Source organism: Dermochelys coriacea, chromosome 10 (genome assembly GCF_009764565.3).
Source record: "Dermochelys coriacea isolate rDerCor1 chromosome 10, rDerCor1.pri.v4, whole genome shotgun sequence".
NCBI lineage: Eukaryota > Metazoa > Chordata > Testudines > Dermochelyidae > Dermochelys > Dermochelys coriacea.
In genome coordinates, this window is record NC_050077.1 from 26154726 (window position 1) to 26212667 (window position 57942).

Sequence of the window (57942 nt, forward strand, 5' to 3'; positions counted from 1 at the left end):
TGTGCTACAGAAATCTAGCCAAGGATATATTAACCATATGGTTAATGGATCAACTGTGCTGTCTAAAGTGCCTCTAATCAAAACAAAACAAAAAAAACAAACCCACCAACAAAACCCTCCCACAAAACTATTTTAACCCAACTAAGATCACCACGTAGAATTAATATACTCATGCATGTAGAGAGAAAAAATCAGTAATTACTGCCCTAAAAAATTAACCAAATCAACCATAAAACCTCTTTTAAAAACTACTACTAGAGGCCTTGTTTGGCAATCTAGTATAAAGCGCAATACATTACAACATGAAGATCACAGCTCTCTGGGCTGGAAGAACTACGGAACCAGTACGTTCAGAGACTGGGAGCATCATGCAGCACTTTAACCCACTGAAAACAACTCTAGAGAAAGAAGTCTAGAGCTCTTCAGCAGGAGGAAGAGTTCCCATGACTGCAGGTATGAGGAAAATGGGTGACCATGATGGACCACCACCACGAAAAAAAAAAAACATATAGAACATATATTGTGGAATTTGTGTTTATTAACCAGGAGAGCTGTGATCAACAAACCCTACTTTATTTTATAGCCAAGAGGTCCAAGAATATGTAAGTTGGCAATGCAAAAGAGGCTCCATGGCACTAATTTCCTCCTCCCAAAATCTCACCCACCCACAGGAATGTTGTGAGGCTAGAATTCTATGGACTGAAAGAGGGTGGACAATTCATGCCACCCTCAGCTTGGCAGGGATCAAACAGCATAAGATGCGAGTGGAATTGCTCCAGAGGGGAGCATAAAAAACCTGAAGGCTGAACTCTGTGCATCAGTTGAAATCCTGACCTCTACACTAGAAAGGTCAAGGTAGACAAAAAGGTAGTCCTCCATTTTCGTAGTTCATTCCGAAGTTTTAAAAAAATAGATTGTTTCCTCAACTCAGAGCAACCATCTGGTGAAAAGCAGCTGGGCCCTTTGCAGATCACTCCACAAGTGTCTAGAATACCAACATGGTATGGAAGTAGAATATGGGTCTGACTGAGTTTACTGATTATTAGATATAAATGTAAGTATACGAGAATGACACTTCTGTACCATGGAAAGAGGTTGGATGGATGGTTATTAGTGTACAGGGACAAAGTCATAGAAAAAAAATTACTGGTCCCAGGAGTAGAGACACCTTATCACAACTGTTGGAGAGCCAGTATCTGTGGATCCATCACAAAGTTGACAGAAGTAGTTAAGAGTAGTTTTCAGATCTGTACTATGAGGAACAATCTAAAAACAGCATCATATCATTAAAAACTATAAAGATACATCCTTTAAGTGTACAAGATATATTTAATTAGTTTAAGGCAAATCTGCATCAAAATCTTGGCTTATGGTTCCATTGGGAGCACATCTTCTGGAAAAAACTCTAGATCGTTTTATTTGTAGAACAGCATTAATTTTCTGCCTCAAGGTCTTCAGCTATCTTATGTGAAAGAGGTCACAAGTGGTTCAGCAATGATCTTCCACAGCTCCTGTGCAAAGGGAAAAAAAGTGTATTTTTAGAATGTACTCAGGCCACTATAACATGATAATTATTAAGGAATATTAAATTAGTTTCAACACCCGCCCGTTACATTAATTGGCTTGCAGCATGCATAAGGCAAGAAGTATCTTTGAAGACTAATTTAATTTAGCTATTATTCTTGGAGCTTTGTACCTTTTAGCTACAGCAAGAGAAGTTGAATCTACCTATTCCTGAAGTTAGCAAGAGAATTCTGTATTCTAAATAATTAACATTGCCATAAATGAAATGACATAACAATAATTTCACAAATTCTAGGTTCTGCAGAAGGTATGTTTGGCTGATAACTTGTTCTGTGTTTTTTTGCTTGGTTCTGCAAATGGTTCCTCATACAGCCTTCAAGGGTGTAACTGAATATATACATGCACTCAATATATTTTACTACAAAAACATGAGGAACAGGAGACATTGAAAAGTGTCTCTATTTCTGGAGAATGAACAGTAGCAGATGTGTGTTTGCTAAATGGAACATTAGAAAGAAGACTGTCTTGGTCACAAGTATAATTAATAAGCAGTCCTCCATCACCACCATATTTTAAATTGTGATTAGAGATTTCACTTATAGTTTCAAATAGAAAGGAAACAGTACATTACGTTTTTATTACATACAGAGCACTAAAGACCAACACGATCATAATACAGGTTTCAGAGTAGCAGCCGTGTTAGTCTGTATTCACAAAAAGAAAAGGAGTACTTGTGGCACCTTAGAGACTAACAAATTTATTTGAGCATAAGCTTTCGTGAGCTACAGCTCACTTCATCGGATGCATTTGGTGGAAAATACAGTGGGGAGATTTATATACACACACAGAGAACATGAAACAATGGGTTTATCATACACACTGTAAGGAAAGTGATCACTTAAGATGAGCCATCACCAGCAGCGGGGGGGGGGGGGAGGAGGAAAACCTTTCATGGTGACAAGCAAGGTAGGCCATTTCCAGCAGTTAACAAGAACATCTGAATTGGAATTAATTTGCAAACTGGATACAATTAATTTAGGGCTTGAATAGAGACTGGGAATGGATGAGTCATTACACAAAGTGAAACTATTTCCCCACGTTATTTCTGCCCCCCACCCCACCCCTCCCGGTTCCTCAGATGTTCGTGTTAACTGCTGGAAATGGCCTACCTTGCTTGTCACCATGAAAGGTTTTCCTCCTTTCCCCCCCTGCTGCTGGTGATGGCTCATCTTAAGTGATCACTCTCCTTACAGTGTGTATGATAAAACCCATTGTTTCATGTTCTCTGTGTGTGTATATAAATCTCCCCACTGTATTTTCCACCAAATGCATCCGATGAAGTGAGCTGTAGCTCATGAAAGCTTATGCTCTAATAAATTTGATCATAATACAATCTTTGGCAAAAAACATTTATGATGTGAGCATATGAGACCTAGAAAATACATAACACAAAAACAGTATGTTGTTATCTCTTATGGCTTTGGCCATTGTACACATCAAAGCTGAATAAAAAAAAATTAACTATGAAACTAGGGTTCCATCCAATCAGGTCCTATTACGGATTTTAAAGAAAAAAACACAGAATATTTGACCAAATGAGTTTCAATCTTTACGAACCTCCAAGAGATTAAAAATCTAGTTCAAGGTTACTTATTTCTTCTGCAACAGCAGATAATCACCACTAACGTCTAAAATGGTACAAACGATTACATTCTCTAGGTGACTTTAGGTATTACTGAAATCATATACAGTTGGGACAACAGAGCCCTCTGGTTAAATAAGTAAATAAGGAAACCATTTAAAATTACTGCATCTGGTAATTTTTAAGATTATTAAAATTTATGAATAATTTGATATGATCTCTTTCAGTACACTTTAAGTAGCAATGGTTTGTTTGTTTTTTTTACTCGAAACTTGGAAAGGAGCTTTTCTTACATAGAGAAACATACCATGGCACAATTTTAGATATTTACTAGCAAATAAATTAATATTTTAGTTATGTTTTGTAGTTACTCTGAAAATCATGTTTTGTGTTGCTCTAGTTAGCATGTTCATGATGAGGATTATATTAATTTACTCAAAAGTAAAATAAAGCTTATCAACATAAGCTTTGCCACGGTATGTAATTGATAAAACCTTGATATGCTGTGACATAACCAGCATAAAAATGTAAATATAAAGGTCATTTCTTGGACAACAAATAGCTTCTTTATGAACATAAATAAAATGGTGAATTGTTTTGTGTTTTACTCACTATATGACTGAACAACTGAAAACTTTTTGAAGTAATTCTCTTAACACATTACATTTAGTTTGATAAACAAAACTCACCAGTTGCTCAATCCGTTCATAAACAAGAAATTGGCAGAAAGCAAGCTTAATGGGCTCAGAAGTATATTTCATTTTGCTATCTTGTAAGTTTTCCAGATCATTCAAAGTATTTCGAAAATGACTGTAAGCTTCACATGTAATGTCCATATGTCTTAAGGTGAAGTTCAGCCTGGCAAGAAAGTATCCATTTAATGCGATATCTCAAAACATTTTCCCTGTCCCTTGTATCTTAAATAGTTAACTTCCCCAAATATAGCCACAGAGAGAAAACGCAATATAAATTCTTTTTATTGATGTCAAACAATAACGACCATGTTCTTTTCATAGCAAATGTGTTATCTTAATTAAGATCAGAATACTGATAAGTCTGGATAATATTTCTGTCTCAAAGGAAGAAACTACCCTCCCTTCCCACCAATTTTAGGCCATTTTCTCCATGTGGATTCAGTCTTGTGGTTTGTGTTCCTACAGAAATGATGCCAATGCCCACACAGAAGCCCATTACTTGCAGATCTCCAGAGACTCAAACAAGGCCTGTTACTGGCATTTTAACATGGGAATAGGCAATCAAATTCATTCTTACTCAAAAAAAGAACACAAGGCAATTCAGTACAAGGAATTATATTAAAAGACTAGTATGGCAGTGAATTAAAACCCACAAATAATCTATATCCGCTTATTTAGCTACATTTGCATAACTCTACCCAAGGATAGCATGACATCCTCTGTAGCATGGGGCACGGGTCACTTGCTGGAGGATTCTCTACTCCTTGAAGTCTTTAAACCATGATTTGAGGACTTCAATAGCTCGGACATAGGTGAGAGGTTTATCGCAGGAGTGGGTGGGTGAGATTCTGTGGCCTGCATTTGCAGGAGGTCAGACTAGATGATCATAATGGTCCCTTCTGGCCTTAATATCTATGAATCTTTGAATCTACGATGCATAGTGAGAACAATGATAGAGAATCGTAACTCTTTCTCATGACTTTTGTAGGTTCAGAACCTTAGAACGCTAGGAAGCTAAAGAACATACCATGCACTGAATATTCATTGAAATGTCTGATCAGTTTAACGCTATGAGAATCAAAAGATTTGAAGCAAAAAACAAAGACCTTAAGGAAGGTCAGGTGGCACTTACCTCTTTTCTATTGATAAGTAAATTGTGCAAGAGTTTTTTCAAGTTGTGGGTGATTTTGTACAGTGTTTTGAATAAAGCATCTGTTAAGTCATCATCATAAAAAACTAAAACACAAAAGAACATTAACATAGCGATGAACGTTTGACTGTTTTAGTCATACATGATCTTAAACACAAAACAATCATCCTTACTTATGCAGATTATTTCTAATGAACAATCTTTAGGACAAATCCATACAGTAGTGTAGGAGAAAGTAGGAAGAGCTTTTAATGGCAACAACTGACTCTGCTATATTAATCACAGCTGCTTTTTGTCAAGCCTTCACTGGTTTCTCAAATGTCAATTGCAAATCATTAGTCTGGCAACTTGCATTATCTATAAACAGGCTCTCTTCTGACCAAGGAATACCTTACTGTATGTCTTAAAGGAAGGAGGAGATATAAATCATGAGGAGATAAAAATCATAAATCAACAGTATGTCTCACACTGTTCAGCGGTAGTGGTTCCATTGAACTCAAAGTTAAACTTGTGTGAGAAGAGAATCAGGCCATCAAGTTCCTTAAAGTCAAAAGATGTAGTATGCCAAAAAAAGCATCCAGAGACTGGTTACATCATCAGCAACATAATCATATGATGTATGAGAAACATTGCCTCCCGATCTGACTGTCTAAAGACACTAGGCAGGACTTATACAAACAATTGAGTTCAACAAATTCAGGCACTACTTACTAAAACATATTGCAGAACAGCTACACTAGAAAATCACCACCACTTTAGGATACAAACGAAAGGCTGAAAGTGTGATCAAATTACATAAAAGAGTAAAGGGCATGGTTTTCGAGGAAAAAAATCTCTCTTGTTTTTCCAGGTCTATAGTGAAGGGTAAACAGAGTTCAAAAAATACCATCTAGATAATTTTCATTTTATGAGAGATAAGGTGTGGTAACTTCACTACTGACTGTATGAACTGTGCTCAGTTTACAACAAATTTGCTTCAGAGAAGTTAAAATTTCATATGTGGTAAAAGAATATCTACACAATCACAACATGCCAAACTTTTTTCCCAGTATTGTTAGAAGTAACAGCTATGACAATTATAACTCAAACATAAGAGAAACATGTCCCATCAGTCTATTTACTTCATTGCCAATATTTCGCTGTTTCTCCAGAAGTCACCTACTACAGGACAGGCCCAACAAAGAAAACAACAGAATGCCACTAGCCATCACCTTCAGCCCCCAACTAAAACCTCTCCAACGCATCAGCAAGGATCTACAAACCTATCCTGAAGGACGAGCCATCGCTCTCACAGATCTTGGGAGACAGACCAGTCCTTGCTTACAGACAGCCACCCCAATCTGAAGCAAATACTCACCAGCAACCACACACCACACAACAGAACCACTAACCAGGAACCTATCCTTGCAACAAAGCCCGTTGCCAACTCTGTCCACATATCTATTCAGGGGATACCATCATAGGGCCTAATCACATCAGCCACACTATCAGAGGCTCGTTCACCTGCGCATCTACCAATGTGATATATGCCATCATGTGCCAGCAATGCCCCTCTGCCATGTACATTGGCCAAACTGGACAGTCTCTACGTAAAGAATGAATGGACACAAATCAGACGTCAAGAATTATAACATTCAAAAACCAGTGGAGAACACTTCAATCTCTCTGGTCACTCGATCACAGACCTAAGAGTGGCTATACTTCAACAAAAAAGCTTCAAAAACAGACTCCAACGAGAGACTGCTGAATTGGAATTAATTTGCAAACTGGATACAATTAACTTAGGCTTGAATAGAGACTGGGAATGGATGAGTCATTACACAAAGTAAACTATTTCCCCCATGGTATTTCTCCCTCCCACCCCCACCCCCCACTGTTCCTCTGATATTCTTGTTAACTGCTGGAATTAGCCTACCGCTTGTCACATGAAAGGTTTTCCTCCTTTCCCCCCTGCTGTTGGTGATGGCTTATCTTAAGTGATCACTCTCCTTACAGTGTGTATGATAAACCATGTTTCATGTTCTCTCTCTCTCTGTTGCTGTGTGTGTGTGTGTGGGTGTGTGTGTGTCTGTGTGTGTGTGTGTGTGTGTGTGTGTGTGTGTGTGTGTGTGTGTGTGTGTGTGTGTGTGTGTGTGTGTGTTGTGTGTGTGTGTGTGTGTATAATCTCTCCTCTGTTTTTTTCCACCAAATGCATCCGATGAAGTGAGCTGTAGCTCACGAAAGCTATGCTCTAATAAATTTGTTAGTCTCTAAGGTGCCACAAGTACTCCTTTTCTTTTTTGCGAATACAGACTAACACGGCTGCTACTCTGAAAATAGTGAGGTCAGTCTGTTTGCTTGTTCTGTTATTTGTATGGGACTTTCACTCAGCAACAAGACAGAGGAAAACATGTAAGAAAATAGGAAAATATAAAACAAACAAGTTGGCAGGGAGACTCTGGGCAGATGTAGTTCAAGAAACTACTTGCAACTGTTTTAGAAAATTTACTAAATTTCAAGTCTGCCTGCTCCCGTTTAAACAGTTAACTCAGATTTTGTTACCAAGTTTATCACCAAAAATGAAAGAACAGGCTATTCAAAAAGGTTTTCAATTTCTAATTGTAATTATAGCCTATAATTTTTGAAGAAAGACAGCAAGAAACTTCAGATAGTGAAGACTATCATAACTCTGTTGAAGTCAATTAAACTTTACATCAGCTGAGGATCTGGTCTACTTTTTTTTTAAAAAAACAAACAAACCTGAGTTATCCTATTCAGGATTAAATACTTGACACTTGCACATTCACATGTCACTTTCATCAAGTCCCTGGCTTCAGTTACATTTCTTACCATCAGCTGCTAATATCACAGTGGTGCGGTCATGCAAATCAGCAATCTCTGCTTCAGACCAACTGTAGGGAGCTTCAGGGTCTATAACAAAGAACATACAAATGGCCATATTGGGTCAGACCAATGGTCCATCTAGCCCAGTAGCCTGTCTTCCAACAGTGGCCAATGCCAGATACTTCAGAGGGAATGAACAGAACAGGGCAATCATCGAGCAACCCATCCCACTGTCCAGTCCCAGCATCCGGCAGTTAGGCTTAGAGACACCCAGAGCATGGGGTTGCATCCCTGACCGTCTTGGCTAATAATCACCCGATGCATCATTCCTCCATGAACTGATATAATTCTTTTCTAAACCCAGTTATACTTTTGGCCTTCACAACATCCCCTGGCAATGAGTTCCACAGGTTGACTGCGTGTTGTATGAAGTAGTACTTCCTTTTGTTTTAAGCCTGTTGCCTATTAATTTCAATAGGCGACCCCTGCTTCTTGCGTTATGTGAAGATGTAAGTAACACTTCCCTGTTCACTTTCTCCACATCATTCATGATTTTGTAGACTTCTATCATATCCCCCACACACCCCATTCATCTCTTTTCCAAGATGAAAAGTCTGTGTTTTTAATCTCTCCTCATAGAGAAACTGTTCCATATCCTTCATTTTTGTTGCCCTTCTCTGTACCTTTTTCATTTCTAATTTTTTTTTTGAGACAGGCAACCAGCACTGCACGCTACTCAAGGTGTGGGAGTACCATGGATTTATATAAAAGGATTATGATATTTACTGTCTTATTGTTTATCCTGTTCCTAATATTGTTAGCTTTTTTGATTGCCGCTGCACATTGACTCAGATCTCTTTCTTGAGTGGTAATAGCTAATTAGAATCCATCATTTTGTATGTATAGTTGGGATTATGTTTTCCAATATGTATTACTTTTTATTTATCAACATTGAATTTCATCTGCATTTGCTGCCCAGTCACTCAGGTTTTTGAGATTTTGTAACTCTTCACATTCTGCTTTGGACTTAACTATCTTGAGTAGTTTTGGATCATCTACAAACTTTCCCATGTCACTGTTCACCCCTTTTTCTAGATCATTTATGCATATATTGAACAGCACTAGTCCCAGTGCAGACCCCTGAGGGACACTACTATTACTTATCTCCATTCTGAAAACTGACCATTTATTCCTACCCTTTGTTTCCAATCTTTTAACCAGATACTGATCTATGAGAAGACCTTCCCCCTTATCCAATGACAGTTTACTTTGCTTAAGAGCCTTTGATAAGGGACCCTGTCAAAGGTTTTCTGAAAGTTCAAGTACACTATATCAACTGGAACCCACTTGTCCACATGCTTGTTGACCCCCTCTAAGAATTCTAATATATTGGTGAGACATTATTTCCCTTTAAAAAGCCATGTTGACTCTTCCCTAACAAATTATGTTTATTTATGTGTCTGATAATTCTGGTGATTACTATCGTTTTAATCAATTTGCCTGGGTCTGAAGTTAGGTTTACTAGCCTGTAATTGACAGGATCATCTCTAGAGCCTTTTAAAAAAATTGGCATCATATTAGCGATCCTCCAGTCATCTGGTACGGAATCTGATTTAAGTGATAGGTTACATACTATAGTTACTAGTTCCGGTATGGTCAACGTAAAAGGCATTGGGCTTACTGAATGAAGATTCCACTGCCCCCAACCCACAATAATCTATCATCCACAACTGTTACTAGGGCAGCAGTAAAAGCCACAATGTGGAGAAAGGAATGGATGAGAATTCACAGAAGGCTCCTTGGGGTTGGGTACTGATGAGTTTGTTTACATGAAACTCTTATCCCCTTCAGGAGCTCCAAATCCCACTCCAATGAAGTGCTCTGCTTTCCTTTCTCTATTATGACTGATTCTTCTCAGAATTGGTTGCCTGGGTGCAAAGTTGATAATATATGATAATAACGTCTTGCTGCATCCCATACCACCATATAGGCAGATCTGAATATTTGATTCTCAAGCGATTAAAAGAAATATCACAACAAAGAAAAACAAAACATAAAAATGTGGGTTTTGATTAAAATTCCTACTTAATTTCAGCTATGCATTTTAGCTATTGGAATACTGATTGAATAGATTTTTAAATGTCCAAAGACACTATCCAAAAGGCAACATTGCTACTACATATTCAACAAAGTTAGGAGTCACCCTGTAAAGTCCAAAACCAGAATAGTACTTTTTTCTTCTCTCAAAACTCCATCTGCATGAATGGGGCTTTTTTAATCATAAAAGAGAAGCACTACTTTTTCTGAAGGCATTAAATCCCATTACTGCTGCTTGAATGATTACACTGAGACAGGGTCCAAAGAAAGTGTAGTAGTCTTGTACAGCTTGTACAATTTAGTGATGACAACTTCATTGTAAAGAACCTACAATTTTAACCCAAGAAAAACAGAGGTCCCTTTTATTGATACTGATATTCATTGCCCCCAAATTAGCTGTATTGATTTTCATTTATTCAGAACAAAAAGAATGATCCCCAGCTACGTGTGCTCTCGCCAAATATTTAAAGTATTGCAAGTTCAGCTAAAAAAATCCCAATCCCCTCCCCGCCAAAAACCTCACAAAAAATTGCACACATCCTATCACAGAGCTACTTTTATTGTTCTAACCACCCCACCCCCCTTCCCTTCCCAAAGGTTTGGAAGAATAGATGTGTTTTGCAGCCAGCTGGTCAACAGATTGGGCATTAGTGTATGTGGATGATGTGCATTATGTATGCTTACACACACACTTCACAACAACATTAAGATAAGATCAAAATGTGACAGGTTTAAGATCTTGGAAGCATGAAAACTTCAAAAGACTACTATAGTGAGGAATGCCAAACACTATAGTCCCATGGACTATTTATCGACTTTGGTAACTCTAAGTACGGCATAGATCTTTGGGAGCTAGGGACTGCATTCTGGCTCCATCCAGAGAAGAACTACAATCTATGAAGAATAAATTCTGCAGATTCTAGGACAGACAAGCACCACTCCCCAGAGGGTATTGCACATAGATTCATAGATATTAAGGTCAGAAGGGACCATTATGATCATCTAGTCTGATCTCCTGCCCAACACAGGCCACAGAATCTTACCTACCCACTCCTGCAAAAAACTCTCACCTGTGTCTGAGCTATTGAAGTCCTGAAATCATGGTTTAAAGACTTCAAGAGCAGAGAATCCTCCAGCAAGTGACCCGTGCCCCATGCTACAGAGGAAGGCAAAAAATCTCCAGGGCCTCTTCCAATCTGCCCTGGAGGAAAATTCCTTCCCGACCCCAAATATGGCGATCAGCTAAACCCTGAGCATATGGGCAAGATTCACCAGCTAGATACCCAGAAAAGAATTTTCTGTAGTAACTCAGATCCCACCCCATCTAACATCCCATCACATACTGGTTCTGACCAGGTTCAAGAGGCACCGTAGTGAAAGAATGGGCTTTTGGTAACAAGGGGCAGCCTGAACTGACTCAGGGTCCCTCATTTGATCCTTGAACTCATAGACTATAACCAGGAGGTCAAAACACTGTTGGAAGAGTTTGAAGGACTGTGTCTCCATGTGGTAAGCTTAGCATGAGTGTAGAATATACTGGTTTGTATTTTTTTCATGTAATGCTTTTGTCCTAAATAAATGTACTACACTCTTAAAGCTGGGTGGTCACTCTCATAGCCCCTGGGAGATAGCAGAATGGCAGGAATAAGACTATGGTCAGAATTGCTGGGATAAGCACAGTAAATTGCAATAAGACTGCAAGTGTGTCCACCGCAGTCTGGAGGGATACGAGTCCCTGCCTATAGAGAACCCATGGCTGGAGGCCTGTGACCTAAGGAGGCACCCTTAAGGAGACCATGGAGGGAGAAGAGGTGCAATTAACCACTGAACTGTGACACTTATTGGTTTAATGCAGACTTTTGTAACTCAATACTCCTGCTCTTGGAAATGATCACTAATTTCAGAAGGGGCCATTCCAACTTATTAAAAAGTGATTTTTTATTAGAACCTGATGTAACTGAAGAGTTGTTAATTGCAGTTTAGTATGTTTAACTATTTCAAAACTATCATGGAAAACAGTTTGAACTAAACGTATCACAACTACTTACCAGTACAGAACTCATCTTTCAGCCAGTCCAGCTCTTTTACCTTAACTTCACCTCCTGTACACACACACACACACACACAAAAACATCATAAAAAACCTACAGCTGATGGGCAAATTAACTGCATCCACCCTTCAGATGGTAACTTAGTGGAGATCAAGGGCCAAAAATCAGCAGTGAAGTGGTGCTGTAAGTGGAAAAATAGTGGAAAAGTAAAAAAAAAAATGACATGAACTGAGTTGGCATTCAGCCAAATCAGATAGTTACACATGCAGAAGAGGGAACCTGCTTTACCTTATGGTCTCATGTTAGCTGTTTTACCTGCAAGATAGCTCCCTTCCAACCCTTTAACATTTGTTTTATACATTCCAATGAGAAACTATTACACCACTTCACCACTGACACTCAACTTACACCACTGCTGACTTTGGCCCAAAGACTTCCACGACTCCCAATTATTCCAGGTGACTCTTGAAGGAGTCCGTAGTACACAATAGCTTTGTGCAGCAACCATGGTTGCCTGTATCTGATTGGAAGAGAGCAGTGCTCTGAAAGAGTCCTGCGCTGTGCTCAGGAGAGCAGCAACCGCAACGTGGACCGTATATAGAGTTTTCATGTCTTTGTTTCTATGAGACATTTTCAATTAAGATAAAAGGTTTCATTGTTTGTAAACGTTTGTACAGTGACATCAACCTATATGGCCGCTACTGTATATTCTAGGAACAGTTCTACTGACAAAGGCACAAACTTGCAATTGAGAAGCAACAAATGGTTCCTACCTGCTGGCTCAGTCAGATGTTTGTTTAATGTTACATTTTGCTCACACATAGCCAGAAGATCTTCACCTACATCTGGAAATAATTGATAATTGTACTGAAAACAATACTATATTTGGAATGTGCTGAAGCCCTGACCTACGTGATAGACTCCTTCTTGGGATGAGAGGATAGCTCAATCTCCAGGGCCTATTCATAGTTCCTGTGCTCTCTGCTGACACTGCCAATAACAAAGCCCAACATTAAGGCCAGCAGTGATGAGCAAATGTCATGATCTGGACACTTCTTCATGAAGAGGTGAACTTAAACTGCCAAACATTTTCACACAGACAACTAGCAGTTAAATACATAGGATGTATCTGAACAGGAGACCTAGAGTTGAAAGGCTCTCTCTGTTCATTAGAGCAATCACTTTTGTAAAAATAACAGTTTTCTAGAGTGTTACAATCAAAGGCAGATTCATTTCTTCTGGAAAACAAATTTAGGCAGGATCCACAATGTAAGTTGTCTTCGTATTATCTTTTTTGGACTTTTTGTTTGTTTTAAAACTGCAGTTTTAGCAAAAGCTAAGCTAATACCTAATTGACTGACAAGGTTATCTCCAACGTGCAGCTGAAATTTCAATGGTATATCTGTCAATAAAATAAGATCTGCAAAGCAATACAAAAATAGCCATAGAACTGGTTCTTCATTTGCCTGTATCAATCAAGTTTGAGACACTATGCAAGCTGCTCAAATAAAACAAAATATACAGAAGCTAACTTTCCAAAATGCTGTACATTACAGACAAGCTAAATAATCAGGACTTTTTGTTGTACACAGCTAGCTTCCTTATGAGAAATGTAGCTGCTACTCAGTCATGTTCTATTTAAATTCAATGTAAAAATGTAACATTCCCTAAAATGAAGATCCTGATTCCATTTCACACTTGTAAGAAGGCACCACTTCTTTTTCGTGTCATCTACTGAGAAATTTTGCGCATGGTATTATCAAGAAATCAAGAACCTGTTACTTGGTGTCAATATGTATAATCAGAAAATAAGAAAAAAGGACTAAATGGAAAAAACCCAGCAGAAATAAGAGATGCTTCATTCAAATTTCCTGTGCTTCTACACAATTAGACTTTTTCATGTTAGTGTTTAATTAAAAATAATTGCATCAAAGTACCTGTGCAGTACACAGTCTTCGCAACCATTGCCATGACAATGCTTGTAATTCCAGTGCCTCCTCCAAGCTCTAGTACTGTACAACATCTGAACATGTCCTGTTTGAACAAGATATAATCTGCAAGAAGAAAGGCTCCTCGCCAGACCTACAGGAGAGAGCAGAAGGCATAGAAAGTTAAGGCTCTGATGCACAGTTCACGAAGTGCAGGATACTGTGAAGAAGATACATACTTGTTTACCAACATCTTCCAACGGTGTTGCCATTGTATGCTCTGGTAAAATGAAAGCAAAAAATGAAAGAAGTACTTTAAAAAATCTTTAGCTATGACTCTTATTTATGTTACTTGGTTTAAATAAATGGTTGTTAAACTTAATGTCAAAGGACACTATCTTTACCATCTGGGATCATATTCTTTTTAAGTTACATGAATAAATTTTTTTTTAAAAATTGTATTTTTAGACTCACACATAAAACACAGTAGAAAGTAGGGTGCTTAACACTATACATGCAGTCTCTGAACATAAGCAAGGAACTGCTTACAGTAACATAACAATGAACAGGTATTTATAAGTGGCTGTTTTTATGTTAGAACATTTATCACAGATTTTCCATTTAACCAGAACAGGTGGACTACAGGCAGCGATAGCATAAGCTTATTTTGTAATTTATCTATCTGCCTCAATCCTCACTTGAAAAAGACAAACTCTATGGATGAGAGATATTTTGTTGTGGACTCTGAGACTACCAAAAAGTATGCTAAGGTAGTGCCAGCTATAATAGTGGTTTGAGAGGTGGACAACTATCCTCCAACAAATGGACTAAGATCACATATGCCAATGAAGAACCAAATGTCAGTAACATCTTAAACTGGTATAGTTCAGCAGAAAAAGCCTTCTGGAATTTTGGATCCCTGGAAACCATCGGACAAATTCTGATTCCCTGTATAATCAATCCCCTTCTTTACGAAGGAGTTTTAAATAGAGTAACAGAAGCACTGTTATTGTAGCAATGTCGGTTTCAGGATATTAGAGAGAAGGAAGGTGAGGTAAACATCGTTCCTTGGACCAACTTCTGTCGGTGAGAGACAAGCTTTCCATCTTACACAGAGCTCTTCGTCCTGAACGAATAATCATACTATGTAAAGAACTACACACCTAAACACTTTGCTTTAGTAGCTAAAACATGAAAGAGGCAAATATAAGTAGATCACATTCTTTTTGTACTACTGATAAATACCAGAAAACATTAACTGACAATACAAACAAACAGTCGTATACACCAACATGTTTACAATGTGTCCCCCATACTTTAGGATTTATTATAAATTAAAAAAAAGAAGAGAACCCATTTGAACCAGATTAGCCATAAAAACTACACTCAGCCTTAAAAAGATAAGAAAGTGTCTGTTTTTCAAGCAAATGAAAAGATTCCAAATCTGAAGCTTGAGTTTATGCTTTGCAACAACTAAAGGTCATAATAGCTATACTTCAGAGCCTTGATGGGTGCAGAGAGTCAGGAACTACCTGAGTTACATGACACCTGGTTGATGGGGAATTTAATTTTCAAAAAGAAAATTTTATATCTAGGTAAAGTGTTACTACTCAACTAAATATCAAAGCAAAAGCAAATCAAGTTGGCAGCACCTGTTCATTTGGCATAAAATAACTGCTACTGCTGTATTATAGCCCATGTTTTTTTTGTATGAAGAAAGTAAGTGATTAATGTCTGTGTATCAGCCTATAGTTTTGCTTACCTATTTTAATAATATTATTGCAGGTACTTTCCTGCTTTGCATCTTCAAAAATATCTTCTCCTCCTTTAGTCAGAATTATGGGATATACTTTGTTCCTTGAAAGATCCTCCATGTCTGGATCAGACACATATTGAGGTCTTCTGACCACTTCCAAATCCCCATCATCATCCAGCAGCGCTTCTATCCCTTTAAAATTATTTGCTTCTCTTCCATTTTTGTTGAGAAAATCTAGATCATTACTATCTTTGTCACACAATTCCTTCCCAACTCTGGTTTGGTGTCCCATATTTTCTGTTATAAGTTCTTTTTCATTATTTTTGTTCAAAAGGAGCTGGAATTGTGATAGAAATACTAACCCAAAAACAGAAAAAAAGGACGTCAAAGAGAAACAATGAAAGATTAAAGACAGAATCAATATGAAACTTGCATTTTCTAAATTTATTTCAGTATAAAATATCAAAATAAACATAACAGTATTTTTTTGATAAATCACTTAATTTACATGAGAGCTAAAACAGATTATGAGACAGTTCTCTGTAGCTGGAAAAATTGGCACTATGATTACAGTGAAATATGTTACTCTGTAAACATTAACAACTCTTAAAATTTTATAACTAAATACAATTAGTGCTGACATTTCTGTCTTGAGGCAAATTTTTAATGACCAATTAAGAATTTAATTTAATTCTTGAAACCAGGTTTCATGGTTACAAATAAGTAGGTAAATTTAAGATAAGATAAATAAATACCAAGCTCTTATATTGAGTTTTTCATCTGTAGATCACAAAGCACTTTACAAAGGAGGTTGATTATTTATTACTATCCCCATTTTACCAATGGTGAAACTCTAAGCACCATTGGATTGCACATTACCTGGCTGTCCAACGGTATTCAATCGCACCATGAGATGTCTTTTGCTTGGGGTGTGTAGATGAACATCAGAAAGTACAGTGTTGCTTCTAAATGTGATGTCATCCATTGTCTCTTTCTTTGCCACATCTACCAGAGTATGCTAGGGACATCTACAACAAGACAATAGCACCTTGTGAAATGCTGTCACAACAGGAGATGCTTCTCTTCTCAATACACTTTATTTAAAATGTTTGCTCATTGGAATAACCTCACAAGACAGTTATGGTGAAGATCCCAGGCAAGTCAAAATCATGCAAACTTAGTACATCACTCTCCAATAAGATGTTAAAAAAAAAAGTAAAGCAGGATGTTCACTGTAAAAACACAAATATAAATATAGCTTTGAGTTGTAGCCTGGTAGTTTTAAAAGTTGCGATATCATTCCTTATAAGAAAAAACCTACAGATTATATCGTTTATGCATTCAGTAAAGTTGCTGACATCTCGTGCTGTCCACTACAAAACCAAGGCTTCAATGTGCTGTCAATACACAACCCAGGGTTTTACAGGCTGACTGGCACAAATCTCGCACCAAACTGTTTGGAAAGGGAAGTTGTGTAAAAAAAATTGTACCACATTCTGAAACCACATCAAACAGGTCTTTACTTTGGTACATACATACACAGCTCAAAGTTTTCAAAGCGACTAATGGCTTTTGGTGGCTAGCTTGAGTCAGCTTTAAAAGGCCTGATTTTTAGATGGTGCTCAGCACTTTCAAAAAGTCTGGCAACTTTAATGCATTTCATTTTGGGCACCCAATATCACCAGTCATTGTTGCAAGCTGTGGCCAGAGTGTCTAAATGTTTCATTACAAAAGCAAAGTAAATCCCAACTCTTGGCAACATCAGTATTTCAACATCCTGCAGTGAACATAGGCATTGACAAATCTGATTTTCTGCCCTGCAGCTTCAGAATAAGAGGGCAAAGAGCTTTTTAAAATATTAGTTACATTCTTTCTGGTCATTCCTCCATACATGCTTAGGAACACTAATGTCAAGGGCTATACCATGCTCCCTCTATAGAAGCAAACACATACATTAATAGAAAATAACCCCTCACTATGGAAATATTTTTCAACATTTAAAAATCTCTGTAACTTACATGATAATTTTGAACCTTATCTGTGATCCTGTGGATAGACAGACACAAACATCAGCTGTTTGGTTTCTCTTTGGAGAAAATGGAAACTTTTGGCCCCTTTCTTATACATTTTGTGGACAGTCTATTCTAACCTAGAACTGTACCTGAATCAGTAAAAAAAATGCACTTAAAAAAAAATGTTCCCAAATGTGGTCTTTTATCAGAGGTGTTAGGGAAGCTGATGTGTAGACCCTAGTAGAAAATAAGAAACTAGAAGAATACAGTAAGCTCTGGGGTGAATATAAAAGGGATCAAAAGTACCTTGTATTTTGTCCCTCGGTCTTTGTAACCAATAAAGCAAGGAGAATAAGCTATTTCAAATAAAATCTGGATTTCTATATGTTTTCTCAAGCAAGTAAACTCCCCCCGGACTACCCACGACTCTAAAAGAATCTGCCTCTCTCTTCACATGTAAGAGTTGCACATTCTCGTGGAAGGAGATGATAACTAAGGGGGAAAATGGAGTGACAGAAAATCCTGTTTACCCTTCTCAATGCATTTCTGATGAGAAACATGAGATTGGGACAAATTAAAAACAAGATACACACAAGGTGGCATATAACTCTTGGTGAAGCTGCCAACAGTCAACTTTCCAGCCCAGCACACATCATAGGCATACTTTAGCTCCTTCTCAGAGACAAAAGTATCACAACAGGGACAGGCCACTGATGATACCACCACTGGTTGGTCCTTTAAATTTCAAATAATAGGTATCCTCCCTTTTCTTATGAAAGGTCAGCTGTTTGGTGCACTTCTCACAAAATGAGACCCAAACCCCTCTATATGCTTTCCTGATAAGGAGTAGGTTTTCCCTCCATTGAAACTGAGATAAATTTTGATTTTCTGTTTGTTTTAAATTAGGAGTAGTGTTTCCACTCTAAAAAGCAGTGTGTCAGTATTACAGCATAGAAATATTCTGAGAACATAACAGATGTTTTGCTATCACAGAACAAAAATAGAACATAATCTCTTCTTAAACATCTCTTTACCCCATTTCATTTGCATCATGTTCATCTTAACTCATTCTTATTCTGGGATTTTTAATATGCAGGCCATGTGCTGAATCTTCTCCCAGGACACAAACTAGAGTGTAATCCTTATGAATACTAGAAAATGTTTCTTTTTCCTGTCTGTATTTATCACTTATTTGTGATGACAAGTATTTCATAGGCTATACTTTGTAAATGAAACTGATTTGCTGACAAACAAATGGAATATAGTTAGCCCACTTAAAAAAAAAAGTCACAGCACCATATGAACCACTGTTTAATTAATGAACATGAAATGATATTTCAGTCTGAATAGCTACTACCACTGGTAAACTTACTAGACAAATAAAAATGACCAGAATTAGTACCTAAATATTTTGTTTCACATTAGCAGAAAAACTCCTTATTGTCCAAATACAGTAGTAAAATGGAAGTAGAACGATTTCTTTATTTTTATTTTGGAGGGGGGCGGGGGTGTAAAATTCCCTAGCAAACACAAGCCCTATAAGGAAAGGACCGCTGCAAGCTACACTTCACAACTTGGATGCAATTGCTGTACTTTGGGCATTCCCCACCCGCAGGCTTCTCAATATTTCAGGCAAGGAAGCGAGATGCTATTTCAAAGAAGTAGGTGGTAAGTCATAAAGGCAAGCTGTAAAAAAAAAAAAAAAAAAAAAAAAGAAAAGCTGGACTCGTTCCTCATCTCCCCGTTGCTCCTTGATGACAAGGGGGGTTTGCTAACTGACTCCTTCCTCCAAAACACTCTCAGTTAACCAAACAAAACACGCCGGGCTGCCAAAGGCGGCGAAGAACTCCTCGTTTCGGGGACTGCGTTTCCCTTCCCTGCAGAGCGGGGCGGGCGGTGCCCAGGGCTCACAGACCCTGCCAGAAACAAAGCCACGCAGGGCTCTCGCGGACAGCGCCGTCCCACCGCAGCTGCGGCTGCCGGGGTACGACAGACCATCCGGCCCCGTTCCCAGCCCCCTCCGCCCCGCCAGCCACGACTGCGGCAGCGCCGCTGTGCCAGCAGCTCCCCAGGCCCGGCGGTTTCCCGGGGCAGCGGGGCGGGGCCGCCGCCGGGAGCCCGGGGTTTCAGGCATGGGCGCTTGCGGGGAAGAAGCCCGGCGGCCCGCGGCCCAGCCCCGGCGGGGAGGGACCCAGGCCTAGGGGAGCCCGGCCCGGCGCTGCGATACCTCCCGCCGCAGAGCTAAGGCGACCGTCTCCGCCGCCATTGGGCGGCCCCAGCTCCCCCATGACGCCATCACCCTGCGTCCCGCCCAGGAGCTGGGGGAGGGAGGGGCCTGATCAGGGGCGTGGCCTGTTGAGAGCGGGGAGTGGGGGGACAAAGCAGGGCAGCAGGGACCCGGATGCGGCTGCTGTCCTCCCACTTACCCAAGAGCCCTTTGGGCAAGGGGCGGGGCTAGGCTGGATTGGCACCTCTAAGGAGCCTGGCTCAGTGGCCCGAGGCCTGGCTTTTAACCCGCCCCTCCCCCCGGCTTTGGGCAGCTCCCTGGGTACTTCGCCTCCCCCAGGGCTGCCCAGCAGCTCCCGCAGCCTCCTGCATTTTCACATCCGCCTGCTCCTCCCCACCTGCGCGTGGGCACCAAGGGGAGTCAGCTCCCTCGCCACGCGTCTCGAAGGGGCTGGCGGGCACTGGGGGCCTTGCACCGTCCTGCTAGCACTTCGTAGCCGATGAATTCGAGCTGACACAGGACGTTCCCTAAAACCCTTTGGAGACACACCAGGGGATTGTCTCCATAGTGTGGCAACGCGGGCTACAGCGGTGTGATTGCTAAGGCACACTAACCTGTTACGCATTAGTTTGTCTGTGTAGACAGGGGTGGTCAATTATTTTTTGTCAAGGTCCACATTTCTCGGTCAGGGTATAGTCAAGGTTCAGACTCCAGAGAAAATAATAATAAAAAAAACAATATAAAGCGCTTTCAGGCTCTGAACAAACATGTCTGGCACTCCAGTTTCAGCCCACAGTTTGCCTATTGAATACCTGCTGGTGCATACTAAAGGTTTCCCCGTGCACTGTAATGTAGAATTTGAAATAACCTCTCCAACGCATCATCAAGGATCGACAACCTATCCTGAAGGACGACCCATCACTCTCACAGATCTTGGGAGACAGGCCAGTCCTTGCTTACAGAGAGCCCCGCAAACTGAAGCAAATAACAGCAACCACACCACACAACAAAACCACTAACCCAGGAACCTATCCTTGCAACAAAGCCTGTTGCCAACTCTGTCCACATATCTATTCAGGGGACACCATCCTAGGGCCTAATCACATCAGCCACACTATCAGAGACGTGTTCACCTGCACATCTACCAATATGATATATGCCATCGTGTGCCAGCAATGCCCCTTTGCCATGTACATTGGTCAAACTGGACCGTCTCTACGTAAAAGAATAAATGGACACAAATCAGACGTCAAGAATTATAACATTCTAAAACCAGTCGGAGAACACTTCAATCTCTCTGGTCACTCGATTACAAACCTAAGAGTGGCAATTCTTCAACAAAAAAACTTCCAAAACAGACTCCAACGAGAGACTGCTGAATTGGAATTAATTTGCAAACTGGATACAATTAACTTAGGCTTGAATAGAGACTGGGAATGGATGAGTCATTACACAAAGTAAAACTATTTCCCCATGTTATTTCTCCCCCCCACCCCATCCCCCACTGTTCCTCAGATGTTCTTGTTAACTGCTGGAAATAGCCTACCTTGCTTGTCACCATGAAAGGTTTACCTTCTTCCCCCTCCCCCCCCCCGCTGCTGGTGATGGTTCATCTTAAGTGATCACTCTCCTTACAGTGTGTATGATAAAACCCATTGTTTCATGTTCTCTGTGTGTGTATATAAATCTCCCCACTGTATTTTCCACCAAATGCATCCGATGAAGTGAGCTGTAGCTCACGAAAGCTTATGCTCAAATAAATTTGTTAGTCTCTAAGGTGCCACAAGTACTCCTTTTCTTTGAGTCAAAAGAATGGCTCCTTTCTCTTGCAGGCTGTCCACCACCCTTCACCTTGGTTTTTGAGTTCCATTTTAACCAGCTCCTCCAGTCACACCATGTTCTGCAAGCCCAGAGATGGGGGCTACATAGGCCAAGTATTGTCTTTTAACCTGTTCAGACAGTGTGAGGTTTTTGTACTCCATCACAAGGCCCCATGAAGGTCCTTGGAATTACATGCATCCGGTCGCAGGAAAATCAGGTCAAAGAACTGTCATTTACAGCAGACTTAACCTTGACCTGATTTTGACAGCTGTGCCTGTAACTGGTCCTTGAGAATCCCTTATGCCTTATAAGGTTGCCAGGCATCTGGTTTTCGACCGGAAATGCCTGCTGACCGAGCCATTAAAAGTCCTCCTGCACCCTAACTCCCTCCCTGAGCCTGTACCCCAACCCCCTGGCCCAGCCCTGATCCGCCTTCTGCAGCCAAACTCCCTCCCAGAGCCTGCACCCCACACCCTCTCCCCACACCCCAACCCCCTGCCCTAGCTCTGAGCCCTCTCCTACACATCAAACCCCTCATCCCCAGGTCCAGCCCAGAGCCCACACCCCCAGCCGGAGCACACCCCCTCCTGCACTCTGAACCCCTCAGCCCCAGACCAGAGCCCCCTCCTACACCTCAACCCCTCATCCCTGGTCCCACCCCACAGCCTACACCCAAAGCCCCCTCCTGCACCCCAACCTCCTGTCCCAGCCTGGTGGGAGGGGGAGGTACTGATTGGTGGAGCTGCTGGGGGGCAGGAGGTGATGGGGGCAAAAGGGGGGTTGACTGCTGGTAGGGGCTCAGCACCCACCATTTTTTTTCCTGTAGGTGTTCCAGCCGTGACGCACCCATGGAGTTGGCGCCTATGAATACTATGAATTATTAGGAACTTTAGGCTGTGGCACTCTTAAGGTCTACACTGTACAGTTGTAAGGGGAGAGAAATATCCAGCCTTTCACATCCATTATTGTAGTTACTGTTATAAATTATTTTGGGTCAGCATCAGAGAAAAGTGCTTTGAAGATTTTTTTCTTCCTTTCATCTGGCTCTCATGAAAAGACCAGAATATTATTTTGACTCTTGGGGTGATATGCAGTCACCTAGTTATTACTGGAGCCTCGCTATGCTAGCATAGTCCCTGCTGCTGCAAAGTGCTAAAACCATTCATAGAAGCAAAGCAGGTCATGTTCATCATGAAATCTTATCAATTCACAATGGAGAAAAACAACACAAAAACTGCATCAGTAAATGTCACTATCTAAAAAGTTAAATACTGTTACTTTACACAAAGAAGTTTTTAAATCAAAGTGCAATTTATATGATATAACAATTAATTAGTTTGGAACTGCTGTCTCAGGGAGTCTGAGGAAGAATGAAATTATCAGGCCTCTGCATGTTATTTACCCAGTAAGCACTGTAGGCCAAATCTTGTGGGTGGCAAGGGGGTCTCCAAGGAACCGGAGTTGCATTGTGCAGAGGTCCAGCTCTGGAGAGGCTCTGCATATGGGGACTCTTTTTGTGGTGCAGGATTCCACAGTAGCTTTCTGTGCCTCTGCCCAGCAAGGCTTTGGGGTCAAGGTAGGCCATGGATGGAAGAGGTAGGGCATGGATGATGGGGCCCAGCTGCTTGATGTTGGCCTAAGTCCCCTGCAGAGGGAGAGTAGAGGATGCTAATGATGTTTCAGGGAACAGCTATTGCAGAATGGCACTGCCAGTGATTTTAAAATTAGGCAGAACTTTTATAGAAATTAATCCTATTTAGTGGATGTGAAAAGACCAGACTGTGCATCTGCCTAATCTGGAGCTAGGAAAATAGAAGCCATACTTAATGCTTACATTTCAGAGCCTTTCATCCATAGTTTCTGAGACCGATTCCTAACTAAGTTCCTAACTAAGCGTCTCATAGAATTCCCAAAACGAAAATGATAGCTTGTCCTATACCTAGCTGACATTTTCATTGTGTAACTCAATTCACAATTTTTCTCTACTGGGCTCTCTCTTTCTGCAGGTACTGTACATTACTGTCAGGGATGCAAGCAGAAGCATGATGAGAATTCAAACAGTTTTTAGTTTTAATTGATAAAATCTCTCATCCACAAACTGCTGATTTCTTTTCTTACATCTCATTTATTCCTTCCCCTCACTTGTTTCCACCCCCCCCAAACTGTGTATCAATCACTTGCTGCTAAATAACAGTATTATAGTTCATGTGGAATTAATGTGTCATAACTTCATTACTGAATTTATTCTATAATTTAATTTTTAAAAATGAATGTGTAAGTGGTGTGAGGTGCCTAACAGACAGCCTTGCTGAAGACTGAAGCCCTCTGTTTATAAAACATGGGGCTGGTGGGAGCCCCACTGCTGGGCTCTGTGGGGTAGTCGGTGCAGAGTGTCTGGGCTGGGAGGGAATCCTTCAGTTAGGCTCTGGGTGTTAGGGTGTGCGGGTGTTTGGGCTGGGGGTTGTCCCGCAGCTAGGCTCTGGGGGTAGGGGTTGTGGGTGTCTGTAGTGGGGGGTACTCCACGGCTGGGCTGGGGGGAGTGAGAGCGAACAGCTGTCTGAGCCGGGGGTGCCCTGTGGTGGGCTCTGCGGGGAAGAGGTGTGGGTGTCTGAGACCAGAGGGGCAGAGTTTTCCTCCAAGATGTGTCCAGCTGGCATGTGTGACACACCCAGACTCAGGTGCACAGTTGCCAACTTTCATGCGGTAAATAAGCACCCAGAATTTCACAATAAGACAAAAATCAAGCTAATCCCACTTCAAACAAGCTAATCCTTAAGAAACCCAACACTCTATGTGACTAGATCCCCCTGGCATGCAGTCTGGGACTGTGGTGGGCCCGCTGTACACCCCTGACTCTCTCCACCCCTTGCCCTTGCTTGCCAGGAGCCGATCAAAAAAAAGAAGCAACAAGCTACAAGCCAAAAAACTAGCCAACAAGCAACTCACAAGCCAATTAAGCCCAAAACAAGCCCAATTTCTGCCTTTTTTTCATGGGTTTGGCATGTCTGCTGAGGTGCCCAACAGAGAAACAGGAATTGGGTTGTCATTGGGCTTTCTTTAACTCTCTACTCCTGCGGGAATCTTTTTTGTCATCTGTATTGTTAGAGACATAATTGCTGACAGGTATTTTGATATAAATTACTAAAATAATTGAAACTGGTGTGATTATATTGTGTTATTTTGAGAAATAAAATATGCAGATTTTTTTCATAATTTTAAAATATTGTGTGCAGAATTTTAAATTTTTTGTTGCAGAATTCCCCCAGGAGTAGTAAATTTTTCTAATGGTTAATTACTTTCACTGCTAAAATGTTATGCTTTATTTCCAGTCTGAATTTGTCTAGCTTCATCTTCCAGCAAGTGGATCGAGTTATATCTTCATCTGCTAGACCCATAGACTTTAAGGTCAGAAGGGACCATTATGAGCATCTAGTCTGACCTCCTGTACAATGCAGGCCACAGAATCTCACCCACCCACTCCTGCAATAAACTTCTCACCTATGTCTGAGCTATTGAAGTCTTCAAAGTTCATGGTTTAAAGACTTCAAGGTTCAGAGAATCCTCCAGCAAGTGACCCATGCCCCATGCTACAGAGGAAGGCAAAAAACCCCCAGGGCCTATGCCAATCTGCCCTGGAGGAAAATTCCTTCCCGACCCCAAATATCGCAATCAGCTGAACTCTGAGCATGTGGGCAAGACTCAACAGGCAAATACCCAGGAAAGAATTCTCTGTAGTAACTCAGATCCCACCCCATCTAACATCCCATCACAGGCCATTGGGCCTGTTTACCACTAATAGTCCATGATCAATTAATTGCCAAAATCATATTATCCCATCATACCATCTCCTCCATAAATTTATCAAGCTTAATCTTGAAGCCAGATAGGTCTTTTGCCCCCACTGCTTCCCTTGGAAGGCTGTTCCAGAACTTCACTCCTCTGATGGTTAGAAACCTTCATCTAATTTCAAGTCTAAACTTCCTGATGGCCAGTTTATATTCATTTCTTCTTGTGTCCACGTTGGTACTGAGCTTAAATAATTCCTCTCCCTCCCTGGTATTTATCCCTCTGATATATTTATAGAAAGCAATCATATCTCCCCTCAACCTTCTTTTAGTTAGGCTACACAAGCCAAGCTCTTTGAGTCTCCTTTCATAAGACAGATTTTCCATTCCTTGGATCATCCTAGTAGCCCTTCTCTACCTGTTCCAGTTTGAATTCATCCTTCTTAAATGTGGGAGACCAGAACTGCACACAGTATTCCAGATGAGGTCTCACCAGTGCCTTGAAAAAGGTACTAACACCTTCTTATCTTTACTGGAAATACCTTCCCTGATGCATCCCAAGACTGCATTAGCTTTTTTCACAGCCATATCACATTGGCAGCTCAGAGTCATCCTCTAGTCAACCAATACTCCAAGGTCCTTCTCCTCCTCTGTTACTTCCAATTGATGCGTCCCCAGCTTATAACTAAAATTCTTGTTATTAATCCCTAAATGCATGACCTTACACTTCTCACTATTAAATTTTATCCTATTATTATTACTCCAGTTTACAAGGCCATCCAGATCTTCCTGCATGATATTCCGGCCCTTCTCTGAATTGGCAATACTTCCCAGTTTTGTGTCATCTGCAAACTTTATTAGCCCACTCCCACTTTTTGTGCCGAGGTCAGTAATAAAAAGATTAAATAAGATTGGTCCCAAAACTGATCCCTGAGGAACTCCACTGGTAACCTCCCTCCAGCATGACAGTTCCCCTTTCAGTATGACCCGCTGTAATCTCCCCTTTAACTAGTTCCTTATCCACCTTTCAGTTTTCATATTGATCCCCATCTTTTCCAATTTAACTAATAATTCCCCATGTGGCACTGTATCAAACATTTTACTGAAATCGAGGTAAATTAGATCCACTGCATTTCCTTTGTCTACAAAATCTCTTACTTTCTCAAAGAAGGAGATCAGGTTGGTTTGGCATGATCTACCTTTTGTAAAACCATGTTGTATTTTCTCCCAATTACTATTGACCTCAATGTCCTTAACTACTTTCCCCTTCAAAATTTTTTCCAAGACCTTGCATACTACAGATGTCAAACTAACAGGCCTAGACATTATGAAGCCATAGATTGCAATTCAGCTGATTAGCCACCATGACTCCCAAATCATTTTCAGAGTCACTGTTTCCCAGGATAGTGTCCCTGATCCTGTAAGTATGGCCAACATTCTTTGTTCCTAGATGTATACATTTAGCTATATTAAAACACATATTGTTTGCTTGCTCCCATTTTACCAAGCTATCCAGATTGCTCTGTATCAGTTTCCTGTCCTATTCATTTACCATTCCCCCAGTTTTTGTGCCACCTGCACACTTTATCAGTAATGACTTTATATTTTCTTCCTGGTCATTGATAAAACAATGTTAAATAGCATAAGGCCAAGAACTGATCCCCTTAGGATTCCACTGGAAACATGCCTGCTTGACGATGATTCCCCATCCACAATTACAGTTTGAGACCTGTCAGTTAGCTAATTGTTAATCTATTTAATATTCTAGTGTTCATTTTTTAAATTAAAACATTATATGATACTAAGTTAAATACCTTACAGAAGTCTTAAGTATATTACATCATTATTACCTTTATCAACCAGACTTGTAACCTCATCAAGTTAGTTTGCTAAGAAACATTTTCCATAAACCCATATTGATTGGGATTAATAGTATTACCCTCCTTTAATTCTTTATTAATCAAATCCCATATCAGATGCTCCATTATCTTGCCCAGGATCAATGTCAGATTGAAAAGCCTTTTGTTATCTTTTTACCCTTTTAAAATATTGGCACAATTAGCTTTCTTCCTATCTTCTGGAACATCCCCACTGTTCCAAAACATATTGAAAATCAACAATAATGCTCCAGCAAGCTCCTCCATCAGCTTTTTAAAAACTCTTGGATGCAAATTAGCGAGACCTGCTGATTTAAAAATGTCTAACTTTAGTAGCTGCTAGTTAACACCCTTCCGAGCGCCTATTGAAATGGAAAGAGAGTCGTCATCATCAACATATGATATGCAAGTCTTCTACCTTATTTCACTGCTTTCTGCTTCTAGTCCTTAATGTTTTTGCCATGTTGTAAAGAGCTTCAGATGTTTTTAGAGATAGCTCTACAAATAAAACGAAGCATGTTTATAAATCATTATATTCTTAACTGCACTCTTTTGTGTCTGATGCGTTTGAGTTTAGATGGAGAATTTTCCTTGGGCGACTGCTGCAAAAACCCCTCTAATTCCTGCTCTTGCATTTCAGTCAGCTGCCAGCTTTCCCCTCCCTTACAGCAGTGTTGAGGCCGATGAGACATTTGAGCACCATAATCACATCAGGGCTTTCAAGCTGACATTCTTGCTTGTCCATATTTTATATTTTATTAAGTTGCTTCACTGGTCTGCTTCTCTTCCTACTAATAGTTTATTATGGTTACTATTCTCTTTAGCCCCTTTGCTACCAGCTGTGACAGGGTCGGGCCAGATGGCTACAGGAGTGTGATCCTATTGGAATCCAGGAAGTGGGCGGGCGGCAGCCTGGCCACTGCTAAAGGACCTTCCCACAGCCTAAGGGGAGGATCCACAGGACCTGGAAGCCAAATGATTCTGGGGGACAACTAATGAGATAACAGGGACAGGAGTGAGGTCAAAGGTTCAAACGAAGGGAAGATGATGGGGACACTGAGCAGAGAACCCTGGATAGCACCTACTGCTCCTCGAAGGCGTCAAGGGAACTACAGGAGAGTGATAGAGAGTGATAGAATCAGGGCCGGCTCTAGGATTTTTGCTGCCCCAAACAAAACAAATTTTGGCTACCCCCACTTTTTTCATGCCCCCCCTGCCGCTGGCTCCGCCCCAACTCTGCCCCTTTCCAACCCCTTCCCCAAATCCCCAGCCCCACCTCCTCCCCCGGGCATGCCACATTTCCCACCCCCATTGCTTCCTGCGGCTCCCCCCCGCAACCTCCTGCCCTAGCTCACCTCCACCACCTGCTCCTCTGAAAAATGCCACCGCTCTGCTTCTCCCCCCTCCCTCTCAGGCAAGGGAGAGCAGCGCGTTCAGGGGAGCAGGCGGGAGTGGTGGTGAGTGAGGGTAGGGGGCGGAGCACAGAAAGTAATGGGGGGGTAGAGGAACAACTCCCCACCCCAGCTTGCCTCCACTCCACTGCCACCACCGCTCAGATTCTCCTTCCTCCCTCCCAGGCTTGCTGCGCAAAACAACTGTTTTGCGTGCTGCAAGCCTGGAGGGAGCGGGAGAAGGAGCAACATGCTCAAGGGAGTAGGTGCAGGCGAGCGGAGGCGAGCTGGGGCAGTGAGGACACATTTCTAGGGGCAGTCCTAAGCACCTGCTTGTTTTGCTGGTGCCTAGAGCTGGCCCGTATAGAAGGCAGATTATTAGCCTCAGATTAAGCAGGTCCCTTTTCCCTGGGTAAGGTAATAGGGGCAGTTCTACAACAATCAGGAACTTGCTGGAACCAATTAAGGCAGGCAGGCTAATTAGGACACCTGATTTAAAAAGGACCTCACTTCAGTCAGTGAGGGGTGTGCAAGGAGCTGAGAGTGAGAGGGCATGTTGCTGGAGGACTGAGGAGTACAAACGCTCTCTTGCATCAGGAGGAAGTTCCTGTGGTGAGGATAAAGAAGGTGTTGGGAGGAGGCCATGGGGAAGTAGCCCAGGGAATTGTAGCTGTCACACAGCTGTTACAAGAAATAATAGCTCATCTTAGTTAATTAGCCTCTTACAGTTTGTATGGCAACTTCCATTCTCTGTATGTATCTATATACTTCTTACTATATGTTCCATTCTATGCATCTGATGAAGTGGGCTGTAGCCCATGAAAGCTTATGCTCTAATAAATTTGTTAGTCTCTAAGGTGCCACAAGTTTCAGAGTAGCAGCCGTGTTAGTCTGTATCCGCAAAAAGAACAGGAGTACTTGGTGCCACAAGTACTCCTTTTCTTTTAAGGTGCCACAAGTACTTCTATTCTTTTTTTGTAGACAGCTGTGAACCACAGGGCCCTGGGCTGGAACCTGGAGTAGAGGGCGGGCCTGGGTTCTCCCCATCCCCCTTTCCCCTACGGATATAATAGGAGTTCACCTGGACTATGGGTCCCCAAGAGGGGAAGGTCCCTGGCCTGTCTCCCGATCCACTAGGTGGATCAGCAGAGACTGCGGGGATTGTTCTCCTCCTTTCCCCATGCTGGCCAGCGATGAGGTTAGCTGAGTGAATGGCAGATTTGAGCCACTAGCAAAAGTAGCCAAACTGAGGGCTGCCGTGAGCAAATCTGCCAATAAGCGCGGGAACCACCAAGGCAGAGGAGGAACTTTGTCACACAGCATAATACAAGCTACACACATTTTCCCTTACGTTTCCCTATAGATTAAACAATTTTCTCTTTCTTATCTTGAAACGAAAAACATTATCTTTTTCTGAGCAGTTCTTAACAATTGTGTATTTTTCCCCTCAGCATTTTGATGATAGCATCCCATAACAAAACTTGCTTTAGATCTTGAAACATTACATGACAGAGCAATCTTTTGTCAGCAATAGATTTGTGATGCTAGCTTCCTTATTCAGTCCAAAAGCATAGAACTAAAACGCTTATTTCTTACACAGTCCTATCCCAATATACGGTTCTGTGCCATACTGTCATTCAGAATAGCAGCACTGCCGCCTCATGTGTTTAAAAACTCATGAGACAGACAAAAAATCATGACATTGGCTTAAAAAAAATCATGAGTAAGTATATTTAAGGATTTTTAAATTTGCCTTCTGGTTTTTGAGCCTTAGGGTGCACTGTGACCATGTTTTCAAGCTTTTCTCCACAGCCAAGAGGGCTAGCAACTTGCTTTGTTTGAAAAAAAATAAAAGCAGAGGGTTTCCTGTAATCAAATGATTCCAGAAGCTAAGGCTTTAAGAGAAAAAACAAATCTCATAAGAATTGCAATAAGATCACAAAATTTGGCAAAACTGGAATAGCAGCAGTAATAACTTCTCCCTGAAGCTGCATTAATATTTGCCCAGTTCTTCCATGCTAGGAAACTGCCCTTAAAAAGGGACATTACTACCAGAGCTGTTGACAGGAAATGTCCTTGCACAGTGACTCCAAGAGAGCTGTGCTATCAGGGCACAGAAGTTGGTGCAGGAGGTACAGAGAAGAGAATATCCATGCAGATGACCCTAGGACACCCATGTAGTTTGGGGGCAATCCTACCCTTTAGAGTGATTAACGATATGTCTACACTTCAATCAAAGCATGTGATTTCAGCACAAATCAACATACCTGAGCTAGCTTTAATGGTGCTCACTTGCCTACTGATAGAAGTGAAGCCACGGCAACATGGGTGTACAAGCTCACCTGAGACCCTGGTAATTCCTTAGACTGCTAGTCTGTGCTGAAGTTTATGCTGCTGTGGCTTCACTGTTATTGGTATGTGAGTTAGATTAGATTAAAGCTACTCGATATTCATGGTGAACCAAGATGGAACAAATAATGGAGATACCTGCAGAAATCAAAAATGGCCAGCATGATACAACCTGAAACAGAAGCTGGAGGCTTCATGAATGGAAATCAAGGAGTATCTGGAGGTTTGCCAGAAAGGGCTCACAGAGGTGAAATCTCTGTTGGAGCAACAACTACAAAGCTTCTGGGCAGATCTGCAGCTGAGTTTCCCAAACGCCTAGTCTAGAATGGTAAAATGGAATGATGAGGTGACCAATAATCTAGCTGCCATAAACAAGAAGTTCTTCCATGAAACTGTGGAGACCAAGCAAGCTTTAGTCAATCTGGAATTTGCCTACAGAGATGAGCTGCAGCAAGTACTTACAGAGCTAAAAATTCAGGAGGAAATCCAACAGTCATAGACCACAGTGGAAGACAGCCATCTGAATGAGGAATTGAGCCAGCCAGAGGACTAAGGTAAAACCAGACATATACAATAGTTTTCTACCCTGCTTGTAACCCACAGAGACCCAGAAGGGAGAGGGCAGGCCTTAGCAGCTCAGTGCAAAAGCCCACAATTTTTGAGGGGGAAATTCGTGGGGGGTGGGCTTATTTGGCTCAGTTAAACATTATAGCTCAAATGAATGGCTGTGAAGGGGGACATTCGGTGGACAGAATTTCTAGCAGTCAACTTGTGTGGCCCAGCTCTGATTGTGCTGCAGAATTTACCCACATAAAAGAGACTGAACTAGCCAGACCTGGTACAAACCCTGGGCCTAGCCATTAATCTGAGTTGGCTTGGAGCTAAGGGCTTGAAGAGGGAAAGAAGAAACCCCACCTGAAGTGGCAGAGGACCTATGATGGCTTGTCCTCCTGGCATATCCAGATGCCACAGATGTATAGATGCTCACCTGGACTTGCAGATCTGGATCCGAGAAAGGGAGCCAAGGACACTCCAGCAGGCTGAGGAATATGCCACAGATAGAACTTGAATCTTTTCTTGCAGCAGTTACCCAGAAGGGGAAGCAGCTGCTAATCAGGAAAATGGGAACCGATTGCCATGATCCCTGTAAGTACAGGTCTGTGTCTAATATGTATGACGAAAGAGGGGATTCTAATCTGGTTTAGAACCATATTCAATGGTTAGAACAGATAATAAATGTGGTTTGGAAACAAAAAAGGGAAATTGGGCAACAATTTAAAAATCAAAGGAAAAGTTCAGTTAAAAATGCAGGTACTCTGACAAAATTGGCCACAAAATTTAAAGTGGGCCAAGACAGACTGCCACAAGTGTCTAGGTGCCTCTCTCCCACTTTGGGAAACACTAAGCTGAAGGGGCAAAGCTTGGAGATAGAAGGATCAGCTCCACAGTTTTAGTTTAGATCTTGGCAGTTCAACAACAATAATCGAAGTTTGGCTACTGAGTGTGTAATAGAATCTGTGATGTGTATAGGGCTAATTGACACTGGCTAAACATAACAGTTATTAGACCAGAAACGCTAAAAAGCCACAAGAATAGGGGATCCAAAACTGAACCACCTAATTCGTCTCCAATGGAGACAGTGACTGGAGCAAAGGCACCTGTCCAAAGACTGGGCAAATTGGGTTTGAAGACTGGAACTCTAAAATTTGAGCAAGAAGTCTGGGTAGCTGAAATAGTGGATGAGCTAATAATTGGCTTGGATTTCATTATGCTCTAATAGCTGTATAATCAGAAAGGTGTCTAGAAAATTCAGTCAGTGGAAATCCCTTTGAAAGATATGGCCCAGGAGACAGAAATGTTTTGCAAACACTTAGTTTGCAGTGAACAAATTGCCCTGCCTTCTGGGCAGTAACCATTATAACGACTACATGCTGCGGTAGCTTTCCTCCAGGAGACAGATGGTAAGTAGTTGAAAGCTGTTTTGAGACCCAGGGTCTTGGCAGAATCTTAGCTGCTAAAGTTCTTGTGGATCTCAGCTGATCCCTGTTCATTTATTTAATGTTTCTGACAAGCAGCAAATAGTAAAAAAAGGAAACTGCAGTTGCAAAATATGAACCAGTAGATCTGGTAAATTCTGGTATAGAAGAAAAGTGCAATGGGGGAACAGATAAAGGTGAATTCCCAGAGTTGCTATTGGACTTGTTCCAATACTATGCACTACAGTTAAATGGGAAACAGCAGAACAGTTGAAGAGACTTTCTTGCTAGAAGATCAGTTGTTGTTCTCCCAATCCCACAAAGATAGGTTGTACTGAACTGGTCCAGCACAAGATTGATACGGGGGTCACCAACTCACTAAACAGTCACATCACCAATTACCAATAACAAAAAGGGAAGATGCACTATAGGCCATCAAGGAAATGTATCAAGAAGGCGTAATTGAGCCTTCATATAGCCCTTCAGCCTCACCCATTGTCCTGGCTAGGAAAAAGGATTCTCTGTGGACTAGAGAAAATTAAATGAAACCATTTTAAAGGATTATTACCCATTACCATGGAAAGATGATCCCCTGGATGCTGCAGCAGGTTCAATCTGGTTTTCCACACTGGATCTTAAAAGTGGGTATTGGCAAGTGGAAGTTGATCCAAAAGACATGGGAAAAAAACCTGCTTTCACAGCAGAACAAAGCCTGTGGCAATTTAAAGTGATGGCTTTGGGCTTTTGCAATGCACCAGCCACATTTGACAGGTTTCAGAGTAGCAGCCGTGTTAGTCTGTATTCGCAAAAAGAAAAGGAGTACTTGTGGCACCTTAGAGACTAACAAATTTATTAGAGCATAAGCTTTCGTGAGCTACAGCTCACTTCATCGGATGCATTTGGTGGAAGAAAACAGAGGGGAGATTTATATACACACAAAGAGAACATGAAAAAAATGGGTTTATCATACACACTGTAAGGAGAGTGATCACTTAAGATAAGCCAACACCAGCAGCGGGGGGGGGAAAGGAGGAAAACCTTTCATGGTGACAAGCAAGGTAGGCTATTTCCAGCAGTTAACAAGAATATCTGAGGCACAGTGGGGGGTGGGGTGGGCTTTGTTGCAAGGATAGGTTCGTGGGTTAGTGGTTCCTAACTAAGGATAGGTTAGTGGAACCTATCCTTGCAACAAAGCCTGTTGCCAACTCTGTCCACATATCTATTCAGGGGATACCATCATAGGGCCTAATCACATCAGCCACACTATCAGAGGCTCGTTCACCTGCACATCTACCAATGTGATATATGCCATCATGTGCCAGCAATGCCCCTCTGCCATGTACATTGGCCAAACTGGACAGTCTCTACGTAAAAGAATGAATGGACACAAATCAGACATCAAGAATTATAACATTCAAAAACCAGTTGGAGAACACTTCAATCTCTCTGGTCACTCGATTACAGACCTAAGAGTGGCTATTCTTCAACAAAAAAGCTTCAAAAACAGACTCCAACGAGAGACTGCTGAATTGGAATTAATTTGCAAACTGGATACAATTAACTTAGGCTTGAATAGAGACTGGGAATGGATGAGTCATTACACAAAGTAAAACTATTTCCCCATGTTATTTCTCCCCCCCACCCCATCCCCCACTGTTCCTCAGATGTTCTTGTTAACTGCTGGAAATAGCCTACCTTGCTTGTCACCATGAAAGGTTTTCCTCCTTTCCCGCCCCTGCTGCTGGTGATGGCTTATCTTAAGTGATCACTCTCCTTACAGTGTGTATGATAAACCCATTGTTTCAAGTTCTCTGTGTGTGTATATACATCTCCCCTCTGTTTTTTCCACCAAATGCATCCGATGAAGTGAGCTGTAGCTCACGAAAGCTTATGCTCTAATAAATTTGTTAGTCTCTAAGGTGCCACAAGTACTCCTTTTCTTTTAGCCACATTTGAGAGGCTGATGGGGAGAATTACATGACATGCCCTTCTTCGCCTGTCTGTTATCCATAGATGCTATTTTACATGCTACAACCTTTGAGCAAGAGCTGAAACATTGACAAATGGTCTGTGATAAGCTGAAGATGGCCAATATGAAACTGAATACAAAGAAATGCAAATTGTTACAAAGGAGGTAATCTACCTTAAGCATACAATTAGTGAGGAGGGAATTTCCACTGACAAAAGGAAAATTGAGGCTGTACAGAGCTGGCCAACTCCCCAGACACTCACAGATGTGCAGAGTTTTATAGGGGTCTGATCCTATTACAGAAGATTCATTTGTGGGTCTGCTTATATTGCAACACCACTGCATAGATTGGGTGAGAAAGGGAACCCATTCCAGTGATCAGAAGAGCATGATGTAGCATTTTCAGAGTTGAAAGAGGCTCTAATGATTGCTCCTATCTTGGCTTATCCATGTTTCCAAACTCCTTACAGAGATGCAAGTGCAAAGGACTTGTGGGGTAGTTATTACATCAAAAGTCTAAGTTCTCCTGAGAGAAATTATTGCATCACCTATAGATTTAACAACTGCTAGGAAATCCTTGCAAAATGTTTTCATCACTACAGTATCTGTATGGGAGAAGTTTATGGTCAAGACCTACCACCATGCTTCCCTGGAGTGGCTCCATAGATCCTAGAGGACAGTTTGCCAGGTGGGTGGAGAATAAGGAAAGTGGGTCATGACCCCATGGGCTGGCATTCGCCTTGCTGTGGCCCAGGACTGAAGCCCAAGCCCCACTGCCTGGGGCTGAAGCCCAAGGGCTTGAGCGCTGAGTGTGTGTGGGGCTTCCCCACAAGAGGTGGGGCTCTGGCTTTGGCTTTGTCCCCCCACCAGGCACGGCAGGGCTTGGGTGGGCTCAGGCTTCAGTCCCCCACACCCTCCTGGGGTCATATAGCAATTTTTTTGTCAGAAGTGGGTTGCAGTGCAATGAAGTTTGAGAACCCCCGAACTAGGCTCTCATTGTCAGGTGTTCCTAGATTCCAAGGCCAGAAGGGACCATTATGATCATCTAGTCTGACTTCCTGTATAATACAGGCTATAGAATTCCCCCAAAATAATTCCTTTTTGAACTAGACCCTGTCTTTAAAAAGACCCCATCCAATCTTCATTTAAAAATTGCCAGTGATGGAATATCCACTGTGACCCTTGGTAAATTGTTCCAGTGATTAGTTGCTCTCACTGTTAAAAATTTACACATTATTTCTAGTCTGAATTTGTCTAACTTCAACTTCCAGCCATTGGCTCTTGTTATACCTGTGTCTGCTAGAGTGACGAGCCCATTATAAGTATCTACATGGAGAACAAATATTTTATAGATGAGACCAATTCAACTCAACTCTCCTCTTTGTTAAGTTGCACAGATGGGGCCTTTAACACAGGGGGAGCTCAGTTTGCCCCAGGGTGACATACTGTACCAAAGAGCTATTGAATGGGGGAATGGGGATGCCATCTTTCAGCTCATATTGAGGAACACAAGCAGACTGTAAAAAATTCAGTATTCTGAGGAACAGGCCCACAATTTCTCAGACTCTTAAAGAATGGAATGTTACAGTCTGTACTTAGCCAAAGCTCTCCTACTGCAGAGCTCATTCTATTTTATGTCAGACCAGTCAGTGGGTTACATGGAAGACCTCCAACCTAGAAGTACATATGGGACTTGATCCTGTGCACAGCATAGGCTTAAAGAGTTACATTTGAGTGCAAGGTAAAAACTGTGAGAGCAGGATAGGGACCACACAGGAACTCGATCCTGCTTGAGTGAGAGCATCACATTGCCCCCTGCAGGAGTAAAACCAAAGAAGGGAATGTCTGGCTAAGACCCCATCAAGAATGATGGTTTAAGCCCATGACTCCTCAGAAACACTCATTCTCTGCTGCCATCCTTTGCTCCTTGTTCCTCTCCTCCCCCCAACAAAATCCTGTGTACTTTTGAGAATAAGGAAGTGGGCATGTAGCTAGCCTGAGATACTCTGTTTAGTGCGATCAAAATAAGAATGTGCGGTGAAGTTCTGGTCCCATTAGCTCTTATCTTTACGTCCATGGAGTAGCCTCCACCCATGTTTGTGCTGCAGTGCAAAACATTGCAATCTCTATTCCCATTATGTAAGCAGATGCTATAGCTAACGCAAATGGAGATGCCAGGGAAGCTGTTGCTATAACAGGTACAATTTCTCTCTTTCATAAGTGTATTTTTTCTAGTCACACCACTCCACTGCCAGACAACAATATTCTGGTGTCTGAATTCACTTCCTCCCTGCCAGCATCTGAAGGGAAATATGACACACTGCCTGACACTTGCTCCTCTAAAGACCTGCTTTGATCAAGCAATCTGAGTGGTAGGATGAAGTTGACTCCAAAAAAAAAAAGTAGAAAAATCCCAAATAGATTTATATTAATATGCCTAATATTTTTGTTCAGTATTAAGTGCATCTCTAATTTCCCAAGGCATACTGACAAAAAATTGCATTTATCCATAGATATGCCATTATCATAAGCCCAGACACTGAACATATTTTAAAGTTTAAGAAACAAATAGCTGAAAGTAAGTTGAGCTCTCATTTCAAATTGTATTTAATCCAACATGGATTCTGACCTTCTGATCTTACTGTTTTAAATTAATACCTGTGGAAACTTGCAAAGACTGCAGGATTTGTCCCATTATGATTATTGCAATAACAGTATTGGAATCAATGACAAAACTCCCATTAATGTCAATACGGCTAATATTTCATCCAGGGGCAGCATATTTAGTCCTGCCACATCATACAGTGCTTAACCTTGGCCAGCCACCCCCAACCTCCAAAATATAAACACTAATCGGTTAGCTTGTGTGGAAATAACAGTTTAAATAAGCCTTTTTCTGGTTCAGTGTCATTACAATTCTGACATAAAGCCAGATTTTTTATTTTTTAAATAACAAATTTGTTTTTACCTCATGCGAAGTAGCAACTAACACAATCAAGAGGTGAAATTAGAATTAACTTGATGGGATCACTTAGCAACTGTTTTCATGAGGGGAAAAGTAACAATTTCTATCTTTATTGTATTGGCCTCCTTGAGTGTGTAGATACAGATTTTGATTTTCACCTGAGGCAGCGTTGCGGGTTGGGGTGTATGTGCAAGGTAGTGTACTGCAGATTCAAGCTCAAAGTATCCTCTGAGTGTCCAGATTATTTTACTATTCCCAGACAAGAATTACATTAAAGTGGAACTAAAGCCGAGAGTACATGCCAGTAATTTAGGGTAAAACATCAGATGAAATGTGTAACTGTGTGTGGCATATACTCCGTATTTCATTGTGTGAGTGAGAGTCACAAGAGCCTTTGATACACCAGCTGGTGTGCGGAATCCATAACATTAAATTCCTTGCACCATGTTCTTGTCAAATGGTGTGGAGGAGCAGCAAGCAACATAGCTAGCAACTGACTTTTGGGCCAGTGCTTCCCCTAGTAAACAGTGCCAGAACTGTATGATCCCAGATGTTCAGACTCTCCAGCTGGAGTTCCTAGTAGCTGATGAGAATTTGCCCCTGAAATAAAATACTTACAGAACTGGTGGGTGCACTGCACACGTGGGGGGGTGGAATCTAAAATCTAGTAGACAAACAGGGTCTCTGCAGCAGACATCTAATTTTCCAAGCCTCTAGGAAAATAGTACACAGTGGTTTCTTTTCTCCTTCTCCTTCCCAGCCTGAGCTGCAATTTTGCCCCATGTTACTGTCTTAAAAGGTGACTTACGGTCCATGTATACAGGCAACAAAATATCCTTTATCTAAGAGCAAATAACTCACAATGCATTTCTTTTCTTCATTAAATATGATATGGCTATTTAATGCATGGATTTACTCTACTTGCTTTGGAGCATTTTCCTACCGTTGAATCATTCAAGACAAAAGATGGAGAAGACATCTTAGGTCATCTTATCCATACTCCCAGGGCCAAGTGCATGTTAGTTCTCACAGGTTATTTTCTAGTGCTCTTGTCCAAGCTGATTTGAAATATCCTAAGTGATATTTAGAACAACAGGAGTCCCATAATTTGTGACAGGAAACAACAAATGAATATTTCTTCAGTAAGAAAATAGTCACGTCAAAGAGCATAAAATCTTGTCTTCATCTTCTTTCATTTCCACTACACTACATCAGTAAAACACTAAGCAATTTATCGTAACATAATACTTGCTAATAGAGGTTTTATATCCTTCTGCAATCAGAGAGAATCAGTTGGTTCTTGACCCTAAATAAACTGATGCCTCTAGGCTAAATGATGATGAGGGAGTGCAGAGACATGTTTCTTTGGGCTGATCTGGAGTGTACCTGCTCTGTAAATGACAGAAGTCTCAGGATTTTAGAAGACTCTCTCTCTAATATAGAGTCATGCTGTAAAAAGGTGAGAGACGACTTCATCATTCTGCGCAGCTCTGCAATCCAATTTATTTTTAAGCACCTCAGACTGAAAGATTAGCCAATCACTGCAGTTTTCAGCACAAATAAGCTATGCAACATATTTCAAAAGTACTGTGTAAAGTTTCATTTAAAAAGAAGGTACAATCTAAACATATCTTCCAGCAAACATAATGGTATGTTATAGAGGTTAAAGGATTGTCCAATCCTACAGCTAGAATAGGTCAAATTCATCCCTAGCATAACCTCATAGAAGTAAATGAAGTTACACCAGGGATGCATTTGGTCCAATAGAGCCATTTAGTACAGGCAATACACATCAGTGCCATTGATAGAAATTACAGTTGTTTGCAGATTTTAAGATCAGAAGGGACCATTAGATCATTTAGTCTGACCTCAACCTTGTCTAATCAGACTTTCATTTCACATAGGAAGACCAGGCCCTGCTTTCCACAGTCTTGGAAAAGTCCTTGATTTACATTCTCAGATTAGGCAGAACAAAATACTCAAAAGATTTGCATAGGTTGGTGTTCTGGTTTACATTGGCACACACTCTTTGGCAGAGAGCTTAATGGAGAGGATCCTTTCTAAACAGTAGCTGACTGTTGCCAGATTCTAACCATATGCAGTTGTTTTTCTACTATGGAGACATCCTGAAACTTACTATCCAGTGCTCAACTGCTTAGAGTAGCTTTCCTTTCCTAAGGGTTGGCAGCTAAGCATCTAGCTGCCCTTTAGAATAATTTTCTATTGGACATCCCAAGAATAGCTCTAAAGTAGGTATCTGGGCCAGCTAACATTCTGTAAGTAACTTGATCAGTTCTCAAATTTCCACCATGCTTGGATATGTGGACAAGATCTGCAATACGCTGGTTTTGGTGGGAAGGTTGCAACCTCCAGACATAACTGGCCTTTTGAGCTTCCCATTGAACATCACTTCTGAGCTTGGCAGTACAGATCTTGCTGGAATGTTGTATTTGTGACTCTGGCTGCCCCATAGGACAGTCCATGAGGTTGACTGAGAGAAGAGAGGTAGGAGTGAAAATGTGCCACAGAGATGGCACTTCTTTCCCGCTCCAGCTGAGATCATTGGGCACAGCCAGGGATCTCTCAGTGCAGAAGCCAAGAACAAAGCCACTTGCAAAAACAGCGCTAAAGTGGTACATTGGCCCTCTGCACAGGCGTGAACTTGATCCACAGAAAACTGGAGGGGAAATGACAGGTTTCAGAGTAGCAGCCGTGTTAGTCTGTATTCGCAAAAAGAAAAGGAGTACTTGTGGCACCTTAGAGACCGATGAAGTGAGCTGTAGCTCACGAAAGCTTATGCTCTAATAAATTTGTTAGTCTCTAAGGTGCCACAAGTACTCCTTTTCTTTTTGGAGGGGAAATGTTGATCCTCAGTTCTAGTTCAGGAAAAGCCTCCTGTTAAAGTGATTCCTGAGAAAGCTCTACGTATTGCAGCTTATTCCAGGGCAAATGTGCTGTTTTTTTTCCCCTATTACAATACATTTAAGCTGTTGATCTGAGAAAGATGAGGGTCAAATTTTAAATATACAGGCTGGGATTACTATTAGCCTCATCTCTTCAGTTCATATCTGGAGTCTCTTTGTGCATTGAATAGTTTCCATGGGAGTCTTCTCTTATCTCCAGTGCTGTATACTTCTAGTTTCCCCAGGACATTTTTACTCCTTATCTCGAGTCTCTCTCACTCTCATTTGATGAATGTTCTCCCTTCAGCAAATCAGCATGTATAACACATCATTGCTTCTCTCCAACTGGAACCATGCCACATTAATAGCGTGGATGTGATGTCATACATAGCACCTGAGAGCAGAGGTGCCAGGATTGATTCCTATGTGGTCATAGCTTGTTATTTACAGCTAATCACCGTGCACACATTTGCTGAGATAGGTGGCACATTTTTCAGCTATCAGATGCTACCATTCATGTGTAATAGACTGATCCACTGAGGGGCTGAGTGCATTCAATGGGAGTCGGGGTTCACAGGACTTTGTAAGACTGGGCCCTCGGGTATTTTGCCACTCCCTGTAGCAAATGGCCTTTTCATGGTGGAGAAATACAGAAGATGTGACCATCAGCAATTCCCCTTTGGTTTGATATTTATTTTTCTACTCATTGTTTAAAGATTGGGCCAAATTCAGAGCAGACTCCAGCCTAAATTGGCATAACTTCGCCTTCTTCCAGCCTTCTCCACTCATGTATTTTACAATATTTTAGACTCTGAAGTCTTGAACCAACTTACTAGTGGGTAACTCACACCTCTCCCTCATGCATCTCCTCTAGTTTGGCCCACTGAGTGTAAACAGTTGTAATTCACACACCAAGGGGCCCCAGGAGAAGAATGCAGCAAGAAAAGCAGCTGACAAAGGGGTGTAAGAATGTATATAATGAAAGTAGGCCATTCCCTACTTTAACATACACCTTCTTCTGGTTGCTTGACATGTAAGCATACACCACTTTAGGCTTCCTGACCGATTTGCAAATGGGGCTAGTGGAGTCTGAGCTAAATTCTGCCCTCATTTACATCTGGGCAACCCTTATTCTTCAGACAGTTTCAGCTGTCTAGAAACTTGAAAGATTTTCCCCCTTTTTATTGTACCATTCTTTCCTTCTTAACTTGTGACTAGAGTTAGTGCAATCAGTGGGAGTTTTGTCATAGACTTCCACGGAAACATAATTGGGCCCTTGTACTTCCATGTACTATTTCCATGTACTCTAGTCCTCAGAGCAAGTATCTTTGATGGGGTGGGCTACTGTTCGAGCCACTTCCTTTCCATCCTTATTTCCTTGGGAAACCCTATTCATGCTTTCAGCTGGGCTGCAAATGAAGGCCACGGAGCCGAAGTTGTAGTCATTCACATCCATGTTGAGTGGATGTTCAGTGCTATCATTCTGGTTTGATAGCATTTTATATCCACCCTGGTGTAAATGTCTGCACAAGGTGTAGAGCAACAGAGAATCAGGCCCTTTTATTGCACTAACCACCACCTTACCCCCTCACTGCTAAACTTGGCCCTTTTAGGAGGTTCTTTGGAACATTCCTTTTATTTCCTCCCAGGATCTCTCTATTTTAGATTAGGATTGTGGATACAAGAGTGGCTCAGTGTACGCAGCTGGACAGGTAATCCAGGTCCTGCATGGTCCCTGCTCCTACAGTTGGTACTCTGCTTAATCCATGCACTAAGTTCTTTAGGTTCTCGTTGTCTCTAAGAAGCGGTTTTAAAATGAATGTTAGCAGCTTAGCACTGCAGGGTGCATGCTTCCCTTCTCCTGCGTGAATCTGGCTGGCAGCCAGGCCTGATGGAGCACACACCATTGTTCACTGACAAAAGGACGCAGTCTCTTCAGCAGACCCAATCAAAAGTAAAATATTGTGATCCTGGAGGTTGTGCTGATGAATTCATCCACCGCCATTGAAGGAGAATGAAACACCACAAGGTCAAGTGCATTTTCTAAGGACATGACTCAAGGGTCTTTGGCTCCATATCTGTTTGCAAGGCAAAAATTGTTTGGTTGTGTTGACAGCAACATCGATTCCTCCCTGTTTTATCTGCAGGGCTTTTTTATCTGCTTGGACTCACTGGGCTTTATTTCCCACCCCCCCTGAATTGCTTTCACCTCCATTGTTAGAGCTGTCACCTTTTAGTGCTGCAGGTTATCAGCATCTGTTCCACCTGGTCTGTGAACTCTTCCTGGCTGTGAATCTCTCTCTTAAAGGGTTCTGTGAAAACTCACTGGAGTCTAGACTGTACTACTCTGTGCTTCCTCTGATTGCTATCAATGGACCAAATTCTACCCCCCCCAGAGCTCGTTAGCTGGAATCCTATGTATGCATCTGAGGGCAGAATTTAGCTCTGTCTCTATAAATTGATTTCAAGAGCACACAACTTGCCCAAAAAGGAACTAGGTAGGGAAAGTGATTGCTTTTTACTTTCAACACTCATTTTCCTTACTGTCTGGGATTTTTCCAGTGTTTCTGAGGGATGTAAGGTGGAAGTTAGTTTTCCTTGTTTTATTGCGATTATTAATATAGCACTTGAGATAGCATGGCACTTGACAAAGGTATGAAAGACAAGACACCTTCTTACTTATGGGAGCATGTCATGCAGCAGGCTTGCATGATTGAATCCTAAATTAGAAAGTTAACACATAAGACATACAACAGAATGTGGGTGTGGGAAGGGAAAAACAAGGCCCAAACAAGATGGAAGGGAACAATGAGCTTATTTTTATATAATAATTACTATCTAATTTTCTTTTAGAGAGATCATGAGTAAGGCTGGGAGTTTGTCATGGAAGACATGGATTCAGTGACTTTCCAGGACCTCAGTGACTTCTGAAGCGGCCGGTGAGGCTGGCCCAAGGACCGCCTGAGTAACTCAGGCAGCCCCTGGGCCAGCCGCACTGTCCGCTGCTGGGGCAGTCTCAGGCCACCGTGTCCCCTTCCCCCAGCAGCAGCAGCAACAGGAGTTTGGGTGGGGGGCTCACAGCAAGGGGTTGGGTATGGGAGGGGGTGAGGGCTCTGCATGGCACTTATCTCAGGGGGGACTCCCTGGAACGGGCAACATCCCTGGGCTCCTAGGCAGAGGCGCCGCCAGGGGGCTCTGCGTGCTGCCTCTGCCTGCAGGCACCACTCCCAAAGCTCCCATTGGCTGCAGTTCCCAGCCAATGGGAGCTGTGGAGCTGATGCTCTGGGTGGAGGTAACACGCAGAGCTGTCTGGCCACGCCTCCATCTAGGAGCTGAGTGAGGGGGATGTCGCTGCTTCCGGGGAGGCATGGAGCAGGGTAGGGAGCCTGCTAGTCCCGCCACCCCCCACCAACAGCCATGGCACCCCTTGGCTATGCGCCTCCGCCCGCCTCCTGGGCTGCTGCCCACCCTCCCAGCACCCGTGGTGCCCCCTGGGCCGCATGCTGCCCCTGCTACCCCCAGCATCCACGGAGCCCCCCCTGGCTATCCCCCCCAGATTTAATCAGGGGCATATAGTCATATATAAAAGTCATGGACAGGTCACGGGCCACGGATTTTTGTACACTCTCTGTGACCTGTCCATGACTTTTATTAAAAATATCTGTGACTGTAGCCTTAATCACGAGACAAAGATCTGTTATATACATCTCTCGCTATGATCATGATTAGATGGCAATGGGGAGTATCAGAGTGGAGAGGAGTAGCATAAAGCTACATGAGCTGAAAGCTGTTGGGTGGGGGTGGGGGAAGAGGGGAATCTTATATTTCACATTAACGATGCTTACGCTTGGATGGCACTTTACATGTGTGGACACTTACTAACCCTCACAACATCCCTAGGAGATAAGTAAGGATCATCCCTATTGTACAGATGAGACAGAGACTTTACCAGCTATATGTTATATTGTTTATCAGCTTCACCCCTCCTTCAAAAAGAGAAAGCTAAAAATATAGGATTTTTTGGCTCTAGTCAAGAACTCACAAAAAATACATGATTTGAGCACTTCAAGGAGCTCAGTGCTTTGCCTCTCCTACAAAAAAATTTGGAGACTCTTAAAAATAGAAAGCATATCTAAACCAGCTGCTTTAGTCAGTTTCTCTCCTAACACAAATTGTTGAATATGAAGAGTGCTAACTACTTGCAAGCCACAGAAAACTAAGGTGAAGTTTTCCCACATTTGCTTCTCTCTCCTGTGTTCCTGGTCAAATAGGATAAAAGGAGGAGTTAAATGGTATCTAGGCCCAATCCCGGTTCTCTGCATGGGGTGAATTTCCCCCGAAATACACGTACAAGTTATAAGCACACTTAACTGAATAAAGTAGCAAGGAATAGTGCAAGAAAGTTTTCTTTAGCATGATTTGGAGCTAAACTCGATGGAAACATTTCTCCCATCCTGCAAAGATTTTGAGATTTCTAAAGTGTTTCCCATCCCAAACCAGAACAAAAAGTCAAAATCTCAAAATGTTTCACAAACTAAAAAGCCCCAAAAATTTCTGTTCCAGTCGATTAAACCATTTCATTTTTTTAAAATGGTGAGTAGCTTAATTTTAAAAAATGAAAAATCATTTCAAATCAGAAACACAGAATTTTTTGTTTAGAAAATGTCAAAATGTGGATTCAAAAAAATCTCAGAACTTCCTTTTCCAAAAACACTCCAAGTCAAGAAATTCAGCAAAATTGAACCGTTCCCATGAAAACTTTCAGTTTTGTTGAATCTGCATTTAACAAAAGCATGTTTTGTTGAAAAATTCTGAACAATCTGTACCAATTGACTTCCTGGCATGTTTTATATGCAGTTCACAGAACTAAAGATAGAGCAGTTAGACCACAATTCTGCAAAGCAATAAGCACATGCTTAGAGTGCATTGACCAGCATTGAACAGGGATGGGGATCACTTTCACGCCTAGAGTTAAGCATCGGCTTAAGTTTGTTGAACTGGGACCTTAAATCACTAAACGTATTTAATTCAAGTAAGTCTCTCTTCCTTTCTTTGCACTTTGATGAATACTTCCTAGCATGCTGTACCTAGTGATTGGGGAGGCTAATGAGAAAGGGACATTCCAAATTTTGCAGGTCAGAAATGTCAGATTAAATAAACCACTTTCCTGGGGTAACTGGTGCAAAAATAAACAAACAAATAAAAATAAAATGGCCATCAGTGGCTCTTTTTTATTATAGCTATTGCATTTTTAAAGTGTGGGGAGGATTTTCTTGTGGCTAAAGCACAAAATTAGGCATCATGAGTTCTAGGTTCAATTCCTAACTCTGCCACATGTTTCCCATCAAATGCTGGGCAAGTTACTTAACTATTCTGGGTCTCAGTTTCCTGAATAACAGGGATAATACTGAAGCATTGAGAGATCCACTTTATTACTAACTTAAAGTACTTTGAGAGCCCCTAGTGGAAGGTGCTACAGAAGTGTCAAATATTATCTGTGATGATAATGCAACTAATTGCATAAGGACACTTTGTAAGGGAAGATGCAGGGCAGAGAACAGCACATGCTGCAATGTTTATAGTAGGGGTGGGAAGGGATGCAAAATGATTACAGCTTTTCACAGACTGATAAGGAAGCCCAAACAATCTCAGCATTTGCAGGTGACCTCCTATATACACTCAAGAGTCCACTGAACTATTTCTGTCATTTCATCTCCTGATGCAAACATCTGTCAATTGTAAGTGATCACTGCCCATAGCAACCCTATCTTGCTATGTCTTGTGTAATGACTTACATAGTATTTCCAGGCTATCATAACAACTAGTGGGGCTGTTCTAGCACTTCATCCACATCCCATATTTGTGCTTTATGCACATCATTAGAGAGTTTTCCACATAAAACCATTTTTGTGATGTAAGATATGATGGCAAATAGATTTTTTGGCTCATGCCTGGATTCTGAGGCACTGTTTGTAGCACATAACTATCCCTTTTCAGTGTTCAGAGCAAATGGGAACACATGGGCTACAATGGTCATATTCCTTTAGCTTCAACAAAGGAAGCTTTGGAATGATTGAACAGGGATAATCTGAAGTGAATCTTTTTTGACATTGCCTCAAACTAGACTCTGTTTTGAGATGTCTATTCCATGAATACAATTTAAATAATTCTCTGATGACACTACTTTGAATTGCAGGGTTAAAGGGCTGATTGGAAGCTGTGTTTCCAGCAAATAGCTGAAAAAGCCTTCACTATAATTTGTTGTGTTTGAGTTAAACATCTACACAATAGGAATTTCTCAGTGCTACCCACATAGCAAGTGCCAAATGGTTGTAAGCTTTCCTTCTCTTGTCTTGGATCAGTCTAGCTCTAACCATATAGACAGAGCCTCGTGTAAAGCATTTCCCCACTACACTGGTTTCAAGTAAATTTTCCTACATTGTAAAAAGCAGAACAAAGGATGTTTCAACTGTCATAAATCAAGTATTTCTGCTGAGAGTCCAGAAATACCCTAATGTTTTCTTTTTTTACAAGAAGTTTGATAATTATAGTTGTCTCCCAGTTTTCACACTGTGTTATGATGAATTGATTCTTTCAGGGACCATTATCTAAAAGTGATGACTTTCCTAGAGAGAGCTCTCCAGGCATCCTTAACCAACCTATTCATCTTGTGTAGGTTGGATGGAAAGCCATTTGACTCATTGCAATGGGATCAAACCAAGCCAAAAACCCCACATAGCACATTTCCGCTTAGTGCAACTAGAATACATAGAGCAGAAAAAGAAAAATGTAATGACATCACTGTTATTTTGCTACTTGAAGTAGCTGGTAAATACTCATGGGCCATTAATGTCTCTCCGTCTAAAGTAAAAGAATGTGTGTTTCATATCAGAAGTTGTGTGTGTGTGCTTACCTATGTATTAATGGTAACTATTTTAGTCAAAATTCTGGTTTCCACTCTGCCCCCTTGCACCATTGGAGCACCACAAAGGAGTTGGATTCTGTCTGTAGCTGGCCAGTGGAGAATTCCCTTGGTGGAGAAAAACTCACATCTGGTTTAAAGCTGGTGGAGCTGACCCTTCTGCTAATTGCTATCCCACACCATCCTCCTCCTCAGGCCTAGCTTAGGGGGTATACTAAGGATAGGGGTGGGCATGACAGAGCTTAGCTATGTTATGCCAATCCTATACTGATGCATGGTGCCTTAGGCTACTGTAACTCACACCATGCTGGGCGTGGCATAAACCAACCAATAGGAGAAGGGAGTTGTGACTGGCTCCCACCCTTCATTGCAATGAGCAAACCTGGACATAGGGGAGAATCTGACCCGTTACGTACACACACACACCCCACCCTTCATGTGTAGATGCATATGAAAGATATTACATGACATGCTGATACAACTTTTTATACCATAGCATGAGTTTGTGATGGCTGCCACAAGCGAGCCATATTGGCTTTCCTTACTGAGTGCAGCAACATTTAGGAACAAACAATCTAATGTACTTAAATATAATATGACCAAGACATTGTGACTAACATCCCTACTCTGGATAAAAAGTGCCAAGAGAACTCCAGTGGCCATAAGCGATCAGGAATCAGATTTCATTTTGTAGCTCATCAGAAAAGTGATGCCTGCAATAATACTGTATTCTTCATTGTTAGTTCGGTTCCAAATCAGTCACTTTGTGCAGGACCCTGGCCTTCCTGGAGGTCTCCCCTTCAAGGACCGATCCAGCATGCCATCATGTAGCTTGGGAGATTGACAAGATCACAATCAAGGTGGCATGACAATATTGTTACCTCGAAGTATGAATAAAACTGGGTCACAGATGTGTTACATTTTTGTTTCATAATTAGAATATCCTGGATTCTGCTTTCACACTGGACATCAGTGGTGTTTATTCCTGATTTACACAGGTGAAAACCTTGATCTAGCAAAGCACGTAAGCATAGGCTGACAGCATGCAAGTAGTCCCAGTTACATTCCAGCCACTTGATTTTAAGGGGACTTCTCACATTCTTAGAGTTAAGTGCATCCTCAAGTACTTTGCTGAATCAGGGCCTGAAGTGAGATCAGAATCAGACCCTGTACTTCCAGTGGAAGCAGAGAGAGCATTTAGGAATTATTGTATTTGCCTGTGAAAGCTATGATTTACATACTAATTTGTGAAGCATACTTAAAGGGAAAGTTTTGCATATTTCTCTCAGTGAAACTGCTCAGCCATATTCAGATGTGTACATTCTTCTTCTGGGGATACATGCTGTCTAACACCAGCCATTCCCTGTCTGTTCACAGAGTGTGTTCATATTTCAATACTAACCTGTCAGTTTATTTGAATTAAAAATGTTCCTATTCACAGATTTTCTTGTCGGCATCATATTGTATGAAATTGTAAAAAATATCTAAATAAATCTGAACATATTTGCAGGTCTGAGTTCTAAGCATTATGTAATACTTTTGCTAATGCAGCTTTCAAAACCACTGGGGACTGGGGTGGAGGGGGAGAAAAGAAAGAACCTCTGTTTATTAGGATCCATTAGTTCCTAATGTAATATCTGCACAACTTAATGACCCTATTCTGGTTTGATCATCGTTATTCAAGTATCGCCTCCAGATAGAAATTGTAGTTCCATTTATAGGTGCACGTTGAATACATAGATAGGGAGATTTGTTCATTCACTGGTAAGTGGTTACAGAAATTGTGTGCATTTATAACACATAAGGATGTGCTTAACTTTAAGCATGTGAGCAAGCATGTGCTAGAGCAGGGTCAAAATGATGTGCTTATTTGTACTTTAAACTAACAACAATTACTAAAGGCTGATCTAAGGTAAAGCAGCCGGAACCCAAGGAAAGGAATTAGCCCACTGTAAGGAGCTGGCCCACTGTGTTGTATACCCTGTGCAGTCTCCTAGATAAAGGATATTTACCATGTTCCTGATGCAAAGTGTCCCTGCATTGACTCATCAACCTTCCTGGCAATACAGCATGTTGTGGGAAAGTGTTCAGTTCCCCGGTGAATAAATCATACCTGAAGAGGAACAGCCAGAGTTCAGGCAACCCAGTCAATCAATAATTATTTATTACAAAGAGAATGAACCTGAACATATGATCTTCATTACTGTACTGTAGTTTCCACCAATGCTCTTTTGAGTCATTTAGTAAAGGTATTGCAGATGGGACCCTGAAACAGCTATTTAAAAAAACAAAGAACATTCTAGAATTCATTAAAATTTTCTCTCTGGCTTTTAATGGAATGTTGAATGGTAAACAGGTCTTGTCTTACATTCTTTAATTGATTAAGAAAAAACAGGGAGGAGAAAGTGACATTTCCTGGGAAATTTTTTTGAACACCACCAGTTCAACTAATTCCAATTCCTGGGGTATATTTTAGCTTTGATGTATTCATCTTACAAGTATGCATTCATCAAAGACAGGGGTGGGCAAACTATGGCCTGGGGGCCGCATCTGATCCTTCAGATATTTTAATCCAGCCCTCAAGCTCCCACTAGGGGGCGGGGGCGGGGCGGGGCTTGCCCCACTCTGGCCCTCCAGCTGGGGGCTTGAGTGGCTCCCAGAAGCAGCGGCATATCCCCCATCAGGTTCTTATGTGTAGGGGCAGCCAGGGGCTCTGCACACTGCCCCCACCCCAAGCACCACCTCTGCAGCTCCCATTGGCCAATGGGAGCTGCAGGGGCGGCGCCTGTGGATAGGTCAGCATGCCGAGCCACCTGGCTGCACTTCCACGTAGGAGCCAGAGGGGGGACATGCCACTGCTTCCGGGAGTGCTTGAGGTAGGCACCACCTGGAGCCGATACCCCTGGCCCCCTCCCACACCCCAACCCCCTGCCCCAACCCTGATTCCCCTCCCGCCCTCTGAACCCCTTGTTTCCAGCCTGGAGCACCCTCCTGCACCCCCAATCCCTCATCCCCAACCCCAGCCCAGAGCCTGCAACCCCAGCCAGAGCCCTGCCCCAGCCTGGAGTCCCCTTCTGCACCCTGAGCTCCTCATTTCTGGCCCCACCCCAGAGTCCACATCCCTGCTGGAGCCCACACCCCACCATACAATTTCCATACCCATATGTGGCTCTCGGGCCAAAAAGTTTGCCCACTCCTGATCTAAGACCATAACTTAATTTCAATTGGACAAATGTATCCCAGAGTTAACTTCATGGATTTAAATGGAGTTACATTGGTCCAACTTCAGCTTAAGGATCTTTAACTTACTGGAAGTCCTATACCAGAGGCGGGCAAATTTTTTGGCCTGAGGGCCACATCGGGTTTCTGAAATTGTATGGAGGGCCGGTTAGAGGAGGCTGTGCCTTCACAAACAGCCAGGCGTGGCCTGGCCCCCACCCCCTCTCTGATCCCCCCCACTTCTCGCCCCCTGACAGCCCCCCCAGGACTCCTGCCCCACCCAACCCCCCTTTTCCCTGACGGCTCCCCAGGAACCTCTGCCCCATCAACCCCACCCTGCTCTCGGTCCCCTTAACCCCTCCGCCGTCCCATCCAACCCCTCCTCTCCTTCCTGACTGCCCCCCTGGGACCCTTGCCCCCATTCAACCCCCTTCCCTCCCTCTGACTGCTCCGACCCCAATCCATGCCCCTGAGCACCCCCCAAAGTCCCCTGCCCTCTATCCAACCCCCCCACTCCCTGCCCCGTTACTGTGCTGCTTGGAGCACTGGTGGCTGGCAGCGTGGCTGCACCAGGACAGGCAGCCATGCCGTGCTGTGCAGCACAGAGCACTGGGTCAGGGTGGGCTCTGCAGCCCCGCCGTCCAGAGCATGGTGCTGCCTGGCGGCATGGCTGTGGGTAAGGGGTGACAGCCTCCCAGCCAGGAGCTCAGGGGCTGGGCAGGATGGTCCTGTGGGCTGGAGTTTGCCCACCTCTGTCCTATACTGTATTCCTGGGCGGGGGGGAAAGGGGGAGAAACTGCAAAAAAAAAAAAAAAAGAAACTGTTCAGCAGTGGTGAAGGTCCCAGATAACGGGGTAGAGGGGAAGGTCCAAAACAAAAATTATGTCCCTTTGAGAAGTCCTCAGGAAAGGAGCAGTCTCTGCAAAGGTTCATGAGGCTCTTACCTCAGAGTCACACTTCTAAGCTCCCAAATTTAGAGTCAGCAAAACAAGGTCACTGGAGCCTATTCCAGATAGCCTCTGTTTCTGATGACTGCTACTCACAACTGCCCTTTCTGATGTGTTCTTTTACTGCTCAGCTTCCTCTTCTTTCTTGTTTAAATAGGTCTGCCTCAGGGGTGGAGAAGAGAGACTCCTTGATTACACGCAGGCTGTTGTGATTGTGAGCTGTCCTTTAAAAGGGTAGCCCATTCCCTCACAGGGAGCCTATAAGTATTCTGTTAATCCCTAATTTCTGTTGATTTATAGAATGTAATTTACTTTCAACTAATGTACAATATCTGTTTTGTAAGAAGGACAGAAGCAGGGGAAATAATTAGGGCTGTCAATTAATCACAATTAACTCATGCGATTAACTAACAAAAATTAATCGTGATTAATCACAGTTTTAATTGCACTATTAAACAATAAAATACCAATTGAAATTTATTAAATATTTTGAATGTTTTTCTACGTTTTCATATATTGTATTCTGTATTATAATTGAAATCAAAGTGTATATTATATTTGATAAAGAAAATAAATAGTATTTTTCAATTCACCTCACACAAGTACTGTCGTGCAATCTCTTTGTCTTGAAAGTGCAACTTACAAATGTAGATTTTTTTGTTACATAGCTGCACTCAAAAACAAAACAATGTAAAACTTCAGAGCCTACAAGTCCACTCAGTCCTACTTCTTGTTCAGCCAATTGCTAAGACAAAGAAGGTTGTTTACATTGACAGGAGATAATGCTGCCCTCTTCTTATTTACAATGTCACCAGAAAGTGAGAACGGGCATTTGCATGGCATTTTTGTAGCCAGCATTGCAAGGTATTTATGTGCCAAATATGCTAAACATTCGCATGCCATTTCATGCTTTGGCCACCATTCCAGAGGACATGCTTCCATGCTGATGATGCTTGTTAAAAAAATAACACATTAATTAAATTTGTGACTGAACTCCTTGGGGGAGAATTGTATGTCCCCTGCTCTGTTTTGCCCGCATTCTGCCATATATTTCATGTTATAGCAGTCTTGGATGATGACCTAGCACATGCTGGTTCATTTTAAGAACACTTTCACTCAGATTTCACAAAATGCAAAGAAGGTACCTGTCAAGGTTCTTTGCCCACTCTGAACTCTAGGATACAGATGTGGGGACCTGCATGAAAGACCCCCTCAGCTTATTCTTACCAGCTTAGGTTAAAATTTCCTGAAGGTACAAACTTTGCCTTGTCCTTGAACCCTATGCTGCCACCACCAAGCATGTTAAACAAAGAAAAGGGAAAGAGCCCACTTGGAGGCATCTTCTCCCCAAAATATCCCCCTGTGCCCTACCCCCACTTTCCTGGGGAAGGCTTGATACAAATCCTCACCAATTTGCATAGGTGACCACAGACCCAAACCCTTGGATCTTAAGAACAATGAAAAAACAATCAGGTTCTTAAAAGAAGAATTTTAATTAAAGAAAAAGTAAAAGAATCATCTCTGTAAAATCAGGATGGTAAATACCTTACAGGGTAATCAGATTCAAAACATAAAGAATCCCTCTAGGCAAAACCTTAAGTTACAAAAAGACACAAAAACAGGAATATACATTCCATTCAGCACAGCTTATTTACCAGTCATTTAAATAAAAGGAAATCTAACGCATTTCTAGCTAGATTACTTACTAACAAGTTCTAATACTCCCTTCCTGTTCTGTTTCCGGCAAAAGCATCACACAGACAGACAGACCCTTCCCTCCCCCACCTCCAGCTTTGAAAGTAACTTGTCTCCTCATTGGTCATTTGGTCAGGTGCCAGCAAGGTTATCTTAGCTTCTTAACCCTTTACAGGTGAAAGGGTTTTGCCTCTGGCCAGGAGGGATTTTATAGTTCTGTGTACAGAAAGGCGGTTACCCGTTCCTTTATATTTATGTCAGTACCAATGTGAGATTTCTAAAGATAGCTACAGCACTTGACCCAAGATTTAAGAATCTGAAATGCCTTCCAAAATCGAGAGGGACAAGGTGTAAAGCATGCTTTCGGAAGTCTTAAAAGAGCAACACTCTGATGTGTAAACTACAGAACCCGAACCACCAAAAAAAAAAACCCTTCTGCCCATGGCATCTGACTCAGATAATGAAAATGAACATGTGTTGGGCTGCCTTTTTTGGATTGTTATCAAGCAGAACCCATCATCAGCATGGACACGTCCTCTGAAATGATGGTTGGAGCATGAAGGGACATATGAACCTTTAGCGCATCTGGCACTAAATATCTTGCAACACCGGCTCCAACAGTGCATGAGAACACCAGTTCTCACTTTCAGGTGACATTGTAAACAAGAAGTGGCAGCATTATCTCCTGCAAATGTAAACAAACTTGTTTGTCCGAGTGACAGGCTGAACAAGAAGTAGGACTGTGTGGACTTGGAGGCTCTAAAATTTTACATTGTTTTGTTTTTGAATGCAGTTTTTTTTAAATACATAATTATATATTTGTAAGTTCAAGTTTCATGATAAAGAGATTGCACTACAGTACTTGTATGGAGGTGAACTAAAAATAATATTTCTTTTGTTTTTTTATAGTGCAAACATTTGTAATAAAAAAGAAATATAAAGTGAGCACTGTACACTTTGTATTCTGCGTTGTAATTGAAATCAATATATTTGAAAATGTAGACAGCATCCAAAAATATTTAAATAAATAGTATTCTATTATTGTTTAACAGTGTGATTAATCGTGATTAATTTTTTTAATCGCTTTACAGCTCTAGAAATAATATGAATGGTGGAAGAAACTGAAAAGCAAAACCAAAAACCAACTGATTTGGAGATTTAAAAACAGATTTTGCTGGGTACCAGTAATTAATACAAGTTTAGATAAACTAACCTGTTTACACTGTCTGAAAGGAGGAACTCTGGCTTTAGCAGAAGCAGGGCCGACTCTAAGATTTTTGCAATCCCAAGCAAAAAAATGTTCGGCTGCCCCCACTTTTTTTTTGTGCCCCCCACCCCCGGCTCCGCCCCAACTCTGCCCCTTCCCAACCCCTTCCCCACATCCCCGGCCCTGCCTTCTCCCCCAGGTGTGCTGCATTTCCCCATTGCTTCCTGCGGCTCCCCCCACCCCGCAATCCCCCGCCCGAGCTCTCCTCTGCTCCGCCTGCTCCCCTGAACACGCTGCTGCTCCACTTCTCACCCTGCCCTCTCAGGTGAGGGACAGGCAGCACGCTCAGGGGAGCAGGCGGAGGCGGAGTGGAGGCGAGCTAGGGCAGCGGGGACACATTTGTAGCCAGGGGCTGCATGGCCGGCGCCGGGATGCCGCCCTAGAAATGTGCCACCCCAAGCACTCTGGTGCCTAGAGCCGACCTTGAGCAGAAGAATTGCTATTTCTAATCCAGGCAAACGGTGATATTTTGGCAATAATAAGTGTTTGTAATGGAATTGATTGTGTGCTGTTTCCTACTTTTAACTTTCATATTCAGTAAACAATATGGACGTTCCTGAATGAATGAACTCAAAGTTCTAAAAATCAATTTCAGGCATTCATGTTTCCATTAATAACATATTAATCTTTGTAGTACTTCTGCAGCACAGTTATTTCAAGAATCTCACTTGGACTATGCAAACATTAATTAAAAGTAATTGAACCAACCAGGGCTACCCTCAGCACAGCTGTCAGGGAGCTAGTTATGGGTTTCAAATGCTCAGGCTGGTATTTTTACAACCCCGGGGAATTTAGAGCTGCCTGCTCTCAGCTACACCAGTCAGTGATGGCTCCCAGGGAGCAGTCAATCAGATTGGGATTGTCAGAATACAATACACTCTAGCCACATGCCCCTCAATGCCCAAGTGCTGAGAAGTGGACGTATGGGGCAGAAGTCAGTTAGGCCAGCTGTGATCTTCCTCACACTGGGGGGAATGCTCGGGTGACTAGATCCAGCTGTTTTCTGGCCTCTGTGCACCACTATGTCTAGGGATCCTTGTGGTTGCAGATTTGGCAGCATCCTCCATACATGGTTGTCACTTATGTATTCAGTAAAGGCAAATGTGACCAAGCACAAATGACTGTTTCCCCCTGTCCACGAAAGCCAGTTCAAATCAGAGGTTTCCTTGGTTGAAGATCCTATAACCCTACCATCCTAGCTTTTGAAGATTTTTGGAAGAATTCAGTAAATTAGAAATTAATCTCTGGAAAGGGAATTTTACCATTTTTGATTTCCCCATTTTCTCTGTAAAAACATAAAACATAATGTGACGGTGCCCCCCATTAGGCTTTATGGAAATATGCTTATGAATGTATATATATGACATAACTGGAATATGTTTTATGCTACATATGCCAGGTAACATATCTTTGCAGAGGTTATGATCTACTGAATCTATTAATCCTATTTGTATGCATGTATCATTTTTGTATTAGAAGTTATGAATATTGGCTGTATACTTGTCTGATTCTAAGTAGGTTTTAGTGAAGCAGTTGGTCAGTTTCCTGAGAAAAGACTATTCTCAATAAGTGCCCAATCAAGAAGCCCTTAAGCCAACAATGAACTTGGAGACGCCAATGCACATCTGAGCTTTCCCAGGAATGTGGCTTGGCTGATAAGGAACTCAGTCATGCATGGGCATGTGACTTGCCCAGGTGACTCCCAAACTCCATTTTGTAGCTGGACTTTGAATAGGAGAGAGGAGAAGGTCTCCATACACAAGAGAAAGTCTATTTAAACCCCTGGGAGACCCCTCCATTTTGTCTTCAGCTGGCTAAAGAGAGAGCCTCTCCACCCCCAAGGATACCTGAAAGAAACTGGAACAAAGGACAGTAACTACAGGGGGTGTGAGTGATTGCTGGATGCAGACTAGAAAGAGACTAGTCTGTAAAAGGAAGCTTACTGGGTGAGGATTTTATCTGTATTTAGTTTTATTACAGTACTAGACTTATACTTGTGTGTTCTATTTTATTTTGCTTGGTAATTCACTTTGTTCTGTCTGCTATTACTTGGAACCACTTAAATCCTACTTTCTGTATTTAATAAAATGACTTTTTATTTATTAATTAACCCAGAGTATATATTAGTACTTGGAGCAGGAAGAGGGCAAACAGCTGTGCATATCTCTCTATCAGTGTTATAGAGGGCGAACAATTTATGAATTTACCCTGTATAAGCTTTATACAGGGTAAAATGGATTTATATGGGGTTTGGACCCCACTGGGAGTTGGGCATCTGAGTGTTAAAGACAGGAAAACTTCTTAGATTGCTTTCAGTTAAGTCTGCAGCTTTGGGGCCCATGGTTTAGACCCTGATAAGACGCCACATCAGGTGCAAGTCCCAAGCGGGTTTCTGTGATCCAACCTGTCACGCATAAGAATGGCCATGCTGGGTCAGATTAAAGGTCCATCCAGCCCAGTATCCTGTCTACTGACAGTGGCCAATGCCAGGTGCCCCAGAGGGAGTGAACCTAACAGGTAATGATCATGTGATCTCCCTCCTGTCATACATCTCCACCCTCTGAAAAACAGAGGCTAGGGACACCATTCCTTACCCATCCTGGCTAATAGCCATTAATGGACTTAACCTCAATGAATTTATTCAGTTCACTTTTAAACCCTGTTATAGTCCTAGCCTTCACAACCTCCTCAGGCAAGGAGTTCCACAGGTTGACTATGCACTGGGTGAAGAAGATCTTTATGGGATCTTTATAATGATTTTGTTTTGATGCAGAATTGCCTGTTTGAAAATGTGCAGCAATTCAGTTTTCTTCTGTGATTTCATCTTCCCTCAGGATAAGGATTTACACTTGAATAGACCATATTGATATGGAAATTAATCTTCCTTTGATATATCCTTGCATGTGGGCTCATCTATCATTATGGCCTATTTGTACAAGCACTAAGTGTTT

The 57942-nt window shown here is 41.9% G+C and overlaps 1 protein-coding gene across 1 annotated transcript; it reads right to left on the minus strand.

Annotated features, from left to right (window-relative positions):
• Positions 1-520: 520 nt before the first annotated feature.
• On the minus strand, positions 521-19584 carry METTL22 (methyltransferase 22, Kin17 lysine). Its single transcript, XM_038419148.2, is given in 13 exon segments — positions 521-1511; positions 3856-4024; positions 4994-5031; positions 5033-5097; positions 7841-7921; positions 11980-12033; positions 12756-12827; positions 13920-14064; positions 14150-14190; positions 15673-16023; positions 16546-16694; positions 17685-17712; positions 19081-19584. Coding segments are annotated over 11 exon segments (1170 nt in total). The 5' UTR covers positions 16652-16694; positions 17685-17712; positions 19081-19584; the 3' UTR covers positions 521-1463.
• Between the last annotated feature and the right edge of the window lie 38358 nt (positions 19585-57942).